Here is a 51,562-nt window from a genome sequence, read left to right as displayed (position 1 = left end):
ACGTTACCATGCACCCAGAACAAGGACAAAAAAAAACAGAGAAGTCTGAGAGGAACGAAAAGTGATGGAAAAAAATTCCTTAGATCTTTTCTGGATCTGGTCACCTGCGGTTGAAGTGGTCGGCTTTCTTACCCAACAAAAAATAGAAAAAAGTGGCTCCATCGCATGCTATTATTAAACTGCGGGGCGGGCAGTGCTCGGCACCACGGAAAGGAGAATTCCATCGAAGACGGCCACGTGGAAAGCTTGTGGAAAGTGGTGTTTGTTGGGAAACGACGAGGACCGTGACGAGAATTTTATGGACAGAATCTAACTATGATGAAATCCAACAGTAAAGATTTATTTATTTATTTCTCTTTTTGGTGTGCTTCATTGATTTTTTTAATTTTTTTATATAGTTTATTTTCTAATACGTACGAATATATTTTTAGTAGATTGATTTAATATATCTGATTTTATTCAAAAAAATTATTTCCTTTTTTTAATACTTATATATAAACTTTTTTTGTGAGGTACAAAACAGCGGCACGGTGTTATGGTCGATATGAATTTGATTTCTATACATTCACTCTTGTGGTACTATTCATATAACATCATCTATCTGGATATACATCTAGAAGGCCGTATGTTTTGAAAGTAGTTTGTGTAGTTTGGAAAAAAAATTCATTGATAAAAAAGAAGAATCTACTTCAACCGTTAGGCACGGCCATCCGTAACATAGAAATCTTCTACTCATGTTGTACCAATAAGATAGTATTATGTTTTATTATATCTAATAATATTTTAGGCAAGATTACCGAACAATGGATACTCTTGAAATAGGGAATCGCTTAACCTAATTAATTATTTGATTCAACATTTTGGGCAAGAGAGACATTTTTTTCTTTTTTGATGAAAGTAGGAAGGAAAGCCTCATAAAGTTTATTAAAAAGTTGCTATTTACTAGAGTTGCTGTTATATTATAATAAAATATTTATAATTTTAAAAAATAGAAAAAAAAAGACTCTCATCAATATTTAAATTGAGTTCATAAAATTTATATATAAACTACCAAAATAAACAACTTCTCGTCTAAAATGCAGCGAGATAAGCATAGTAATAAGAGAAAACTTATCCGCCACTCCCCCTCCTCCGATTTTTTTTTTTCGGCTTATAGAGTAAATTATTATTTTAAAATTTAACTTACTATAGAAAGTGAAACTCAAAAATAATGTTTTAACTAATATTACAAATAGAGAAAAACTTAAATAATGATCCCTAACACAATCACAAGTAGGATAGCAATTATGATAGTATTACAGCAAAATTTGAAACCTTTGTCTAGCTACACTTGTCATTCCACCCCCTTTATATATATATATAACCCTCCATCCTCATGACTTTCGCACCCGTTTCCTGTGCCCGTTTCCTAGTTTGGTGGCGGCGGTTGGTGGGTGACGGTGACGGGATCCGTAAACTCAAAGCTTGTAATAAAGCCCTTTCCTTATTCCGATAAGAAGCGTTGACATTTCATAATGTCACCGCGGCGGCGGGGGACGGGATCCACATCGGAATTGATGGCGGTGGCGGTGGCCGTGGGCTCGCCGTGGGACGGAGTGGCGGAGTTCACGAAGGCGGCGCAGGAGAAGGGTTGCGACCCGGCGGCGTGGGTGGCCCACGTCTCGTCGGCGCTGGCGGCCGCCGGGGCCCCGCGGCCGTCGCCGGAGCTCTCGCATCTCCTCGTCTCCCACCTCTGTTGGGGGAACAACGTCCCCCTCGCGTGGAAGTATGTCGAGAGGGCCCTCGCCGCCAACCTCGCTTCCCCCATGCTTCTCCTCGCCCTTCTTTCCACCAGGTCTCGCTCTCTCTGGCCTCTCCTTCTCTTGTTCTATTGACAAGGGAGTGATCTCCCTTCTTGTATCCAAGATTTGTTTCCAATGGATTCATTAAAAATTAAATCTTTGGAAGCTACTCCGGGTTTATTCTATCATTGTGGCATTCTTCATATCTATCTTTCTCTTATATGCCCCATTCATAGTGTAAAAGAAAATATCTTTTTTAAGCTTCCTAAGAACAGCAGTAAAAAAGACCTCTTTTTGGATATTGACATTGACTTGTGCTTATTTGTCCAAATTTTAAGCACCCGAGAGTGGAAGTCTGCTGCGTATAGTTCATAACATCTATCGGTTTGACCTAAATATAGAATCTATTCTAGCATGATCGTTAAGATTATAGTTTTGCTGATTGCTAGCTTCTGCTATGTTAATTTCACAATCATTTTTTTGTGCAGGGCAATTCCAAGTCGGCGTTCTAGACCGGCAGCTTATAGGCTCTATATGGAACTCTTAAGGAGACATGCATTTTCTTTCACCTCTCAAATTAATGGATCAAACTTTAAGAAGTAAGATAAAGTTTGTTCCCCCACCCTAAATGAGAATAACGGAATATATCTGAACCATGTATTAGTAATCAAGCATTGTTTTATGGTTTTGGGATTTCATCAAATACTTACATGTACTTCTGCAGTTCTAATTGTTCAGAATATGAGGAGAAAATATTCCATTAGCCTTTACTGTTAGCTGCTTTCTTTATACCAAGCTAGTCTTACTTTTTGGTTTCCACATAAAATGTGAGGTTGTCATTTTTTGTTGTGATCATTCATTACTAAGGGTACTGTGGATTATTTTTTCACCTTCTTCCAGATTATCTGATATCTACATTATATAGGCCTTTAAGCATTTACTTTAGGGCAATGATGTTTCTTCAGAGATTGGGTTATTGAGGGGTTTAGTACCTTAAGGACATGTACACTTAAGCGCAGAGAGAGAGAGAGAGAGAGAGAGAGAGAAGTCTAAATCTTGACTATGATTCCATGATGCATATTTGAATAAGAAAAATAGTTTTCCAATTCATGATATTTGGACAATTGCTAGATATAAGTAATCGGTCGTAGTTTGTGCATGCTCATCTTTAGAGCTGGTTATTGCAATGGATTGCACCAAGACATTAACATATCTATTTCTAAAATATGATAACATCGATAACCAAAAGAAGTGAAATTTCTTAATGTCATTGCTATGATCTGCCGTACCGCCGCATACTGTCCAGTATAGAGCGTTCCAAACCGTATCGGGAGAACACCGGTAGGAAACTCAACTTTGAGTCAGTACAAGTCCCATATTGCCCCGTATTGTGGTGTAATGAGGTTTACTGAGGTACGTATCAACCTGTACCAAAGCATACTGACCTATATTGAGATGTATCGAGATAAAAATTGAGAAAAATCGTTAGAGAGCTATTTCGATACAAGGTACATACTATACTGTACCAAACCAGTAAGATACCAATACGGTACCAGGTACCGAGATTGCGAACTTTGGTTATTGCTCCCAAGTAGTATGAAAAACAAGTTTCAAAGTTTCTTTACAACAAATGAAAAAAATAAGCTTCAAACTTTTTACTGATATAACCTTTGTTCAATTTTGTAATAGCCTCTGTTTATTTAATAATCTAAAGTTGCGTTCGATTTTACTGAAGTATTTGATGTATGTGAAATTTAAAAATAAACACTTCATATTTATTTTACTTCTTTTATAATATCTAACTTTTAGTTTTTCCAGTGAATATTGTAATTATCTATCCACCAAATTTAACATTTCTGCTGTTGAATTATGGATCGAAATATGAAGATCTGGTGTTAGTGTGAATGATGTGTTGGTTTAGGATAGTCAAGTTGAGAAACTTATCTAAATGTGTATAACATCAGTTGAGGATCTGGTTGGTATCAGTCCTTATTTGGTGCTCCAAACTTGAATGGTGACCTGTGGGCTCATGTGACAGGTCTGAGATCTTAATCCCCGTAGAAGCAGTGAACACTCTTGGGCACTTGTGGTGTTGGCTTATTTTTAAACACTCGACATATTAGCACACCATTATGATTTACTTAATGCATCAAGCCTCCAACTGTTCAATTTCAGCCTAAACTACCCACATTACAAAAAATATAATTTTAGGTAACTCAAAACACAATAAAATGCTGTAAAATAACTCACTTTTAAAATTTTCTTTTTTTTGGATTTTTTAGCTTATTCTGGTCAAACTTTGAAACCTGGAGCAAAATTGGCAAAATTGATGAAACTAAAACTCTAGCTAGTCAAAACTGAGTTTTAGAACCTTGCATCTAATAGTAATCTAATTATCAAGGACTCTCATAATTGGTCATGTTACGGGTGTAGAAAAAGGAGGGCAAGGAAGGTTGAAAAAGTTGGATAGAAGAGTGAAAGAAAGGAAGAGAAAAAATGAGTAAAAGATGGAAGATAAGAGAATAATAGAAAAGAAAGAAATAAAGAAAAAGAAAGAAACTATGGAAGTAAAAGAAAGAAAAGAAGAAAAGTCGGTTGCTTAACTTGTGGGACCTCTTTGCTCACTTATTTTTCTCCATCTAGCCAGTCTTACCCTGCCACCTGCAGCCATTTGGTTTTTGTGGAAGTTTTAATGATTGATGATGTATTGAGAGTTCAGTGGTAATAGTAAGAAATGAAGAAGGAGATATTTAATCAATTTTATTGTTAAGCGTAAAGCTTTACAGTTTTTTCTTCTCCTTCATCTTTCTTTTGGTGTTTTGTTTCCTTTTTATTTATTTTGGTTGATCTATATTAGCTTGGGGCTTGAAGAGATGCTAAAATTTCCCACAGACCAGAGACTTGATCACATGTGGATTTTCTGTGCAAAATTCTGAGAATGATTTAGATTGGAGAACATATTTGAGAAAGAAAAAATAATTTCAGATCCAAATATTCTCTTTGGTTTGATCACCAGCAATATGTCTTTGCCTATATGCGATATGCATTGAGAATAAACTTGTATTACGTGTTTGTATAACCTTTGCTGCTTATCAACTGGGTAAAAAGCAGCAGTCTACAAATCTTCTCTGTATTTCTTTTGTGGCTATACAGCTAATTCATTAGGTGGCAGTTTGTTGTTTATATTATAATAGGAATCCTATTCTATTTTGTTATAGTCTCAAATCAAGGTTTTAAGATTTTTGGATATCAAGTGTACCTCATTCTAAATTGCTGATAATTGGGATAAGCAAACGATATGTAAACTTGAGGATGTTGGAATTTCCTTATCCTTGATTTTCAATAATTACAATTTTTAGATCTAGGGTTATCTGCCTGAAAAAGCTTCTCATCTTTATGTAAGTGGTGAACTATCACCTCCAGCTGGTTAGTTTGTAGCAGAGGCATTCTTTGAGTAGCAGACTGAGTTAAAATCCTGCAATGAATTTGATTTTATGTGTTTTTAGAGAAAAGCATTTAGCATTGTGGGCAATCCGGTGTAAACATATAAATCGGATTTTCCATCTCTTATTTATAAAATGCTTAAACGAACATCTATGTGAAACCTTTGACATTCCTTGACAAACTATTAATTATCAACATTATTGACTCAATGCCGACATAATTCATATGCCAGTGTTATCAAACGATTCTGTGGATATGTCACTTACAACTTACAAGTGCTCAAATTGATCACTGCCCAATGTATGCAAGATTAATAGATTATCTTGTTGAGCATTGTATATTAATAACATAAAGGTAGACTTTTTACAGTTTTAAATTTGGGCTACTTGTTGGATGTTTTATAACACCTGTACAAAGGCATACCTAGATTTTGTATTTGATCTTCCTACAAAAACATTTTCACGATTGATTATTCTGAGATTAAAACCATGTCAAAGTTCATGTGTAAAGGATCAAAGTATTGGCCGGCCCTGACCTAGCATTGTCACCACATGTAATGTGTTCTGCCACTCCATGCCAGTGCTTGGCATACATTGGCCCAATAGCATGCCAAATACTGGCACATTATTGGCACCTTGTTAGTGCGCTTGCAAATAGGCTTCAGCATGATACATGCTATGCCATGCAATGCCGACCAACCCTTGAGTCCACTCTACAGAGATTCACACTTTTAAACATAATCAACTGTGTAGAAAATTGGATTAATATTTTCCAAGTAAAATTGATATCATTCATTATGTTACCTACTTTGAGTGCATTGAGGGGCTGCGCTGCTGGTAGGTAAAGTGGTGTACTGAATGAGGTGTTTGCCTGGTACCCGGCACTTGCATGTGCATGCGCTATTGTTTAAATGATCAGGTTTAATTTACTAAGGGGGCTATATGCTTTCATTTTTTTTGAATCCTTCTCTTTGTGACTCTACTAAGAGCAAAAAATATTATACATATTTCAAAAATAGGATTGCATTTAATTGGACCCAAAAGAAAGTTGGGAATGAAAACAGTTGCCCAATAAGATTATACTTTTAGGTATCTGCAATTGGAGATGAGTTTCAGCAATTGTGCAATTAAGATGAGGTAGAGAAGTGGAAAACCAGGTTGAGAGTGTGTAAAGGAATCCATGTGGAACTTTAAATTTTTCTCAGGCTGCTTTGATCACATTAGTCTGAGTCATCTGCCATCCTTTCTGAATGCATAATGCTAGCTTAACTCTTTGTATCTAATGATGCTTGTGTGCAAAATTCTTGTTTGACATTATTAGATATTTAGTTTTTTTTTTCTTTTTTGAGAAAAAAATACAGAAAATACAGGATTTTCTTTTTGTTGTCTTTATATGGTTGAATCTTGTGCAGTCGATTTTCTATTTATACTTCTTATCTTTCTTATGAGCAATGAACCAACAATACTTTCTTGCAACCCCTTTTAGCATCTTCATTACCTCACATCTTAAATCGTTGTGCTTTTGTTGTTATCTTTTTGCATTTATCAATGATTTGGTTCATAATTATTGTCCACGACCCCTTATATTCACTATACTCATTTGTTACTTCAACCTTGTTGCAAGCAAAAACTTCACCTATTACAGAATGAAATAAACCTGTAGAGCTTCTTATTTGCAATGCAGGATCATGGTGTCAATAGATGATGTTCTTCATCTTTCCCGAACATTTGGCATCCAAGCATGTGAACCAGGGGTTCTAGTTGTTGAATATGTTCTTTCCATTGTGTGGCAGTTACTTGATGCAACATTAGATGATGAAGGGTTGCTGGAATTGATCCCAGATAAGAAAGTCAAATGGGCAGCTAGGCCACAGGAGATGGAGATAGATGGAGAAGGCATTTGTGATGAAAAAAGAAACGAGCATAATGAGAAGCTACAGAAAATAAATAGTGTAATGGCCATTGAACTCATTGCGCATTTCCTGCAGCAAAAAGTAGTTTCCAGTCTGCTTTCCTTGGCACGTCGGAACATGTATGAACTTTCTATCTTTATTTATATTTAGCACACTTGATTTGAGTAGGCATTTATTATATTATATCAGGTTTTAAAAGTGTCAACTACACATACATATACAAAATATATACATAAATACATACACACAGATATATGTATGTATGCGTGCATGCATGTGATGTTCATCTATTGCTTGCTATCATTGATTGCCACATACTGATGCAGCATATTTCAAAGTGCACTAATATGTAGTTAGTATTGGGCATGTCCTATGCATGCAAGTCCATATTTGTAGTAGTGATACATGATACTAGAACAGGAATAAAATGAATGGTTGGAATCTGTTAGGGAGATTTATTGATCATGCATAAGACAATAGGGATTTGATGACTGGGCAAGTGGATAATTGTTGGGCCAATATCATGTGATGAGGAAAGATTGGTTTGTACGACTTGAAATACTAGACCACAATGATGACGCATGACATCCATAAATTTTCATACTGGTGACTTTCTTTCTTTGTTATTTGTTGTGATTTATACATAGAAAAAATGCATTTGTCAGTCCTTATCATAACGCAATGTGGTCTAACACAAGGGAGACCCAAAAGTAATTGGCACCAACTCTTAATGGAGTCTGTGGTGTATATAACAGAGTTAAGGAATGAAAGGTTCTTGCAAGACTATCCTTCTCTTTGATCATAGATTAGTGCCTACATCACTGGAAAGTAGAACTACACAAAGAAGAGGATGTTCTTCATAGATGCTTAGAGCTATTTTTCTGGATCAGTTTTATAGTGGAAAATATAAGTTGGAAGAGAGTTCTGGTGACATGGAGGGTTTTGAGGAAGGCAGTTCAAAATGCACGTAAGAACACACACAAGAATAAATGTTAAGTCATAACCATGGGAACCAAGCCTTTTCAGTCTGGTGGGTTAATAATGTTATCATCACTGTCAAAAAAGAAATTTCAACGCATAGCTGCCAACATGGTTTCAATGGAAGGAATCATTAATATGAATTGAAATGCACTGGACAACCATCCTTGATGTCATCACTTGCAAAACTCATCCTAATTTAAGATGCCTATTAATAATTCAGTGAACACTTATTTAGTCAAGAAGCATTGTGGTCATGCATTTGAAATCTAGCTTCGAGCGAACATCATTGTGATATATTTTTTAGCAAGTCATTATAGGTGACAAAAGTTAGCTAAAATATTAAGCTAGTAATTTTAACAGGATAATTCAGATCATGATAGTATTTACTTGTTCTTCTGTTTAGAAATATTTAGATTTTGGACTGGTTTGATATGATCAATGGTCTAGACCAGGGATCTGAGTATTGTATGCTGTAGTTGTGCCTGTAATGTGCTGACATGATAGGGGACATATCTTATTGTGCAGTCTAGTTCTCTTAAGCCATGTAGTACTTTAATTCAATCAATCAATAATCCTTCTTTTGATGTGTGCTTAGAAGTTATATCATTTCAGTTGATTTTTTTTTTGAATGAATCTTTTTGGAATAATCTTATTTAGCTGTAACGAGCCTGCTGAAAAGATTGTTTCTTTTCCAAAACTGTAAATTTAGCTTCCAGGGTATTTAATTTGTTGCATCCATACAATGTCTTAGGCCCTCTCATTGGGGAGCTTTCACTCAAAGCTTATCCTTGCTTGCAACAAACTCATCAGCATTGCGGAATTCAACAATAACTGTAGAAACAGTGCAGCGATTGATACTGGATAATTGCAACAAATTTGGCAGACAATGCAAACCTAGTCAGCACCAAGAATTCTGCACCCTTATTTCTTCTGGATCCCTAAAATTTCCTGGTGGTTACTGTCATGGGTTTAGCCATTCTGCACTCTGGATTCCTATAGATCTGTATCTTGAGGACTGCATTGATTTATCAGTTGCAGCAACAAATGCAATTGAAATTCTTAGTGGTAAAAGGATGTCCCTTTATGCCATGATCAGATTCTCCTCGTTCTTCTACATTCTTTGCTGACTGGTCACTAATTCCTGGAATGTATCGTCATATCTTTTCACCATTAAATGGTTCTTATGCAGGTTTGGTCAAAGCTCTCCAAGCTGCTAATGGTACGAGCTGGCATGATGCTTTTTTAGGCCTTTGGATGTCTTCTCTTCGTCTTGTACAGAGGGTAAGAACCTGTAGCTCACTTGGGTCTTCGGAGTGCAAAGTCCCTGTGCATAGTTTTGATCGCAATAAAAAACTGAAATAAATATACTATTTGTATCCTTTTCCTCACAACTAGGAGAGAGAACCTCATGAGGGTCCTGTACCTCACCTTGACACACGATTATGCATGTTACTATCTATTACGCCACTTTCAATCGCTGATATTATTGAGGAAGAAGAAGTTAGTTTAACTGATGAAGCAGAAAACAACAATCAATGGAGAGAGAAAACGGTTGGTGGAAAGTGCCTTGAAGAGTTGGTCTCCAGTTTACAGGTACTGGGTGATTATGTGAGCCTGCTGGTTCCTCCTCCATCTGTTATCTCTGCAGCTAATCAGGCTGCAGCAAAAGCTATGATGTTTGTTTCAGGCCTTTCAGTTGGGAGTGGGTATCTGGAGAGCATTAGCCTGAATGACAAGACAATAAACTGTAGTAAGTTATACTTTCAGTATGGTATAAATTTGGATTTTGTTTTTCATATCATTTTTAACTTGTTTATTTGTCAAGAATATTTCTATCATATATGTTTCTTCATTTGCTTGGCAGGCTTCTGTACTTATTAGTATAGGAAAGATTATTGATTAGATAATAAGAAAGATTATTGATTATTTTTTTATTCTTCAAATCTTATTTCAGCTGGAAATATGTGGCATTTGATCGTCGAGGCTTGTATTTCTCGAAATTTATTGGACACATCGGCATATTATTGGCCAGGGTACATCAATGGACGGATCAACCAGATACCTCCTACCATGCCTAGCCAAGTGCCTGGATGGTCCGCATTGATGAATGGTGCTCCTCTAACCTCATCAATGGTAAATGCTTTGGTAGCAACTCCTGCTTCAAGGTGTGTAGGATCTTCCAATATAAACTATAATCTATCCTATTTCTATGATTGTATATGACACACACACACATCATTGTGAAGCATGTTACCTTTCGGAGAATCATAAAATGTTGTCATGATTGAATTTTTGAGTCTGTTGGTTTTTCATTTAAGTATTAAAAAGAATAAGTATTAAGGGACATGGTCTTGAGATATACTGTTTAAATATTCTTATGACGAGGATTCCCCACACCCCCCCAACTGCAGTTACCTTGCATACCCATTTATGAAAACCTAATGTTTCAAAAAAAAAAGAAAAAAATAAAAAAAGAACAGCATGCTAGTTAAGCAGTGCATCTTGGTCCATGTTGATACCCTGACATAAAACATTCTGTAGTTAGGAACTTGTACTTGAATTTCATGTCATATATGGCAAGTAGGTGGGTATTATGGATCTAATCTGAACATATGATTGTATTCCTCTCTCTCTCTCTCTCTCTCTCTCTCTCTCTCCCCTCTCTTCTCTATCCATCGTCCAATCAATCGCGAATTTTAAACTCCTGGTCTTCAGTTAAATCTTGTTTCTTTCCCGAAGCCAGGACATAAGATGCTCTTTTTGTAAGATTGGTTGGGATAGACTACTGAATTGAGTTCATGAATTTGATGGAAGTTTAGCAGAGGTTGAGAAGATATTTGAAATTGCAATCAGAGGATCAGACAATGACAAGGTATCTGCTGCCACTATTCTTTGTGGAGCTTCTCTTATTCGTGGATGGAATATTCAGGTAATTAATGATAACTTTTCTTAGCATGAGTTTTTTTCCTGTCGCTTTTCTGAATTTCATTTTCCCCTCGTCAGGTGCTTTTCTGCACAAATTGGTAATTCCTATAATCTATTTAGTACTATAACATCTTCCTTCATCTTTTTTTCCTGGCTTACTGCCCTTGGATTTAAGTGCTGGTCAGCACGGCATGGCATGGAACAATTCATACCATAACCATGCCTTGCTGGCACATGGCACTGCCTCAGTACCGACCGCATGCAAGTACCTGGCATGCTGTGTGCCATGTTTGCCAAGCACTAGCATTGGTTCATATTGCACAGTACTAACAGTGGCAGTGCTAGGACAGCATGCCATTAGAATGCGGTACTTCAATCCTTGCTACTTTCTCATGTCTACTGTCTTATCAGAGTTTTGTCAACAATTACTTTCCTGTATGTTGTAGGAACATACCGTCCGCTTTGTTGTGAAGCTGCTCTCACCTCCTGTTCCTGTTGATTATTCTGGGAGCGAAAGCCATTTAATAAGCCATAGTCCAATGCTTAATGTTGTTCTTACAGGGATATCATCTGTTGATTGTGTTCAAGTCTTCTCGTTCCATGGCCTGGTAGGATTATTTTTTGTTTTTCAGGACCTCTTGATTATGTGACATTAAAGCATAACATTTGCCAAAATTTTGACATTGCTTCATGAAATTCTGATTCATGTACACATTGACTTCCAGGTTCCAGAACTTGCAGGTTCACTGATGGCAATATGCGAAGTTTTTGGGTCTTGTGTTCCTATTGTCTCGTGGCCCCTTTCAACAGGAGAAGAAATTACTGCCCATTCAGTCTTCTCAAATGCATTTATTCTTCTCTTGAGGTTGTGGAAGTTTAATCATCCACCGCTTGAATATTGTATAATGGGAGATGGAGCTCCAGTTGGGTCGCAGCTAACTCCTGAATACCTTCTACTTCTGCGTAATGCTAAGATACTATCACCTAGCAATATGACCAAGAACCGAAACAGCCAGAGACGACAGCCTTCAAGTATAAGCCCATCATCCATGCATCCTATTTTTGTGGATTCATTTCCAAAGCTGAAAATTTGGTACCGACAGCATCAGGCTTGTTTAGCATCAACTCTTTCTGGGCTTGTCCATGGTACTCCAGTTCATCAAAATGTAGATGCTCTTCTCAACATGATGTTTAGGAAGATCAAAAGGGGAAGTAATCAGTCCATAGGTTCTGGAACATCTGGAAGTAGTAGTTTAAGTACTTCTTCCGGACCTGGAAGTGATGATAGCTCTGTTAGGCCTAAGTTGCCTGCCTGGGACATCATGGAAGCTGTTCCTTTTGTGGTTGATGCTGCTCTTACTGCTTGTTCCCATGGAAAACTATCTCCACGTGAATTAGCCACAGGTTTGTTATTTGCTTCAGGAAACTAATGTAACCCTGTTGTATGGTCTGTGAACATTTACTCCCATTTATTCTTTTTATTACAACAAGCAAATTGACTGATCAACCTTCTGCCTGTTATAAACAAAACAAAAAAAATCAGTCAGCTGTAGTATATCTATTTTTTTGAATGCCTCTTATTTATTCTAGACTCAGTTTGCATCACGTGAAGGAACCACTATATTAAGGTCTTTCAAGGTCTAAGATTACTGTATAGTAGACTTTCTGGATGAAATCACGACAAGTAATAGAACCTAAATTTTGATAAACATAGTGAGTCCATAAAATCATGTGTTAGTGTTGGTTGCTCATGAATATATAGAGGACAAGAGGCTGAAATAAACTCTATTATAAATAAAATGCTTCTTATGTTGGACTTTGCATGGTCATGTTAGAAATTCCATATGTATATCTGAGAATCATACTTTGGAAGATGAGGAGTTCCAGGTTTATCACCATATCTATTTAAGTGTTCTTCTTGAGTAGACGGAATCTATTATAACCATGAAGTATCTATAGATAATGGCAGTGTATCTCAATAGTTTTCTCATGTTCACACATTGGTATCTTCTAGATTTTTTGTTAGAAGATCGAGGTCTTGTTCAGCTGTCTCATGTGTGCTCCCTTTTCATTCTAGTAGGTGTTTAGCCTAGTTAATCTGTTTAAGGAAATTAATGTATTGTATCATTGCTGAAGTGCTTCCATCTAGTTCTTAGAGTTAATGCATTAAACTGCGAAGCATAATGTGATTCAATGCAACTTGTGCACCTCTATTTGCCTCATGTGAAATAATTTTCATGTCTTGTTGATCTAGGGTACTAGACCTAGCAGTTATCTTTATTGTTATAGATATTGTATTTAGACACTCAAACTGCAAAATCTTACTTTCACAAATGCCTCACTGTGCAATTTGATCTTGTTTTCACAAAATTGATTGATGGAAAGGGATTTGGGGTAAAAATAAAATGCTGTTCAATGCTTGAGTATTTAATAAACTACGTCTAAACCGACCATCGCATACTCAGAAAATCTCATGATTTTCCTTATATAAGAGTGCAGCTTGAGCTGATTTCCATAAAATCAAGTGAAGAAATTGACTTATTCTGGGTAAGTTAAAATTCTTGCAACTTCACATGCTGCCTCAATTTCCAGTAACCAACTATTTATTTTCGAAAATTTAGGTCCTGAAAAATTGCTCTGAAGGCCTGTTTGGGTATCTTGGAGAAACCTCCCACAGTTTTTCATTCGAATGGGAAACTAGGTAGCATCTTGCACGATGCTTTCATGAATCCCATGGTTGAAGGAGATTCATAATTTATAATTTGTGCAGCATTTGGACAAATGGAAAGATGTTTTTTTTCCTTGCTTCCCTGTTTCCCTTCTTCCTTTAGCAGAGCCTTGACCAAGGAGGGAGTTTGATTGACCATATGGCTGCAGGGAGCACATGTGAGGAGCAGTGGGAGGACGTTGGGGTCAAGCAGTAACCATAATAGTGGTGGGTGGTAGTTGGACCATGGCCCAATTGAGAAGGGAGGAGGAGGAGGAGCTGATGCTGGTGGTGGTGGTTAGGCGGCGGTTGAGTTGGGAGAGGGAGATGGACGGTGGTGGCGATCAGGTAGTGGGGGAGGAGGCAGTGGAGGTGGAGGTGTGGGGTGGTTGGTGGTGGATAGGTGATTGTTGTGTACGTGGGGTGAGAGGACGAGGAGGAAGGAGTGGGGGGGGGGGGGGGGGGGGAAGAAATTGCCCTCAATGATGAGGTCAGCAATGGTGAAGCCAAGGTTGAAAGGAAAGGTGAGGTTGGAGCCAGCTTTTTGGCGGGAACAAGCACTGATTGAGGTTGGGCAGTGCCTTGAGGATGGAGCAAAGAGGGCATAATTTACCATAGATAATGGAGAAGAGATGGAGGGGACGAGAAAGGACAGTTGCTGGATTAAAGAGATTTTCTGTGGAAGATTTTTTTTTTTTGTGTTCATGTGGAATTTGGCTTTGTACACTGTTTGCTCATCCTGGTGATCGGTAACTCAAATAACATATCCTACTACATTAAGGTTTCTAGCCTAAGGATTAGTAATCTGACAAGATTTGATGAATCCTACCATTCCCAATATTAGACCATTGGAAGATAAATATAAATAAGCCTTAAATTGCTGAGTTATGCTATGTCTTTGCAAAATCTAGGTCTCAATATTGAGACATGATATTGATGCTGCTGACATTCATGAGTGCTTTTTCTACCCCTTATATTTTTCTGGAATTGGCCTTGTAAGACATGTGACTGGGCTATTACAAGATGATGTAGAACGTAAATACAATTAGTTGTATAGGATAAAACATTAAATACTCTTAGTTTTGGACTTCCAAATGCGAAATTTGCTCTTGGTATTCCAGTTATTGGCTTAACTTATTTTATCATTCTTTTCTAGCAAGAAGTCCCTTTTGAGTATTTGCGTGGTATTCATCGTTAATTGAGACCTTTGAGTCTACACTCAGTTCTTAAGGTTCTTAGAATTCAGGCTCTAAATGCAATGTTTAGTATTCATATAACTTGTTGACTCGGCATCTTGAGGAGCTTGTAATTTTTCTTAGCTAGGTTTTGCTTGTTTCCTCTGATATTTTAGGCTTATATTTTTCTCCTGGGAAGCTTTTGCTTTGTTAGTTGTAGAAATGCATATGGCATGCATGAATTAAGATCAGCGATAACTATATATGCATCCTTTTCTTGAGAGAGAAAGGGAGGGTGAGCGCACCCCTTTATTAAATCAAAAAAAGTCAATTTCGGGAGGCTAGAGGAGAGGGAAAAAATGAGAAAAAGAGAAGGTAACATCCATCAAGAGAGAGGTGAAAGAAGAGTAGAGGAGAAAACTAGGACCAATCAAGCTGGAGAGAGGGCTGAAGATGACTACTCCCAAATTGATAGTAATAGTGGTCTGTCCTTGCTGGTGGGGAGAATTGACAAATTCTTGAATAGAGATGGAAAGACTCGTCTCCCAAATCGTTATAGTCAGTAACTCAAAAAGTATTTGAATCATCAGAGATTTTGTTTTTAGTTGGTCATATTTTATTTCTTGTCAAATTTTCTTACAATGTAGTAGTTATAAAAGATAATGATGATATACTTGCCTTTCATAATTCCTATTGTGAATTTCTGTAATATTCTGAGAAATGGCATATGATTTGTTTTTATTGCCAAGGGTTTGGGGTTCTCATATCTGATCATGAAGGTGAGGCTTGACATAAGTTAGGAGGCTAGATACTATAAATCCAAGTTTCAAACATTGAATTATGATTGTACAACTTTAACTTTCATCTCATTTTTAGGCCTCAAGGATCTGGCTGATTTCCTGCCTGCATCTCTTGCAACTATTGTGAGCTACTTTTCTGCTGAAGTAACACGTGGGGTTTGGAAGCCTGCTTTTATGAATGGAACTGATTGGCCAAGCCCTGCTGCAAATGTATCGACTGTAGAAGAAAATATCAAGAAAATTGTTGCTGCCACTGGTGTTGATGTTCCAAGTCTTGTTGCAGGTATTTCTTGTTTCTATGGAAACTCTCACATCTTATCCTCTATAAAGCCAATTGAAATTTCTATTCTTCCATTTCTGTCTTACATGACTAAATTGTCAGTTATGACTTGTGTATCTATGGTTGTGAATGGATTCCATCTAATGGGTTGAAGACTGTTTTGGACTGCAGGAGGTAGCTCTTCCGCTGCACTTCCATTACCCTTAGCAGCCTTTGCGAGCCTCACAATCACATATAAACTTGACAAAGCATCCGAACGCTTCCTCAACCTTGCCGGTCCAGCTTTAGAGAGTCTTGCTGCGAGTTGTCCATGGCCTAGCATGCCAATTGTTGCAGCCTTGTGGACACAAAAGGTGAGGCGGTGGACTGATTTCCTTACCTTTTCTGCATCACGCACTGTCTTCCACCACAACAATGATGCGGTTGTTCAGCTTCTCCGGAGTTGTTTCACTGCAGCACTCGGTCCACCTTCCAGCCCAATATCCAGCAATGGTGGTGTTGGCGGCCTTCTTGGCCATGGGTTTGGTTCTCATTTTACCGGCGGCCTCTCCCCTGTTGCCCCAGGGGTTCTTTATCTCCGAGTCTACAGATGCATTAAGGACATTATTCTTCTAACAGAGGAGATTCTCTCTTTACTGATGCTCTCAGTTAAAGAGATAGCAGCAAGTATTGTCTCCAAAGAGAGGTCAGACAAGCTGAAGAAGGCCAAGTGTGGGATGAGATATGGGCAGGTCTCTCTTGCTTCTGCAATGATGCGGGTGAAGGTAGCAGCTGCACTTGGTGCAACATTTGTATGGTTGTCAGGGGGTTCAGGTCTAATCCAGTCTCTAATTCAAGAGATGCTACCATCTTGGTTTATATCCGTGCATGATTTGGATCAGGAAGGAGGGACTGGAGGTATTGTATATAAGTTGGTGGGTTATGCACTAGCTTACTTTGCAGTACTCTGTGGGATGTTTGCCTGGGGAATCAACTCAACACCAGTGTCAAAGAGACGACCGAGGGTCATTGAGTCCCACATGGAGTTCATAGCGAGTGCTTTTGATGGGAAAATCTCTCTTGGCTGTGATTGGGCCTTGTGGCGTGCATACGTGTCGGGTTTCTTAGGGTTAGTCGTCGAATGCGCACCATGTTGGGTGCTTGAGGTGGAGCTGGAGGTGTTGAAAAGGCTGAGCAGAGGGCTGAGGCAGTGGAAGGAGGATGATCTTGCTCTTGCTCTATTGCAGATGGGTAAAGTTGAGGCAATGGGTGCAGCTGCTGAAATGATTTTGGCAAGTGAATGATAGCAGTTCCTTCTCACATTTTAAGTGCATTATATTCCATGTACATATGTTTTGTTTGAAATGTTTGTAATGATTTGGTTTACATGTTTGTGCAAATGTGAGAGCCCCAAGGTTCTGGAAACTAACCCTAGCACTTTATCTCTAATTTCCAGTGGAAACACTGTCCATGCGGTTAATTTACAAACATCAAGAAAAGTCCTCGAGACAAAAACAAAAAAACAAAAAAAAGAAAAAAGAAGTTACAAGCATGTTGCTCTATAAAGTTACTTGAGAGCATTTAAATATTTTATGGTTCTTTTGTCATTTAAATCTTATGGTTGTTTTGTCATTTTTCCCTCATCATGAATGGTTATGAGAAGTATGTGAAGCAACCTCAGCAATGTATGTGGCATACTTTATATCAAATGACAGAAAATTTTGATTGCTGCTAGACTGCATGTCGTCATCACTTTGCATCGGTGCATCATTATGTGTGGCTAGGATTATTAATCAAAATGATGTATGAATTATGCATCGGCCTATAAAAGGTTGATAACCAAGTTTTTCTAATTGTGCTTTATTATCATATTTCAGTGGTTTTCATGAGCTAAGCAATTATCCACTGCTTGAAGAAGCTTCACTTGCAGCTTACCTTCTTACATATGCTAAAAAAGAAAAAAATTATAGTCCAGCCTTCGAGAGCATGATTTCTCATGGGGCTTAGCTTGTTTGGGGTTGATCTAGCAAATACGCAAGGTGGGAAGGCCTAATTTGACTTGATACAACTGACTTTGATATATATTAAATCACAAGTAATGAAGTAAATCACCATATGCTAATAAACTATGCCTATCAATTTTACCATTAAGAATATAAGCTACATTAATTATTAGCAAGAAGGCTAATGAGGTCATGAAATATTGCTTTACTATATAATCTAAACCCTGTTAGATTCAATTCATCACTCTTTGTAACGGCAAGTTTCACTATTAGTTTTTTTTTTCCCTTTTTAATCCATTCTTTCTAACTAGAATATATAAGATGGGTTATATATAGGACATCAATCTTTTTAATTATTTAGAATAGTGAATTTGAATAATTTCGTTTCAACTAAGTTATAGGAACCTCGACAACCTTCACACCAATGTATCAGTTAAAAACCTTCTGTCATGGACAAACCCACTTAACTGCTGAGCTCCTTATTTAGAAAATCTAGATTGTTATAAAAAACTTAGGTTAATAGAAGATACTGTAGGGCTCCTATTATGTGCACATAAAAAATTTCTCACCTCCATTGATCTAGGACGGGCAAGTTAAATATTCAACTATTTTCCGCGCAATTTCTATGATTTACACCAATCCTCTCATGCCATGCGACAGGAGAACATTTTTGTTTGCATAAAATGATAGCTCCCTAGTGTTAGTCCTTATTAAAAGGAAATAAACAAGAAAAAAATGCTTAAAGGCACCAATTATGGGCATAAAATAAGTTCATTAAACTGACAAATACTTATTTGACAATAAGTTCATTAACTGGTCCCATTGTGTGAGTGGCAACTCATGAGCTGTACCAATCCTCTTGTACTATATAACAACAATTTGTGTGCATAACTGCATATAATAAACAAAGTTCAGCTTCTACCAAGTTTGTTTTTAGTGCAATAATTTAAGCCCATGTATGACTTTTGTGTGTCTATCAATTCCCTCAGGGTTGGATGCACCACAAGAGGGCACATGAAGATCGCTACGTGACTCCTGGGTGGGCGGGTAGGTGTCGGTTGGGATTTTGGCGTTCGGTTGGATTCGGTAACTTCCCCTCAGTCCATCATCTAAATCGTTGCGATGTTGGAGTCCAATAATACCATGAAACAACCAGCCCTGACCCCTCTACAATTTGTCCTTTCGCGGCCTCTCTTCCACCCATCAATTTTTCTCTTTCTCTCTCTCCTCTTTTCTTTACCCTCTCTCCATGAATGAAAGGGTTTTGGTGGGGTTTATATATATATATATATATATATATATATATATACACCCAAATAGAGATATAGAGAGGAGAAGAGAGAAAATAAGAGATAAAAAGATAGAAGAGGAAATGGGTTTGGACAGAAAGAAAGAAGAAGAGATGAAGCAAGGTTTGGCGTCTTGATACTGAACGTTGTACCGGTACCACACTAGTATAATATTGATACGGTACAGTACGGAATTTTTTTATGCATCGAGTTTCGGTACATCACTCGTGCATGGTTTCGGTACCGAATCGGTAAAGTACGATATGCTACATATCGTCCGGTTCGGGTTAGTACAGCATATCTCGAGATGGAGCCAATTTTGGTGGAGAAATCTCAAAGGTTTTGCATGTTCCCAATCAGTGTAAGTAACTCTGGAAGATGTACAAGAAGGCTTGAGCCAGTTTTTGGACTGGTGAATTCTTTCTCTTTTCCCGCTTTCTGGTAGAATTTAGTTTCTCCAAGTTTGTTGGATTTTTTTGAATGAATTCTCTTTATTTTGTTGTTTGTTTGTTCTGTTTTTATTTGAAAGTCTATATTATTGAAAAATTATAGTTGGGTTTTTTTGAATTCTTGCCTGAATTTGATTTATATTTTTTTCGCTTTGGTTTATGGTGTTTTCTCTATTTTCTATTAGTTTCTAAATGTGTCGATTGTGTCTCCGGCCTTCCAGGAATTTTTCTAGTGGGAGTGGGCTTACTTTTCTTTTTATGACACCAAATTAGTTTTTTCACTTATATTTGCCATCATAAATCATTGTAGATTGATAGCTTGTTATTTAATTATTCATCATTATGCAATAATTCTATTTTAGCCTTTTTATTTTTTCTTTTGCAATTTTGTTTATGCATTTACCCACTTTTTTCATTGGAGTGTTTTTGTATTAATTTTATTTTTAGTGCTCCTTGTTATTTTTCTTGAGCTTCTTGGATGCTCACTTTCTAGTGATACGAAATTTCCCTCTATTATATTTTCTTAAATCCTTTTGGTTGAAAATGCTTCCTCTGTTTCTCCTGAATTTTTTGGTGTATATTGTATTGCTTGTGGTATTGTAACATTGTTTCTTCAGTAACTCTCTCCCTCTCTCTAAAGTTCAAGCAAGTGCTTTTTTATCTTTCATTATCTTACATGATGATTATTCAGCTTTTTCAATGTTTCTGAAATTTGGATTGAGTTTTTTTTTAAAAAAAAATATCATTTTTTTTTGTTTTGGTTGCTCAAATGTATTCAACCAAGGGACATTCCTCATCATGATTAGGATTTTTTTTTCCATGGTCATCATTGGCTGCTCATATGCAATGTGTGTTTTCTAGTTGCTTTCCTAAGCCAAAATTTGAGGCTTTCAGTCATATTTCTTTAAATATAAAATTAAGTTTTTAGGATGAATAGGGTTGCTAAAGAAAGAGGGTTGCCAACATTGACTACAAAATGAGCACATAAATTATGAATTTTGAAAATATTACTTGAAATAAAACATTTCCAATTTAGACTTTAATACAAATTTAATCACCATTTGCTTGTTTGAAATGCATATGAACTTGCATGGAATTGTGATTTCTTTTTGGTTCCCTTAATTCCACCCTAAGCGTCATATAAATTATGCTACAAAAGGTAGTCCATTTTTTGCCCCTCTTATATCCTTTATGCTTATCTGAATTTGATTGGATTCATGTTGGGGTAAATTCAAATATATGTCTGAAAAAATATTTTAATTTCAAAATTCTTGATAAATGTTATAGTAAATCTAATCTAGATAGTACTTTGCAAGTAAGGTCCCCCTTTTCTATTGATCTCATTTGTGGGCACTGAGCTTGCCGCTACTAGAAATCACTTAAGGTGTCATGTTCTTGTTCGGATCTCTATGACCTTCTGCATAAGATATTGGTCCTTTCTTATGAGCCTAAATTAGTAGATCAACTTATTATCTGATGTTGTTCAAGTTATGCGATCATTTTATATCATTCTATAATGTATGTTCTCATTCATACCGGCCTGACAATGAATTTGTGGAATTGCAGCTGAGGAAGTTGACCTTTCATATGATCAAGTACCGGTCGCTGGAATAGTTCCACCAAAACATTAGAAGAGGGTCACTTGCTACAGAAGGAAATTGAGCACTCAAAAGTCATAAGGCTTGGATTTTGGCAAAGGTAGTTTTTGTTTGATGACCTTGAGTTCATGCTTCTGAATATACACAGCAATGGCATCCCTGACTCTGTCAGCAGAATTTTCGAATGTCAGTGGCTGGTAAGTTATTGGATAAGAATGATGATGCAGCTGCAGAGGGCCAAGAGAAGGAAGTGGTCAATTCCAATGAAAATGAGGACAATATCGGAGTCAAAGCTTCGGCATCTCAAGGTTCACTAGGAGTAGGAACTGAAATGATAGCTATCAGATATAGAGCCAGGATTTAAGCATCAGCAACACATTTACTGCCCCGTTCACTTCACATTATCTAATAAGCAGGGTCATCTGCTAAATGTGGCTTGACATGATCTCTTTTAGAATTATACACACTCTGTAGCAAAAGCATATGTGATATCTTAAACACTGAGTACTCTGTTCAAACTTCAGAGTATTTCAGATTTCCAGTCATCAGTTTATCTTCTCGTGCCTTCGATTCTGCAAAATTCTGAATTTGCCATCGACATGTTGCATAATGAAATGTCATCTTACGAGCAGTTGGATTTGAGAATGTTTGGAGGAAAGATGTGGAACTGGATATCTTATGCCTCATGAGTTGGGGAAACAGGATGAATCATACCCATGAATGACTGCATGATTTCTTCTGCATGTTTTATATGAATTATTGGACTGATCTAGTTTCTCTGTAATGGTGTCAGACCTCACTAATTTAATCCTTATACAGAGTGGTTCTTTGCGAGCTTCGTAGTGAAGCCCCAGCCTGGGATTAAGCTTGGCTGGCAGAAAGATTGATTGCCATGCTTTATGAATTTACTGGAGTTTCCAGCAACGGAAATCATAAACAGTGGTGTAAAGGCCAACTGATTCATGGACTAAATACATTGGCCTAACAGCTAAGCATCCATTGCCATTTTCCCTTTATATCTTGAACCAGAAACCATAGCATCTGCAGTGTCATGTGCACTTGCAGCAGGCAAACCTGCACTGCAAGTCTCCAATGCAAGCCTGCAACAACTTTCTGGCTGCATAAATGGGAATACTTAGCACTCCAAATCCTCAGACCAGTATCCCAGGATTATGATCCCAGCGGCAATCCCAGAGTCCGGTGTCATCTCAATTAACCTATCAGTTGTTAAGTTGGCAGGCTTCAACTGCACAGTGTCCATCAAGCATTGCTCTTCACAAGAAGATTTGCATGACCAAAGTGGAAGTGCTTATGAGAATGTTCAGGTTGTCGCAATGGGGTTAAAAACAGAAGAAAATGTATCAGCAAGCATAATATATTAGCTAGCTGTCCTTCAGAAAAAAAAGAAGGAATGATTTGAGAAAGCAGGTCTCATATATCAAAATCTCTTCTATAGATTCATTGACTCGCTCTTTTGCTAATCAGATGAAGTCGATTCATGTCACCTAAGTGGAAATGCATATAAAAATATTGAGGTTGTAGAAATGGGGAAAAAAGAAGGTAGCGATGACATAGTATTTTTTAGGTATTCAAGACTTCAAATATATTTCTGCAATCCCAAGGACCAAGAACAATGCAAGAAAAATGTAGATGTTTAAAAATGACATAGATATGTTGGTGCAAGAATTAAGCACAAGCATCAAAAAACTTCATTACAAACTTCAAGTGGAATCAACATTTGCTTTTAGTGCACAATTTTGTCGTGCCATTAGTGACGAACCATGAATATAACAGGCAAGTCTGCCTCGACTATCAAGTATCAACCACCACGGGCTTCTCTCCTTGTGGCATCATGAAGAATATCGATGTCCACCCCATCAGGAGGGAGTTGGACATATCTCACTACTGATCCTCTGATAAAACAGTTCCTTACCGATGACTGCAAAATAACAGGCACAGCAGAAAACATTTAAATTCTGCAAACTTCAAAATAACATAAGACCTTCAAAATTTGATAAATAATGAAAGCATGGGAAGCAGTCTTCTCAATATGAAATTGTACAAGTTTGACTAGCAAAGCATGAGAAGCAATGCATTGATGCGCAAAAGCGCAATGATCTATGCTATGTTAGTAAAAGAAAAGCTTCAATCTTATAGAGACTTGAGACATGACCCAATTGTACATATTCATCATTCCATATGATTGATTTGACAATGAAGGATGAGGAAACCATGTCTCGAAGCAATAGACAGTAATATAGATTCCTTTTTAATGATGAAAAAATGCTATATACCTTGTGGATCAAATAATATAAATACAATGGAAAGTGTTCAGAATACCGTGGTGGTTTTAGTCAAAGAAAGCATCAATAGTTGGCAGTTATGGAACAAAAACATGATGTAAGAGTGTAGCTCTGACTTTGCAGCATTCCCTTTTTTGGGCAGAGTACAGAATAACTTATAGCAGAAGACAACAGCAAAAAGAACCAGTTAGCCAAAATAGATAAAGATAAACCTCTACACTGAAAGCGGTCAAGGTACATAGCCAGGACCGAACCATACAAAATTTAGGACCAGCACAATGGTCAGACATATCATTGATGTGACATTGACAAAATCAATTATGTTCTCTCTTCTACTTACATAGAAAAAAGATTAGCCATAATGATCAAGCAAATGTTTAATGATCACATGGTTGTTGACAATGTGTTCCTCAGTAAAGAATGCAGCTTCAACAAAGTGAATGCAACAATTGATTATTTAAAAGGATTAGTATGGAAGTGGGATAATTGCCATTTAAAAAATAAAACTTAGTAAGCTTTCTCCCATCAACCTGGGTTTGGTCTTATAAATTAAGTACATCCGCAAGGCTCAATAAAGCTCTGAACAATAAATACAATAGACCTGGAACCAATGCCAAGAATACTTCAGCACCAACCAACCCCTCCCTCCACCAACCCCACCTGCCCTACCCCCCCCCCCCCCCCCCAAAAAAAAAGGGCAGGGGGCACACAATCTAGAAATGTTCAGCACCAAAATCCCAAGAAGTTGATGGGTTCCTTACAAGCCAAACTATAGTCCTCAATCTGGCGAATCTAGGTACCTGATCCCATACCAAGACCATCTTGGTACAATGTCGGTACACCTGGTACAAGGATCAGTCTAGTATACTAATACTCGATACGCCCTTGTTCCGCGTATTGGTTTAGTACTGATATGGTAAGATATACCCCGTATGCACCTATATGGACGGGTATGGTGTACCATGGGGGCAGCAAATCAAATGCTTTTTCCAGCATTCTCCCAATAGTCTGTAGTGCCTCTGTAATAACCCCAAATTTTTTTTTTATATATAAAAAGGGATAGAATAGTCCTTTAAAATTGATATAAGGGGTAAAATTGGAAGGAATCAAAAGATAATGACATAGTTGTAGATGCATTGAAGTGGTAAGGGTAAAATTGGAAGGAATCAAAAGTTAATGGCATAACGGTAGATATGTTGAAGTGTTAGGGGCAAAATGGGAATTTAATAATATTAAACAAAGGGTGAATAGTGTTTTGATGTGATTTAATTGGGGGGTTTGCTGTGGCTTTTGGATGGAAACCGAGAGAGAGTCACAGGGGAGTCTCAGACGGACAGAGAGGAAGAAAAAGAAGGAGAGGAAAGGAAAGGAAGAAAGGAAGAGGAAAGGAAAGGAAGAAAGGAAGAGGAAGGAGATCCCGGTTGCATTTCTAGCTGAAGGGAAAAACGTAGATCTCCTTCCCCTCTACGCAAGGACCTCGATTTCCAAAAAGAAAAAGGTAAATATCCATCTCTATCTAGTCTTTTGATGACATTAGGCTATACAAAGGGTGGATATAGTCTAGAGGGGTCGGATAAGGGTTGTAGAGGTGGTTAAAAGAAGAAGAATCGGATTTTGACAAATTTTTCCGGCACTACGGAAAAACTGTGTCGAAGTCCCAACTTCGGCGAATTATTTAGGGGGTCAAACGGCCTCCGATGATGATGCATGTTATCTCTTTGGAATCCTCTATGAGTGTAGAATGTTAGGTAAAAATTTCATCAAATTTGGAGTCCTGAAAGTGGATCAAAACCGGGATGAAGTAACCCACTGTCAGTTCGGGTTACTGTTCATCCGGGTGGGAAAATAAGAAATTTTATGCCAAAATAGGGTATTAAGCCTAGATTAGGCTAAGGGAGACCTTGTACTCGTGCAAGGGAGTCCCTAATACACATAAATGATGAGTTAATTAATAGAAAAAGAAAAAGAGAAAGAAAAGAAAATATTTAGGGAACGGGGAAGTTGAATCAATTAAAGTTCCCTATGTTATAATTGGCACGTAGATTATAGCCCTTGATACAAGACTAAATGTATTGTAAATGCATGTCACAGTTGGGCAAGAAGCTAGGGAACAAGAGGAAGAAGTTCCCCACTGCCTGCTGTAGATTTTTGGAGGCGTATCAGGGCTGTGCCAGATTGACAGGTGAGTGGGAGTCATGTACTTTGCACCATGAGCTTCCTTAATTCATTTTCATGAATGTCGCCAAGTGTGAATTGATTCCACTTGAGCATATTGATTGATATTGTAGTAGATTCCTTTATAATCTTGATTCTCCATGCTTGATTATTCTGTACATGCATTTGAGGAAACATTGAGAGGAATTACGAGGGGTTTATGAGTAATTAAATTGGATATGAATTGTGAAATGACTTCTTTTGTAAATTGATTTCATTTCCTCTATTTCAAAGACTTATGAGTGGTAGCCTTGATTATACTCTTTATGAGTAATTAAATTGGATCTGAATTATGAAATGACTTCTTTTGTAAATTGATTTCATTTTCTCTATTTCAAAAACTTGTAAGTGGTAACCTTGATTATACTCTTTATGAGTAATTAAATTGGATCTGAATTGTGAAATGACTTCTTTTGTAAATTGATTTCATTTCCTCTATTTCAAAGACTTGTAAGTGGTATATTGAGTTGCATTGCACACCCTTGACCCCTCACTCCCAAACCTGATGTTAGTTTATGATTGGGTCGGAGTCGAGTGAGTGGTAGTCTTAATTATGCTCCTTTTAGTAGAGTATTGGGAGGGTGCATTATGGCATTCATGCATGGCTTGACAGTATCTGCAGGACACCTATAGTCGATGGGGTTGAACATCGGCCTTTGTGCACATAGTAGCCTTCTGGGTGGGCGGAGCCCAGTCCCTTCCTAGGGGGGACACGGCCCTAGGCGTAGGATCGGCCGGTCCTACGACTTATATTCTGCTTGCCGCCGGGCATAGTAAGACCCCGCGAGGTGCAGTATGGCTTTCCGCGGATGTAGAATTCCCGCGAGGTGCCGTTTAGTATGTAGATGTGAGATGGATTTCTGTTCTGGATACTGGCTTGCATTTATATTATCAGTATGGTGTCTTATTCTGCATATGCATGTGACAGTAGGGAGTTGTTGCTGGTTCGCCTGGGGCGTAAAACCCACCTCCTGATAGCTGTCTAGCATTTATGTTATCGGTATGGTGTCTTATCCTGCATATGCATGTGACAGTAGGGAGTTGTTGCTGGTTCGCCTGGGGCGTAAAACCCACCTCCCGACAGCTGTCTAGTGATGATTTACATATTGGTGTGGTGTCATATTCGATGTATGCATATGGCAGTAGGGAGTTGTTGCTGGTTCGCCTGGGGCGTAAAACCCACCTCCCGATAGCTGTCTTGTTGATGATTCAGCCTATTGACACCTGATTTATATAATTCAGTACTATGACCTGTTGAGCATATTCATGAGTAGCATATATGTTGACTTGATTATTCCATATATGCTTCAGATGAGTTGATATTGATTGTGGTGATATTGATGACTTACTCCATATTCTCTATGTTGAGATCATGTTCATCTTATTATTGATCTTGAGATTTCACCTCGAGCCATGATTATATCTGGTCTCATGTGCATAGTACTCTCTACTCCACTCACTGAGTATTTATATACTCACTCCCCAGTTTGGTGTTTTTGATTGCAGGGCAGGTATTGTATAGAGAAGAGCAGGATTAGTGGTTGCCTGCTAGCTGTGCCGCTCCATAGTATAGTATAGTATAATGTAAATAGAGGTTTATACCTTTTGGTGTATTATAAACCTTCTATTGTATATAGTGCATAGTTACAGTCATAGATCCTGTTGTGGATATGGGTTTGACCATGGATGGAATGGGAACCAGATTTTTATACAGTTGAGTTATATGCCTGTGATGATGTATTGATATATATTGTCCAGGTTCGTTATGTGACAGGTTATGTGATTGCTGCTCTGACAGGTAGCGTTGTTGTATGTAATGAGATAATCCTGACAGGTCACCATAGGAAAGGTGATCATTTTGTGCATGCATCATGCCAAAATTTTCAAAATTTATTGATGATTGATAGGTAGTAGGGTTCTACGTGGTGGCTGGTGGCCTTATGCCTACCCGCACCCTAGGACCGTCGCGACGGCCCGCCGGGAACGGGGCGGGGGTCGTGACAGCCTCATTGCAGAATATTAGATCCCCTAGTTTAGCTTCCTCTTCAAAGTGATACAAAAGAGACAGAACCATCTAGCATACAAAGCTACAGCTTCTCTTGAGGTACTATTAACGTCACAGTTTTTGCATTAAGAAATAAACTTTTGAAGTTACATTAATGTCATTTAACAACACCATCCAACAAAAACACATCAAAGGATCTGGCCTTAAAATCTTTACACTAGAACCATTCCAAAGATCAATGATTTTCAAGAGTTTTTTATTCTCTTTATAACGTCAATTATCAGACCACATTAGCAAAATTTCTGCTTCATTGAGAGTGATATGATGGTTTGGGGCAATGATATAATGTGGCAATGATACAATACATATATGTATTTTGGCTACCACCTAGGCCCACTGGACCTAAACCAAAACACTAGCCACATGGGCAAATTTTATTGGAAGACTAGGTAAATTGAAAAGGCAGAGTATGACCAGTGGAATAGACAGATCTGAGATCAAAACTGAATGAAAGGTAAATGAGGAAGTTTAGTGGATTAAAGTGAGGAAACAAACGAAAAGAAAGGCCTTGTTCCATTTTTCCTCTCCTTCCTCCATTTTTTGGTCATTGTATAAAAATTAGACTCATAAAGACGGTAATCTCCACTCTCATATACAAGAAGCTATTTGTAGCCAAATAGTACAGGATTCCTTACTTTAAGAAGCTACACCAACTATGGCTTGCTATAGTTCATCCTATATGTACGCTATTTATTTATTCCATGATACATAAGTAGTATTTTATTTTTTTCAGGGGTAAAGGAGGGCAGTGCCCACCAAAATTTATTAAGGAAGAGGAAGGTAAAAGAATTAGAAGTGGAGGAGATACAGAAATCAGAAGAAAGGGTAGAAAAAAGAAATAAGGAAAACAGAGGAAGTAACAAAACAAACAAGGAACAACAGCTTCTGCCTATCATTGATTCAATCCCGAGATTCAGAAGCAAATAGTAGGAGATCAAGAACTTGATTCCAGATGAGATCTGAGGCATTGTTGTGCTTCGCATTTCCAAGTAGCTGCCATTTTTTCATTAGGACTAATGCATTGTACAAAACAGCCTTCCAATTGCATCCTTTCTGGAGAAAAATTCTTTGATTTCTCTCTTTCCAAGCCCTCCAACATATTGCAGCTGTTAACTGATCCCAACTAAGCCTTATCATTTTCTTGATTCTCGTCCTTCTCCGAACTTAGTGCTCTTTTTCACTTGCAACATAGATGCAGAGAAACAGTAATTTGCTAACTCTGGGTCCCAAGTTTCTCATGAGGACATCCATAAGTAAACTTTTGATCATGTCACTTCCAGATTTCAAGTGCTAGACCATCTCAAAGGCCTCCTTTCTCTCAAGAAGAATAAGAGACATTAACACTTGTCTCCTTTAGTTTGCTATTGTAAGTCATTACACAAGTTTACTGATGCAGCAATAGGTACCTGAAAATATTTCAGTTCTCATTTATGTAGTAATACATGAAGACAGAATTTAATTGTAATATCCATCAATATATTTGTTTATATTTTTGTTTTTGTTGTTGAACTCCATATTTATATTGCTTCAACCATGTTTTTTTTTGTTCTTTTGCAATTGCAAATGTGGAAGAAGGCTGACCAAGGAAAGCAACACCTGTGGTGTATCAAGAATCATTATGCTTCTTTTCTATTTCTCGTTTTACATGATAAAAACAACTCTAATTCTCAAAAAGAAGGCATTGTAGTGGAATAAGCAAGACGTTACAAATGACTATCATCCTTGACTTAGGTGATGCTAATGGTGCTAGTTGACAAGTAAGAGAGTTGCCCAAAAAGGGGAAAGATAAAGAGCATTAGGAACAAAAAAATAGATGCATAACATCAAAGATTCACATACATGAAAATAAGAATTTTACTCCTATTGTCCTACATTCTACTACAACTACTAATATGTTCTCTTCTAAGCCCTACATTACCAGAAATCCAAATCCTCACAATTTCAGATTAGCCTCTTAATCCTTATCCATCACTTGTATCAAATTAAAGTTAAGTTGATCACTAAATCTAGTTTCTTCATATCCTACCACACAGCTTTTATGGGATCTTATCCCCCTCTTCGAGCATCCATTTGTATCTTCCCTCACACCCTTTAATCACATCCTGCCCTTGCTCCATAAAAGCCCTAACCTCATAAAACCCATCCCCCTTCCAATTCTTAATTTTTCTTCTAAGCTAATATTAGATTTGATGAGATTTTCCACCATAAAAGATGTAAATGGGCCTTTCCAATAGTTCGTAGAACATTATTCAACCTAACATAAGTTAATGCTAAATACTATATATTTACAAGTACTCAGCCATATTCTTGTACCCTTTCCTTTTCTTCTCTTTACTATTTTCAAGAACCTTATCTCCTGTAAACATAGATCATCTTTGCCAATCTGCTGGAACTTTCATCTTGCATAAACATTGATTTTCTCCACAGCAATCAATCCTAATGAAAAACGGATAAATCCTACCATCTTAAATATCCCTAAAGGAAGAAACACGAAGAACAACCATCCTGAGTCTTGACTAGCCAAATCACAACCCATAAAATCATAAAGCAAAAAAACTAATCCCGCTATCACTGTCCAAGCAAATCCAGACACAATTAATTTTCCCATCCTAAAGTTAGGTTTCTTTACAACCTTTAAAAGACTCCAAGCACAAGATCTAAATTATAACCTCAAACCCTAATTCTAAATCTGATCAACTCTATCTGCACCAAGTCTGTACCTTTTCGAGTACCCAACAATCCTAAACAACCAGTAAGCAAAGTTGTACATCTTGGAATCAGAAAAAAAAGTATAACGGATAATAAAAAGAAAAGGGGACAGAACGATACCATGTGGGGGTACTTATCTTGATCGACAACCCTAGTGTTCTCAAGCTTTATATTGAGGTACTGATCCACCGAATGGAGGATACCTCGCATGGCGAGGTCGTTCTTCAGCTCCACGGTCACTTCCTTCCCCACCAGCTCCTTGAAATACGAGAAGAAGAGCTGCAAAAGAAAGAAAGAGATCCGTTCGATAGAATGCCTCAGGGGAGGAATTTTTTGTTCACAAGTAAACAAGAGCACAAATAGTTTGAGCATACCATATTTGATGTCTCGAGAAAACTTGGAAAAAGGACACGCCTTAGTACTCTCCTCGACGCTCTCGGCACTCACGCGGCAGAGTTTGTGGAAGATGACAAGCTTCGATTTCCTAATAGTAGACCCCGAAAGTAATGATAGGAAAAGGATTATACTGTGGTTTTATAGACGGGGGTGGTGAGAAAGGGGTCCGGCTTTGGTGGGGTGCGCCCATAACTGTACCACCATCCACGGTGGGGAATGCAAGTATTAGACCTAAATCCGGTAAAACTCTATATCCATGTTAACTAATAAAACAAAACTTTGAAATATCAGATATTTGTTATACAATTTTGATGTATGGTTTCAGTATTCTTTTAGAATTATTCCATATATCTAAAATATTAGATCATGAGTGATGAGCAAATTTAAAATCGCACTAGGAAACCTTAGAGCTACCTGAGATGGCCCGATCTGGCCCGTCCCGATTCACTTAACTGGCTAGACCCAGTAGCGGCCTAGTTCAGCTGGACGGCATGTGCCGCACGAGTGAGGGAAGGAGTCTTCCTCCTCTTTGATATCTTTGGGATAGGGAGTCTTCCTCCTCTTCGATATTTCTAGAAAGAAGTTGGAGTCCTAGGGTTGTTGGGACTCTAGGGCCCTCTATAAAACAGCCTCTCCTTCCCTCCAAGGCACTCCCCCCATCAACCCCTCTTCTTTCTCTCTTTGTTTTTCCTCTTTCTTCCTATATTCGTCGTTTTCCTTTTATTGCGGCCGCCAGAATTTGAGGCCAGAGAACGCTGTTAGAGCCGAGGTAAAGCCCCCATCTTCCTTTCTTTTTTTTTTTCTCTTCTCTTCGCTGCCCTAACCCACCCCTGGGCGGCACCGACTTGGTTGAGAATCGACCAAGTTCTACTTCTCCTATTTTTTTCAACCCTTCTTTTTCTTTTTGTCGGCCACTGATGCCGTCGTTTCTTGACACCGAACCCCTAGATGTACTCTTCGGCCTCCCTACGACCCTTCATGGCAAAGCCATGGCTATCAGTGATCGGCCAATAGCCAAAAATAAAGAAAACCCCTTATTTTCTGTTTTATCCAGCCCTTTTTTTCTTTTATTTCTCATTGACCGATCACCATCGACGGTCGTCCACTGCCTCCAACTACTGACTATACTCTTTGGCACGATCCACAGCAATCTCGGCCTCCCATTCCTCTCCTAGAGAGGCTAAGCATTCTCTTTCTCTCTCTTCTTCTCTCTTCTCCCTCTTTCTTTCTCTAAACAAATCTCTGGATTCTAATATAAAGTCTTGTCTCCCTGTCCTATGACCCGAGTTGACCCCCGTAAAAAGGCTTTGAACAATCTTGGTGCCCAAGCAGCTGTTAGATCGATCACCCAAGCCCTTGCGGGATATCCCTGAAACCCACTATTGATGACCCATGTCGAATAATTCTTGCCCTGATCAAGTTCCTGCTCTCTCATCCATCAATCGAGTCACTTAGATAAAACCTACCTGTAGCCATTGAATGTCATAGCCCAACCAACTATCCTCTTTTCTTGTTATATTAAAATTATCAAATAAGAATTAATTACATTTAATATTTTTAAATAGATTTAGCCGATTTGCCTAGTGAAATTTGAAGGTTCAAAACGGAAAAGGTAAGCAAGTCGTACACTCTTTATTAATTTTCAAACTATCATATTTTTCATGCATGTGGTTTACCAACGATGATATCATATTTTTTTTAAAATAAAGGATCATCATATGTATTATGAAAATGATGCTACGAAAAATTGTTCCATAAATTTTTCAATGAAAATAGTTATTTATGAAATATGAATCTTATCATGCCATTTATATATCTTTTACATCTACTTATGTATATGTTTTAAGAAAATGTATAAATATTTTAAGGCACTCAGATAGTTATATGCAATCTCTAAAATTGGGCAAGGGACACTCAAGACTAGTCCATACAAACACAAGCCCTGTTAGCAGGTATAAAGTTGGTATACAAAATATGATATACTTTGTCGATTACAAACACATACCCTATTACAGGTGTAAGGTGGCCTTAGCGTGAATATCTGTGAGTAATATTTTAAATTATGATATGGCTAAATAAAAAAATAATTTATGATTTTATTTGCAATATATACTTAGAATCATGATTATGAAATATTAATAACTTGGCCATGCATAATTGGTTTTATAGCTTGCTCTATCATAATACACTATGAAATACTTTATTTGGAATAATTATTATTATTTTTGATGATACATTATTCATAGAAAAATTTATGCTTGATCCAGTAACGTAGTATAAATTTTACTTACTGAGCTGTGTAGCTCATATCACTTTATTTTGTTATTTCTATTTCTAGACGAATAGAGTCTCTAAGAATAAAGAGCAGTCCGCTTCATGCTAGTACGTGATTTTGTAGCAGAAATTTTAGTTTTTTAATTAATTATGAATTTGTAGCCAGTAACTTTTTGAATTTTGTGGCTATAAATTTTTGTATTTAAATTTAGATGCATTTTATTTGATTATTTAATAGATGATTGGTTTGGATCCTTTAGAATTTAGGAGATGACAGCTAATAAGGATCGCAATTATCATTCGGGGCTAGCCAGCTTGTTGAAATCCATTACGAAAAAAAAAGAGAAAATTTTAGATGCATGCATATTATAATTTGGTTAGATTTGGATTAAACATTAGAGTCTGGCTTTAAGCTCCCATCCTGAGAGTTCACACGAGGCGGGACCCATGTACGAGCCCATCAATAATTCCCCTCTGGTGCTCTGAGTGTGGAGTGATTAAGGCTTGCAGATCATTAGACTAATCGCAATATTGAAATGGAAAATAGGCTGATTAAGGCTTGCATTGAGTGATTAGGAACATCATGTAACTAATGGTTATGGTTAAGAGAAAAAAAACAAAAAAGGGTAATGAAGCAAAAGCTAAATTGCATAATATGTTTAGCATTTATCATTTTTTTTCTCCTCCACATTAGCTTCTCTCTTGTTATAGTTGAAAAATCCTATCTTAGATTTCTTCTCTCGGCCTTTTTTTTTTTGTTTTTTTTTGTTTTTAAATATACTTAATGAAAGAAGACTAATAAATAGGTTAGAGATATTGGTGAGAACCACCTTCCATTATTCTACTATTGTAACTTGTTTGAAAACCAAGAACTCCAAGCTATTAAAGTGTTGAAGAATATCTTGGGTATGTATCATATTGCAATGCTTCTCTATGAAGTTTCACTTGCTCGAACCTTGATATATCTCATTAGGGATAGATTTTTTTTTCCTCTGGTAAAATCGGATATATTTATACCAATATACTGAAAATACATCTATGTGAATCAGAAAATAAACTATATGAAAAATCAGAAGAAATGTCTGACACAGCAGTCCTCATGAAACTCTCTCGTGCTACCTATGAAACTTTCCTGCCTCATCCTTATTCAGAAATATCATGGAATCACATTGTTTCTTATATTGGCTGCACCTGTTCACTAGTATCCTGCATATCATATTAGACGTACATCAACTCAAGCATCTTTGCAACGGATATTAGAGAAGTGACACCTACGTATCCATGCATATCGGCCACTCGTACCTCACCAAGTGGGTCTCAGCCATGAGTTTGTAATGCCTTCAATGAAGTAGCAGCAAAATAAAATAGAGTAGCTGAGGCATATTCTGTACGAGCATGTAACGTAGATGTGAGAGCCTGGATAGGAATTTCCATGATTGCATTAGAGAGCCGTAACATGTGACTACGAATAGTTCAAACATAGGTTGAGGTAGTTGGATGCAGTTATCGTATCCCTATGATATCCTGCATAGTGCATACACATTGTAGATGCAATCATAGCTTTAAAGCCCTCCCAATAGTTTCAGGATACTGCAAATCATTGTACGTGAATATAGTAATCAGATAAATGGATGCGGAGGTTCCCGAGCCTAATTCAGGCACAAGGCTTTAAGAATTCCCTGGTCGAAAGAGAGTTGCTTCACTGCTACCTCTTAGAAATGCTATTTAGCTATTTCTCCTGTTCCGCCCATGGGGCATCCTCAACAACGCAGCTGCACCTACCCGCTAAAACACGGAATATGCTGTCCAAGCTCGGGAAGTACTTCAAGCACTGCAAGGTTGCCCACAAAATGCTGTCCAAGTGAAGTGTGTCATGGTTCTCAATTGTTCCAAATGTAGAGAGTGACAAGCGGCAAATGACAAGAAGTAACAAGCCAACTTCAACAAGCTTAAGTGTGACAACAGCTTCTAGCATCATGAATGTAAGATAATACAACAAATAAGAGAGAAAAAAAAGGCTTAAGAATAATATTTTTACAACCCAATCTTGCCCACCTTCTTGTTTAGTGCTGAGACTGCCTTGGAAACTCTGAAATTTAACAACTACTGAGCCACAGCAACAGTCAGGTCAGTAAGCTAATATCACAACCTTCTCGGCCAGGCCAAATGCTTCCATCATGGACAGACTACCTTTATAACCTTTCAATCCCCAATTCCCCAGTCTGATACTGGTGAAAATAAATGAAAGTTCACCTCTCGATAGTAAGTCTGTACAGTTGACAATGCATGAGCATTATTGAATGTAATAACAAATAAACTAGCCGAGATCTCCATGGAGTTGATGTCATAACATGTGAAACAATTGCAAATATGTCATTGAACCAATTACCAATGACTACTAGGACCAGCATGAGCTGCAGCCACTTTACTTGCAACGTAAGGCTTTGGCTGCACAACCTTGGCTCCTTCAATTCCCTCATCTTCTCTTTCACTCTTACAGCTTGGGTTCCTTCGGGGATATGAAGATGCATATTGTGTGGGGATGGCAGGATTTCTGGTAGCCCTTCGCTGTTCATACAGCTCAGGACCTGAGGTTATGCAGTTGTTGTAATGCAACAAAGATCCGACAACTTTGCCAGGCCTTGCTCCAGCACCTGTCAATGCAAGGCAATACGCATAATAAGCTTTGCATCATCGAGTAACCAAAGTAAATCTGGGTATTGCAACAACACAGTAAAACTGGAAAAATTCATTTAACTATTTGCTCATTATTTAGTGGATCCAAGTAACAACTCTCGATCAGTTATGGTAATTCTACAGCACATACTCAGCTTTCTGAGTTGTTATATGCATCAATATTTGTGCATAAATTTGATTCAAGCTTTTGCCCATGAATAGTAATAGAAGAAAACCGAAGTCATGATAATTAGAAAAGCTGAGAAATAAGTGTTTCAAAAGAATCAGCATGACACAGAGACCAAAATCCACAACAAATTGCAGGCTCCAAAACCTAATACTCCTAGACAACAAATGAAGTGACAAGATACACATGCACAACTCTTTTTCATCTATAACACCATCAGAAAGACCGCATCTTATAAACATGCAAAGGAAACTTCTCTATAAGATATATTTTCCGGAGTAAGCTGATAAAGAATAAGAAACATCAAAAATCCATGTTTTGTGAATTGAAGGCACTGTAATAGTTAATCTCCTGGACAAATAAGGTTTCTCAGTATGTTTATCTCCATTTGTTTCTTAACTGTGTCACAATATCTAAAAGCAAGACAATTAACAAGATAATCTTGTTTCCCCCATCTTTCTGGTCTAATGGACTAGCAACATTAAAAAGAACAGTATTTTTAACATGAGAGAGCAAGAGATAAAAAGATAAGAGAGAGAGAGGAATAGAGAGATCACTTAAAAGGGAAATAAACAAAAGAATAAAAGATGGTATGCATAAAATGTTCACATCTATTCTTCTCTTTCTTTCACGGCAACCCCCTGCCCCAACAAAAAAAAGGTACATATGATGATGCAAGTAATGGACTACATTTAAATATGGCAAGGGTTGCAAGGAAAAGAAAAGAAGATTTACTCGAACTATGAAGTAGCATAGAAGATAACTACTATTACAGCAGCGACTCTCCAATCCAATCTGCTAAAAGGATGCAACTTTTTTTTTTTGCATCAGCCTCCCATGTCAAGTTTATGGATTGGTCCCCCCCTTTTTGTAATAGTAATTATAGATGTGTCAGCAGATGGTAAAGAAGAAGAAACCACATGGTGTATGTTGTTTGTGGACTGTCATATAAGGATTTGCAAGGTAGAAAATGAAATCACTGGACATAATTGGTAGAATCTCATGCTTCTAGAGGGATCATCTACAAGGCTCAGTGTACCAGATCCTGCACACGATCTTCCTAGAGATGGAGAGTGTGCTGCCTCGCCTTTTCTAGCCTCTCCTTCTTGCTTGCTTACCTTGCTCTTGTCTTAATGACTCTTCCTCTTTTTTAGGTTTTTTTTTTCTGAGAGTTAAAATGCTAGATGTTTCATTTGCCAATGACTTGGATCCCTGAAGACAGACTTATCCTTCTTATAGCGATTGATGTTGCTGCCAGAATCAATGCCTCCAATCTGTCTGAGGAGAACCAGAATTCCAAGGATATCATGGAACATTACACTGAAACTTAATTCCTAAAAGCTGCTATATTTGCCTCAAGCTCCTCAGCTAAGCCTGAAGGCCTCTCTGCTCCACTTCAACTTGGTGCTGTTGAAAACTATCCTAGGTGAGTCTGATCGATCAAAGGGAAGAAGCCCGCGCCCGCCCCTGATCGAAGAATGAAGAATCCCGCCCGGGTAGACTTTAAGAGCTCTTATCATGAATGATGTCAACCCCTCTTTTTTGCCTAACAAATGGATTAGACTAGAACAGATATTACTCCAAATTGGATTTTTTTTTTTTCCTAAATGCTTCAAACTACAGCGAAGTTCGACGAATGAGCGGCTAAAATATGGCCAAACTAAAACAGAGAACATAGAATACATCTTTGGTGGATAATTTTCTAAAATGAGGCACTGATGGATAATTTGCTAAGGATGAGGCACCTGTTATTTTCTTATATCGAAGCCATGACCTTCAGTGACCGTATGCCTAATACCATGTTAACAAACCATTTGGCCCTAAAAGCTTAAGTTTGTTATATGTAAAGGAATGGGTCAACGATGCATGTTAGGCTTAAAGACTAGAATAGGCAAGATGGTAATGGAAGGAGCGCAATGGGGATGCTACATCACAGACATTAAGAAAAGAGCATATGTGAATAGCGGAGATGAGGATATGTAGATCAGGGCATCGCAAAACTAGGAAGGATATGGGTTGAAACAAGTAATTTAATGGATGATAACAAATTGCACTGATAAAAGACCTATTCAGATCACCGAGTAATGTAAAAAGAAGATCATAGAAGGTAAAAGTCAGAGAAAAGGGGCACTATGGGGTAGTACTAGGATTACATGAATACAGTGCATGAAGGGGCAATCCATTTGCATAATTCACTTAAACTGAGGCCATTCAAAGGTGCATAATACCGGTGATTTTTTCAACGTTGCACAGCTAGCTCTTCCAGGCTAAGTGGCCAATTATATGACAGTTCTAACTTCACCCCTTTGATGAAGCAAGTATTATTCTCGGCATTCACATTTTTTTTCTTTAAAAAATTTTAATTACTATTTACAATTTTAGAGAGCAAGCTCCCAGTTGAATATTTTTAACATGCCTAATCATAAGTGTATCAAGGTCATCTTCACTTTCAAACAACCAACGAGATGAAATGCTACCCACTAACTGAAATTACATATCCAAGTATTGAATAGAGTAAACAAGTTTGCTTGCTGCACAAAAATTGTAAGAGCACTTGATTATTCACCTTGGACCCTTTGGGGAACTTGAAGTGGAACCCTTGTCATAGGGACCATGCAATTCTCTGGTTTTGGCTTCTCAGATTCCTTGATTAAACATTTAGAAGAATCTTCTGTAATGTCCCTTGAGTTCAGCAGCTTGTTATCTGAATAAAAAACAGAAGGCCTATGCATACAAAAGCTGAATCAGTTGCACCTACACATAGAAACAGATCCCTTTGACTATCTTCAAGCATGAAAACAAGGATCACATACCTGGGTAATGACGCATGTTGCCTCTCAGGTGGGGCAACAGTTGCCCCACTTTCATAGTTCTCTTCAAGGTAAGCAAACTGCTTCTTGAAGTGATCAACAGCACTGTAAACAAAATTAGTTTGAATTTAACTTTGAAGATAATAGAACATCAGGGGAAAACAAGGTTAAGTGTTTAAACTAATTATTGCACGGCACCAAGGTATTTAAAGCCAGTGGCCATCCTGCCAGCATGAGACATGCCATGTTGTTTGCCCATGCCAAAGCAAAAAATAAAAATAATAATAATAATAAAATAATTTAATAGATTCATTCTGATCCATGCTGGGTGCCAATACTGGCCTGACATGTTATGTGCCCACAGACACCACCAGCAGTCAAAAACCTTGGATTGCAATATTAAGATTTATTGGTGTACAATTGCAAAACACTATTGTTGCAAACAGGGTGATTGAAATGAATGGTCTAGTTAAAATTGTTGAATGCTAACGTGAAAAGCATACTTTGAACTATGATAAAGGATATACTTCCTAAGACATTTTTTAGATTTACATTTTAGTTTGCCCAAATTGCAACTTAATAAGCTAGGTTCCAGGTAACTTGAATAATTATATGAATCCAAGGTTGACCATGTTGAAGTTTCCGAGGGTTAAAACAATTGCCACATTCCAGGCTGGCAGAAGGAATTATATAAATTATGCTATCTATATCTTAGTTGCCAAAATCAAAAGTGGATGCGGCAGCTGATGCGGATGCAGGTCTCTTTTTTTTTGTGTGTGTGTGTTTTGGTGGGGGGGGGGGGGGGGTGAGAGAGGGGGGCCGGGAATAGGGAACCGAACCTGCATATGCATGTCAATTCAGTGAGCTGCCTTGACGGAATTGCTCAATTAGTAAACAAGTAGAGCTTGAGCATGAAACTAAACACAAATAGTTTCAAGCTTAGCTTGAGAATTGGCAGGTCATCCTGTATTTAATTCCATTATATGCATGTGCATGAGCATTGCCAGGTCCTCCCATATTTAAGAATAACTTTAGAACAATGTAGTTCAGTAAACCAATCAAAGTGCACTTTGCACCATTATAAGTTCAGTTGTGATCTAATGTTTGAGATATGTTCAAAGTGTATATTAAAAGCCATGGGGTTCTAGCTCTCGCCAGTGAGCTGCTTGTTAACAGCTTGAGTTCGGCTTGAAATTAATTGACCCAACCTTAAGCTTGGGAGTTAGGATTAAATCACTATTAAGATGAGCTAGAGATTGGCCTGATTATAATCAAGCCAAGCTCAGTCACACCCAGGAACCAGGGTCAGAATAGATATACAAGTAATAAATGCAGAGACCTATTAGAATTTCATTATAGAAACCCACATGCTAACTCCAAGCTAATACCAGCATCCAGCATGTATTTCTAGGAATTGTGATCACAAAGAAATCGAAACCACTCAAATGGCCGAAGTTATGATAGCTAAATACCTTGGATACATGAAGCCAGTTGACTCTGTCCCTTCCAAGAACTCTTTCTTCAGCTTCGGATGATACTCAAGAATTTCTTTATATATGAGCTCCCTTACATCTTCCTTCGTTATCCTTCGTCTCTCAAAGTCAAACTCCATTTTTGTGACTGGCTGAGCAGAAGGCTCCCTCTCAACCTTTGCTATATTCTTGAAATAGGGATCGGCCAAAGCCTGACACCTTGTGGCAAAAATCAGTTTCTTTAGATAGAGAAATCATATTTATAGACAATATAAAGGAGAAACAGAAAGCTTCATTTCTGATAATTGTCATCCAGTTGAAGCCTGCTATTTGTACCTCCTCAGCAGTTGGGCGATCCTTGGGTTCAAAAGCTAGCATCCTCTCTAACAAACGAAGAGCAAGTGGGTCAGCATTTGGAAACTTCCGAGAAAAAGGTACAGGTTTTTTTCTGCGCATGCTGCTTAAATACCGTCTTGCTTTCTCATTGCGCACCTGCAGAAAGTAAAGAAAGGTTTAATGTAGCTACTATAAACTACAACCAACTCAAAAAGGCATCCCGATGTGTGTTAAAGAGTTTTTGTGAAGTGACACAGACCCTGGCAATGGCTTCTGGAGAAGGTGTTCCCAACAGATCTGTCATTATATCCAATTGGTGGACCACATTCTTTCCAGGGAAAAGAGGTTTTCCAGTTAACAATTCAGCAAAAATACAGCCAATACTCCAGATATCTATTGCTGGTGTATACTGCAACAAATTCAAATTGTCAAATAAAAGTAAATATATAGATGCTTCTATGAACTTCAGGAAATAGATTGTCAAAATTTTATATATCAATAGATAATCAAGGTATGTATTCATAGGTTAATGTAACCAAAGGAGCCTAGGCATGTTCACATGAGGAATATAATTCTTCTCTTTTCTGTAGCACTATCGTGATAAATAGAACACAAGCTATAGCATAGAGCAATAGCAATATCAAGAAATATTTATAACCACCACTATATTAGTAGCAAATATTTCATGACATTAAGGGACCAGTATTTCATAGATCAGAGAATACTATCAACAATGCTATGTACATGATGCACCAACATCATCATCAAAAAAAGAAACGCAAGCATGAATCTGAAAAAAAAAAATCCCAATTTCTGACACTTCATATGAGGGCCCACAACATAAGTTCCTCTCTTTACTGAGAGCTTACAACCATCCACCCCTTTAATATAGCTCAAGGGAAGATTGCAGTCACAAATCCACCAATCTAATGCAAGATCATGAAATCCATCTAAACCACCAAAGTCTCTCATGATAGATCACCCTTAAGCAAGAATATAGCCAGCATCACAACCCCTCTTTCATGATGACTGAAGTGACTCTCTATCTCAATTTGCCCATCAAAGTAGGGCCATATCTTCTAGATTAAGCGAAAGGTACTCGCCAAAACAGTCCTACTTTTCAAATACCATTGCTAAATTGACCTCTTTGATTTCCAGAAACAATCCAATGCCAGCTTCATTTGGATTCCCACTACAGAGGCATCAGTCTTTGTTTTTAGTTAACCCACATCGAGTATTTCCTATCTGCATGATTGCATCAAATCTTCACTTTACTTCTGGTCCTTTCCACCCTGTTTGCCAATCTTGTCTTCTTAACTACAGCACTGTTTGGACCCAAGATTTCAAAAGCCAGCAGCACAAACCAAATGTGCCGGTGTTCCATGTTAAAACAATAAGGTAAAACGAAAAAAGGCCATTGCCCAGTTATATTCTCAGTAATCCAGGTCCAAGAAGGGGCAAACTGGAGGCAAACCTAATCTTTTGCAATTTTTTATACAAAGTGGCTATCCTAGGACCCAAAACCATGCCATTGCACTTGTCAGCCCAAGTATTTACCATTGCACCTATCAGCCCAAGTCTTTACCATTGCACCAAGCAATGCCCCCAAATTAGGTAAAATAAAATAAGGAATTGAAAAGCCCTTTGTTATTAATGGTATGTAATAGATGACATGCCAATCCATGCCAGGTATCAATATTGGCTTGGCATGGTGTGTGCCGGACCGCACAGGCCAGCACTTGAAGCCATGTTTTTAACATTAATATTTTCTTATTCTTCATCTTAAATTCTAAACAAAATCCTATTTTCTTCTCCTTAACTATGAACTCAATAAAGAAAAGATGAAAAGAACCAATTAATATGCATTTGAGAATGGTTAAGCCAGACCAAATCATCTCAGCCTGTTGGAATTTGTTGTAACGTCAATATCAATCAAAACTTCCCATAGTTTTCTAGATCTTCAGCGCATGCTTATATGTTCAGGTTCCAACCAGAAACTTGAAAATATACAATCACAATGCAGAGGAAACCATTAAAAAAAGTTTAGTAGTTGGCAATCTAGTCTATCTTCCATAAATACACTTGACTCAAGGAATGACAGAAGACTTCGTTATACATGCCCCACTCAAAAAAAAATCTGAGGATTTTCTTCTCCCATTGCATCTGACTTACGATAACCAACCCAACTCATCATTTAGCCATTTTCATGGCAACTTCAGTATGGAATCTCCTCTCAACTTTCTCTGAGTGAAACGACAGACTGAGTTTTTCTTTTTGCCAATTATTATGTCCATTTGACAGCTGATTAGCTCTAGAAAGCTACCCGCAGCAGTGAAGTCCGTTATGCACTAAAACAACTGAACCAGCAGTCTTTTAATAATCCATGGATCCTGAACTACAGAGATCTTATTTCCATCCCCAGTAAACTACTTAAACCTTTACATGCAAACAACCTTCTTCAGATTTGCAGTGGCTTCATTATCATGATATTTAGCATTAGTGAATTGAGACCACATGAGCTGACCAATGCAGATCTTTTCAGCAACTTGTTTCATCATATGCTTCATAAAACTTGCACAATCATTTGATAACTAGCTTTCCCTAGTTCTCAAAACATTATTGTGATATATGAGGTGCAGCTCCCTGTCTGACCCTTTATTCCAGAGGAGCACTTCAATTGGTTTTTCAATCTTACCCATAATTCTGCAGGAAAATGAGCATATCCATTATCGGCCTCTTCTCAAAGATGTGTTTTAAGCCATGTCGCCAGGATACTTCTATTTCTGGGAGTTTTGGAGTGCTGATACTTTTGGATACTTGGAATAAACTTGACACTTGACAACATTTCTAAAACAGTGTCCTGCTTATGTCAACTAGAAATGTTGACACTTGGTGGCTTTTTCAAGAATCCTGTCAAAAGAACACTTTACTCAGTGACACTTGAAGTCTCAACTATTTTGCCACTTAACAGTATTACCAAAGTGTCTAGATTTTCTAGTGAAGTGGCACACCTGTTTTTGGCTTTTTCTTTTTCTTAGATGTTATTACCACACAAATTTAAGTTTTGTTTTCCATAATTTAAAGCATTATTGGCCGGACAACTTGCATTACTCATCAGCAAATCCTATGATTTTTAGATTTTTTTATTTTTCTAATTTGTATCAGAGGGAAATGTCCTTATGCAGATTTTTAGGGTTTAAGGTGTCAAACACTTGGGGACACGTAAGGGATGCACTAGGGCTAGCCAGTCAACAAAATTTTACATAGTTCAGGTCACACTTTTGCCCCAGTCCTATTAATCATTTAGAATATTCTCAGCCTAAGCACACCGAATGTGCATCCTTATTGGCACCCATGCCAAGTGTCTAGGTATTTTACTCTTAACATGCATTAGGGTATCATCAATTTTCCTCCATCCTTAGCACTTCCGCAAAGATTCTCTTGTGCTACTCCATTATAATCACATTAACCAGAATAGGACTTACTATAATCAATCTTTTCCAGAATTATCTGGTAATTTTCCAACATACTCTATGAAAACGAGATATAACTAGAAACATAATGCATGGTTCATAATAAATTCTTTAACAAGATCGGAGACAATAATGCAACAGAATAGAGAAGCATCCACTTTCAATATTATAAATGATAAGGTGATTCTTCTTTGCAAAAAAAAATATTGAAGTATAGATCATTCACAGATTTTCCACGAAAATACAGATTGAGGTCATATTATGAATATATTAAGAGAGCAAATAATTAAAATCCAGGAAAGAAGAAAAAATCTTAAAATAGATAGCTCATATAAAGTTTATATCACTAAAAGCAATATTAAAACTTTAATTTTTTTAACATGGAGGATGAATAAAATCCACAGACCTTTGAGAAAAATGATCCACACAATTCAGGCGCCCTATACCACCTTGTTGCAACATAATCCTGCAAGTAGAGCCAAAAGTGATTAGGTTATCTCAATTGTTCAAACTACTAATTTACTATGAATGTTGAGATCCAAGGATAGTATTTATAAAATTGATGACCATATTTAATTGAAAAGAAAATACCGTCCAAAATATGGCAGTGGGAGTGTCATGGAAGGCCACCCTTGCAAGTCCAAAGTCACATATCTTGAGTTTGCAGTCAGAATTTGCTAAAATATTTTTGGGTTTAAGATCCCTGTGAAAAACATTTGCTGCAAATTCATCGAGGATGAAAACATAAGAAAAAAAACTTAGTAACCAAGAAAAAGACCAAGTTTGATTAAAATCCAACATAAAACATTCGAAGTCGTTCATATATGAGTTGGAAAACCATATCCAGATAAACAAGATGATTATGTACCTCAAGTGTCTTTGAATTCATTAGCAAGTGTTTTGACGTTTGGCACGCTAAATTACAAAAACAAAATATCAAGAAAAAAGAAGGAAAATAAAGTGGTGCTACAGTTTCGAGCGAAGGGGAGGTAGGACAAGAATATGAAGGAAAAGGGTGTTATCACCCGCCAAGACACAATTATAGTTACTAATTTGAGAAGTCCCTGCATAAATAACCAATGAAGAGCTTTATGAACTTTGTCATAGTTTTAGTTGTCTGAGTTGAGAAAAGGGGTTGGAGTGGCAATGAAGAGCACAAAAAATTAATGAATGCAGAAATATTTTAGTAGTTTTGCGTAGGATTAAGTGATGCATTATAATTTCTTCATATGGTTGTATTCTAAAAAATTGCACAATATAGCAATTCAGAAATGATGAAATAATAAACGATAAAGGCATGACTGAATATTGATTTTGAAAATAAGTAGGAAAAAGAAAGGCATTAGAACAATGGACCTTGAAGAAGCTACAGGAGTGAGAGCAAGACTGAAGACTGTGTGTAATTCGGTTACTAATGTCAAAATCATATAAAATATTTATCCTTAACCAACTTAAATCAAACCCTATATTCTCATGAGCAACCAATATGACAGCCATCTTATATTCGTAATGCAGAAAAGATGAAAAAAAGGCAAGGAAAACAAGTTCCCATAAACCTCTAAGCAGCATATGGATCAAAAATCATTGTGTTGGATGATTCACACCTATTATTCATCTGGATATAGAGATATGTACTTAATTAAATCATGTTCACCTGGTTATAGAGATATGTACTTAATTAAATCATGTCTCCTGCACTGTGAATTGTCAACCTTGCATGATACTCCCCCAATCCCCAGACTACTAATCTATACAGAAGGGTTGCTTCCAGCATTATATCCCCGAACATTTACAGCATGGTTGCACTGTCTGTAAGCATGTGCATCCTCTGAAAAAGCAAATGAAATAGAAACTAAAGTCCAAAACTCATGCAAAAGATAGATGTACTAGTCACCTGTATGTATGTACTTTAAACCTCGAAGCAGCTGATAAAGAAAAAATTGATAGTGTTCTGGAGTCAAATCATCATTGGCCTTAATAACCTGGTGTAAATCAGACTCCATGAGTTCAAAGACAACATAGATGTCTTTGAATTCCCTTCTCGATGGAGGTAACAGTATGTGTTTGATTTCCACAATGTCCGGATGACGCAGGAGCCTAAGAAGCTTAATCTCACGAAGTATTCGTGTGGCATCAGAGACATGTTCAAAGATATCATTGATCTTCTTGATAGCAACTTTTTCCCCAGTATGAGTATCAAGCGCAGAGCAAACAACACCGTAGCTACCTTTGCCTATCACTTCTTCTATCTTGTACCTGCTACCCTCACCATATGCTGTGAAGAAGCCTACTTCTGCTGATGCCTGTATAATCAATGTCATCAGGTCCAGAATGTTGCTTGGCAGTTGGCACTACATGATAAGCGAGAGTCTACAAGCAGCAACTATGTTTTTGAATGTATAAAAGGGAGAAAGAAGACAACAATAACACTCATATTCTTATCAGCCATTATGTGCCATTATGAGATACTCCATGCTAAGATATACAACTGTTTATACTTGGATATAATGCAATTAAATGCATGATCCTCTATCAGATACTGTTCAGACATCTATTAATATGGAAAACCCAATAAAACATCTAGGTGTCCAATTGTTCAATGAGTCACCGATGAATAGATAGCTGACAGAGTCCAGGCACAATTTAACTAGCAGAATTGCGACGAGATCAATGACATGAGTCTATACCGAAAATCCATCAAAGAGGTCATCATCTACTCTCAGTCCAGATCAACTGGCAAATCATCATCATGTAGAAATTATGACAGATTACCAGCCAGTTTGACTCAACATATCTGTCAATGAATATGAAGAGATCAAAAATCATCATCATGTAGAAATTATGACAGATTACCAGCCAGTTTGACTCAACATATCTGTCAATGAATATGAAGAGATCAACCTTCAGCATCCAAAGGAAAAAGCTTAGCAAATCATCAAGGATTCCAAATTCATGGAACACAGGAGTTGCCAAAAGATATCTATCTTATCAAGGATAAATGTGCTCTCAAAGGATATATTTGCAATCCACATACAGATCCCTCATATCTCTATCTAGGAGCCACCATTTCTGGACTTTTAATGGGTGAAAGATGACATAAAACAAGTAGGCACAACAAATGAAAGCTTACGAAAGCAAGTGATTAGACAGCTACACATATTGAGTGCCTTGCACTGAATTACCCGTCTATCATCAGAAAAACGATCCTCATCATAAGATAAATGGGTCTGCATGCAAGATGAACTGATCGCACATATTTGGAACATGCACCATCAGATCAAAATTGGAACGCTGTTGGAAGTGTGGTCACTAGAGGAACAGCAAGCAACAAGCCTATTCCTAGATCAGCACGCCACATTCAAACTATTCTTGGATGACTCTGGATAATTCATCCAACCTCCACCAATACAACACCGTCATGTGTCTTATAGTCATTACAAGAGGTATCACACAACATTGAAATATTCAAACGCTCACATCAAAACTTGAAAAAATAAAAGAGGCTACAGGAGAAAGAATAATTCAAACAATGAACTTGCACACCTACTCGATTCTGCCTGTGTTTATATTAGTAGTACTTCATCATCTGAATATATAATTCACAACTTTCAGCAAAAAGTTATCTTATATTCCACATAGATACTCAAAAATGGCAAAGCTTGCCAAATCAAAGGGGAACATCACAAAACACTGACACGATCCACAGAATAGAACAAAAGAAGAAGAAAGTAGACAAAAGGAGGCGAAAACAGTTAAAGTAAGACCGCCATGTTATACCAAGTAATCAGAAATAAAATCTTCCACTTAATTAATCACATCAAGAAGAATAAGAAGAAGATAGAAGAAAAACTTCACCTTTCTTCTCTGACCTGGCTGCATCCTATCGCAGGAGCCTCACCGACCACCGAAACACATCGAACGGTCTCTACCTTAGCTGCCGCTATAACCACAGCTCAAGAAGACCACCAATCAACCAAATATCGAGCAAAAATCCCACCTTTACAAGCCTCTGGGGACAGAACTCGGGAAAAAAATCCAAAGATTGACGAAAAGCTAAGACTTTTGAGATCAAAAGAGATACGCCAACTAGGTAGAGATGCTGGAAACTCGATATAATCTCCTGAAACAAAGACGGACAGCCCATCAGCAGAAGAAAAGCCGGAGATTCGACAAAGAAGGCAGCTGGAAGCTGCTCTCTGTTCTCTCCACCTCTCTCCTTTAAATTATTATATTCTCGAACAAACATTTCATTAAAAAAAGAAAAAAACAAGAATCGCACATGGAAGCCAAGCGGAATTCCCATCGTATCCTACTCCCTTTAATCTATTCCAGTCCAAAAGCCAAAAAAGAAAAAGAAAAAAAAAAAAAGGAAACTTTAATAGTAAAAAATCTCACCTTTTCTCCCCTGAAAGCTTACAAATTGCAACCATATTGAGCTCGGAAAATCCAAAAAAGAAAGAAATCAGACTTCTTCTCTCCGCTACAGGCGCTGAAGCAATTTGACCAAAAAAAATGACAAAACTGGAGGAAAAAAAATCCAACAGAAGCGAAGGAGGAATGAGAGGAAAAATGGCAGAACCTTACAAGGGGAGGGGCCGACGGAGATATAATAAAGGCAGTGGGACAGCGGCACAGGGCTTGCTTGTGGTAAGACAATCCGCGGAGAAGTTTAGCGTCGCGCCATCCGCCGCAATGTGCGATCGCTGATTGGACGGCCCAAATCGGCCGAAGTCCGATTGGTTGCAGTTTTTCGCGGTTTAACTTACCTGATCTTTTTCGGTGGCATTCAAAAACGTATATTCGGAGATTAAGATTCGAATGGTATAATTTCTTACGCTGGTGGTTGTTATTGGAAATGCATTAGATTCTAAATTGAAAACTCTTTTTAAAAATAGAAGGCAAGCTGTAGCATTTAGTGGGATTTGATATAAAACTAAAAGTAAAAGTAATAAAGCAATAGAAAATAAAGAGAAAGAAAACACAAGAGAGCATGAGATATAAATGGCTCTTTTATTCTTTCTTACTTTTCACATACCGATACAAGATTACATATTATCTATTTATAGGCCAAAGGAGAAAGAAAAAAAGCCATAAGATTAAAGGCCATAAATACATTAATTCATCATTAATGAAGAAATTGGAGGGTTACGAGAAGTTGAATAGTCATGGATGAATTCAGATGAATATCCATCTAGAGATGAAGATGAAGAGTCAAGATTTTATAACACTCCCCCTTGGATATTCATCTCTTAAGAATATGCCTCATTAAAACCTTACTAGGAAAAAACCCTGTGGGACAAAAATCCTAGTGAAGGAAAAAGAGTACAATATTCTCATTATATGCTTTTTAAACTGTCTCATTAAAAACCTTGCTAGGAAAACCCAACGGGACAAAACCTAGGCGAAGGAAAAAAGAGTACAGTGCATATAAGCCTCCCCCTTATGTGAGCATGTCAACAAATGGCTCTGAGTTGACGCATACCAATCTTCTGTACTAGTTTCTTAAATGTTGTTGCAGGCAATGCTTTGGTGAATAAGTCTGCTAGATTTTCACTTGAGCGAATCTGCCGAACATCTATTTCACCTTTTTTCTGGAGTTCATGTGTGAAAAAGAATTTTGGTGAGATGTGCTTGGTTCTATCACCTTTAATATATCCTTTTTCTATTTGAGCAATACATGCAGTATTATCCTCATATATTATTGTTGACTTCTCGTTGATTGTTGGAAGATTACATTCTTCATAGATATGTTGAAGCAAAGATCTCAACCACACACATTCTCGACTTGCTTCATGAAGCGCAAGTATCTCGGCATGATTGGAAGAAGTGGCAGTGATAGTTTGCTTTATAGATCGCCAAGATACAGCAGTACCACCATATGTGAATAAATATCCTGTTTGTGATCGCCTTTTATGTGGGTCAGACAAATATCCCGCATCTGCATATCCAACCAGTTCCGGTTTTGGTTGTTTTGAATATAATAATCCCAAATCAGTTGTTCCTCGAAGATAACGAAATATGTGTTTAACACCATTCCAATGTCTCCGTGTTGGTGCCGAACTATATCTTGCTAATAAATTGACAGAAAAAGCTATGTCCGGTCGCGTATAGTTAGCAAGATACATTAGTGCACCAATTGCACAGAGCTACGGCACTTCAGGACCAAGAATTTCTTCGTTATCTTCTCGAGGACGAAAAGGGTCCTTCTTTATATCATAGGATCGAACAACCATTGGGGCACTTAATGGATGAGCTTTATCCATATAAAAACGTTTTAACACCTTTTCTATGTAATTAGATTGATGAACAAATATTCCATCTGATAAATGCTCGATCTGCAGTCCGAGACAAAATTTTGTCTTTCCAAGATCTTTCATCTCAAATTCTCTATTTAAGTACATGACTGCTTCTGCAAGCTCTTCAGGAGTTCCGATGATGTTGAGATCATCAACATACACTGCAATAATAACAAACCCAGATTTTGATTTCTTTATAAAAACACATGGGCTAATAGCTTTGTTAACATATCCTTCCTTCAGCAGGTATGTACTAAGACGATTATACCACATTCGTCCAGATTGCTTTAATCCATACAAAGATTTTTGTATCTTGATTGAATACATTTTTCGGGGTTTTGAACTACATGCTTCAGGCATTTTTAGTCCTTCAGGAACTTTCATATAAATATCATTATCAAGTGATCCATATAAATAAGCTGTGACTACATCCATAAGACGCATATGAAGTCCTTCAGAAATTGCCAGACTAATTAAAAACCTAAATGTAGTTGCATCCATTACAGGAGAATATGTCTCCTCATAATCAATTCCAGGTCTCTGAGAGAAACCTTGTGCTACAAGTCGTGCTTTGTATCTGACAACCTCATTATTCTCATTCCTTTTCTATACAAACACCCACTTGTAGCCAACAGGTTGTACATTTTCAGGCGTTTGGACTACAGGTCCAAGTACCTTTCGCTTTGCAAGCGAATTTAATTCGGCTTGGATTGCATCTTTCCATTTTGGCCAATCATTTCTATGTCGACATTCTTGAATGGATTTTGGTTCAAGATCCTCGCTTTCTTTTATTAAATCAGTAGCTACTGCATATGCAAATATTTCATCAACCACAACTTTATTTCGGTTCCATCTTTTTCCTGTAGTGACATAACTTATTAAGATTTCTTCATTCTCAATATTTGCAATTCTTTCATCATTTTCAGGCGCTTGACACTCTTCTGGAGTTGTTTCTTTAGTTATGTCTTCTACTGGCTTTTGTGCCATAGCCTCTTCAGGAGGATCAAGAACTAAAGTAGTGCCAACTT

The 51,562-nt window shown here is 37.5% G+C and overlaps 3 protein-coding genes across 4 annotated transcripts; 1 reads left to right on the top strand and 2 right to left on the bottom strand.

The window, feature by feature from the left end:
• The first annotated feature begins 1,493 nt into the window (after positions 1–1,493).
• On the top strand, positions 1,494–17,572 carry LOC103708020 (mediator of RNA polymerase II transcription subunit 33A-like). Its single transcript, XM_008792773.4, has 12 exons — positions 1,494–1,834; positions 2,270–2,380; positions 6,909–7,256; positions 8,870–9,183; positions 9,308–9,399; positions 9,514–9,868; positions 10,073–10,283; positions 10,933–11,047; positions 11,490–11,651; positions 11,769–12,447; positions 15,802–16,008; positions 16,177–17,572. Exons 1-12 carry the CDS (start codon positions 1,515–1,517, stop codon positions 17,286–17,288), a joined length of 4,026 nt encoding a protein of 1,341 aa, XP_008790995.3. The 5' UTR covers positions 1,494–1,514; the 3' UTR covers positions 17,289–17,572.
• A 5,312-nt stretch (positions 17,573–22,884) lies between these two features.
• On the bottom strand, positions 22,885–31,144 carry LOC103708021 (sm-like protein LSM2). The gene is made up of 3 exons (XM_008792774.4): positions 30,989–31,144; positions 30,735–30,893; positions 22,885–23,262 (listed from the first exon to the last, which is right to left on the bottom strand). The coding sequence occupies exons 1-3, from the start codon at positions 30,989–30,991 to the stop codon at positions 23,143–23,145; spliced, it is 282 nt and encodes a 93-aa protein (XP_008790996.1). The 5' UTR covers positions 30,992–31,144; the 3' UTR covers positions 22,885–23,142.
• Positions 31,145–35,140: 3,996 nt separating this feature from the next.
• LOC103708023 (mitogen-activated protein kinase 15-like) lies at positions 35,141–48,825 on the bottom strand. Of its 2 annotated transcripts, XM_026804997.2 has the most exons (12): positions 48,634–48,825; positions 48,094–48,358; positions 46,133–46,541; positions 44,830–44,957; positions 44,645–44,704; positions 41,025–41,174; positions 40,766–40,921; positions 40,430–40,641; positions 38,961–39,062; positions 38,714–38,871; positions 35,674–35,938; positions 35,141–35,552 (listed from the first exon to the last, which is right to left on the bottom strand). In XM_026804997.2, coding segments are annotated over exons 2-12 (1,665 nt in total). In that variant the 5' UTR covers positions 48,118–48,358; positions 48,634–48,825; the 3' UTR covers positions 35,141–35,551. The 2 variants fall into 2 exon arrangements, with proteins under 2 accessions (XP_026660798.1, XP_008790997.1); XM_008792775.4 differs by having other exon boundaries at positions 35,202–35,938.
• Between the last annotated feature and the right edge of the window lie 2,737 nt (positions 48,826–51,562).

Source organism: Phoenix dactylifera, chromosome 3 (assembly GCF_009389715.1).
Source record: "Phoenix dactylifera cultivar Barhee BC4 chromosome 3, palm_55x_up_171113_PBpolish2nd_filt_p, whole genome shotgun sequence".
In the NCBI taxonomy this organism is placed as follows: Eukaryota; Viridiplantae; Streptophyta; class Magnoliopsida; order Arecales; family Arecaceae; genus Phoenix; species Phoenix dactylifera.
Note: the sequence above shows the minus strand (reverse complement) of the source record. Positions and strands in the feature narration are given on the sequence as shown.

Excerpts from the sequence above, each read along its gene's own strand:
- LOC103708021 (XM_008792774.4), bottom strand. Across the intron at positions 23,263-30,734 it reads AAGATAAGTACCCCCACATG|TCATCGGTAAGGAACTGTTT; the intron begins GTATCGTTCTGT and ends GTTATTTTGCAG.
- LOC103708020 (XM_008792773.4), top strand. The coding sequence starts at position 1,515 with ATGTCACCGCGGCGGCGGGGGACGGGATCCACATCGGAATTGATGGCG. Across the intron at positions 9,869-10,072 it reads TGACAAGACAATAAACTGTA|CTGGAAATATGTGGCATTTG; the intron begins GTAAGTTATACT and ends ATCTTATTTCAG. Across the intron at positions 11,048-11,489 it reads TTCGTGGATGGAATATTCAG|GAACATACCGTCCGCTTTGT; the intron begins GTAATTAATGAT and ends TGTATGTTGTAG.
- LOC103708023 (XM_008792775.4), bottom strand. The coding sequence starts at position 48,117 with ATGCAGCCAGGTCAGAGAAGAAAG. Across the intron at positions 46,542-48,093 it reads AGCCAGGTCAGAGAAGAAAG|GCATCAGCAGAAGTAGGCTT; the intron begins GTGAAGTTTTTC and ends TTGATTATACAG. Across the intron at positions 44,958-46,132 it reads TTTAAAGTACATACATACAG|CAAATGTTTTTCACAGGGAT; the intron begins GTGACTAGTACA and ends ATGAATTTGCAG.